Source organism: Phaethon aethereus (genome assembly GCF_964289735.1).
Source record: "Phaethon aethereus genome assembly, chromosome: 4".
NCBI lineage: Eukaryota > Metazoa > Chordata > Aves > Phaethontiformes > Phaethontidae > Phaethon > Phaethon aethereus.
In genome coordinates this window covers 76,154,993-76,227,081 of record NC_138578.1, presented here as the reverse complement: position 1 = coordinate 76,227,081, position 72,089 = coordinate 76,154,993, and the positions used below count along the sequence as shown (strand labels likewise).

General features: G+C 43.0%; 1 protein-coding gene across 1 annotated transcript; it reads right to left on the bottom strand.

The window, feature by feature from the left end:
• Nucleotides 1-44,051: 44,051 nt before the first annotated feature.
• On the bottom strand, nt 44,052-71,588 carry LETM1 (leucine zipper and EF-hand containing transmembrane protein 1; the record flags this gene model as incomplete). Its single annotated transcript, XM_081999040.1, has 14 exons — nt 44,052-44,201; nt 45,586-45,724; nt 47,744-47,934; nt 48,527-48,661; nt 51,447-51,602; nt 52,236-52,415; nt 53,030-53,161; nt 53,813-53,932; nt 54,433-54,636; nt 57,670-57,807; nt 58,837-58,980; nt 63,950-64,406; nt 66,990-67,047; nt 71,510-71,588. 14 exons carry the CDS (start codon nt 71,586-71,588, stop codon nt 44,052-44,054), a joined length of 2,283 nt encoding a protein of 760 aa, XP_081855166.1.
• Between the last annotated feature and the right edge of the window lie 501 nt (nt 71,589-72,089).

Genomic DNA, 72,089 nt, shown 5'->3' with positions numbered 1-72,089 from the left:
AAAACGCAAGATGGGCGGGTCATAATTAGCAAGGCTTGGCTGTGGGCACAGCACAGGGGTTTCCATCGCTGTAGAGCCCAGCCGGCAGGAGCATCCCTGCGAGAGCTTCCAAGGGTTAGCAGCACTCTGCGTCCTTCCACTTTGGAAATCTCCCTGAAGTTTGCAGCTATTCAAATCAGTTTTACGTTTCTTTGCCTGGACAGACGCCGGTGGTGCGTCCCCGTCCGGGCTGTGGCTCTGCGCAAGCGCTGCAAGGCAGCTGAAGGAAATTCAGCGGCTGCCTGATGACCTCGCCAGCTTCCAGGATAATTTATGTTTTTCCGAGATCTTCTGGACAGAAACACGTGCTGCGCTGCGCCGTGCACACTGAGAAAGCTCCAGACTTTGGAGGAAAACCTCCCAAACCAGACATGCTCTGCACGTGGCCTGCATACATACTGTGCTGGGCTTTCGGCAAACACTTGTAGCAGTAAAAGGGTTTTTAACCGCCACACGTGAGAATTGGAGGCTTTGTCAGCGTACCCTGAGCCTCTCCAGCCAGCTCTCTTGACGTGCACCGGTGGATCCGTGACCTGGAGAGACATGTTTGGGGGTTCAGATGTCTATTATACACCTTCTTGCACCATGTGGATCCGAATTCATCAGCCCAAGTGATCCAAGTTCAGTTCCAGGTCTCTTCATCCTTCCTGATGTGCTGCTGGTAGCTAAAAAGCAAAATTTTGGGTTGCACTAAGAGAAATAAGCATTATCAGCCCCGTGTCATAGGGTTACCAGACCTAAGCTGACTGCCCTCTCTGGGACACCACAGACCAGCTCCTGTCTGAGATGCATCCAAAGGAGAAGGAACAGAGGCACAGGGGAGATTTGGAGCAGATTTTCCCAGGGTTACTCTTTCTAATAAAAATAATATAACAAAAAAATTCCTGAGCAATTGATGCAACTCTGAAACCAGACTTTTGGCTGATTGAACTTGCTAGCTTTGCAGACTTAAAAATAATAAAAGAAAACCTTCAAGATATCCTCAAACCAAAAAGAACAGCAATAGCTCATATAAAATCAGGCCCCGCGCGCGGGACGTGCTTGGCCACGCTATTGCAACATCCGCCCCGCACACAGGTTGCCTCAAGCAGCAGGGAACAACCCGCGCGAGACACTTTGGGGAGGTGAGATATTTCTCCTCCTTATCTTGTGGACTGTGGAAGGTGCCTGATGCAAAGGCTCACAGAAGGATATTGTCACAGCCCCCAGCTACCCCATATAAAGTCTCAGGAACGCAGGCTCAGCTTTCCAGCTCCTTGCAGGAACCTCTTCCCTCCACCGCAGATGTTTCTAAGCCATAGATAGCAACAACATCTATTATTATGCTTTTCATTAGGCATCAATACCAAGCCTTCCTTCGCTGAAGCCTTCACAGACTCGGCACAAAGCAAGTTATTTATTACTTTTGCTCTGTACAGGAACTTTTTGCTGACACCTTCACTTAAAGAGCTGCTCCAGAAGTCATTTCCAGCTCAGCTCCCTGACAGTAACTTTACCTAGCCACAAACTTCCAATGTTATAACAGACTTACGGCACTCTTCTAACAAACACAGACACTGCTTTCCGAGGACCATTCCCAGGCCACATTTCAACGTGTAAAACTAGCTGTGTCTGCGCTATCAACATTCATTGAAGGAATTATAAGAAATAATAATGTGAGAAAAGTTTCCTATGTCTCTTTAGATGCAGAGATGATTTAGTACCATTCGGCTTAAATAAGTATACACACATATGTAAGCTTTTTTCCAGGTGGAAAACAAGTGCAGAAAATTTCAGCCCAAAAGCTGAAATTTGTAACAAATTGCTAACTGAAAACTAATTAGAAGGGAAACTATTATGCAATTTTATCTTCCTCATGCTAATTTACAGCTACTATTCCCTGAGGCCTAGTATAATGCCAAACTCTAGTCTCTTATCAATCTTTCCCTAGGACAAGGGGATCATGTGGTCTCTTATATTAAAATATTATGCAAAAGAGATACTGTGAACTTTGGTTCAATTTTGTAACCCCGTGTCTTCAACTCCTCTTTCTGTACTGTGTTTTAGAAGAGCAAGAGCCATCAGACTGACGATACACACAAATTGTCTTTCCCTGAACTCATAAGCCTTGAATAAATGCACAGTACAGGGGTCTGCATACAGAGAGAACATATCATACAGGTCAGAAGCATACAGCACGCTACAGACTATGTATTTTGTATTAACATTTCCATAGCTCAACCTCGTGACAAAAATTGCAATGAGGGAGAAGCGAGCAGGTTGAATGCACCAAAGTGCCACCTTCACGAAGAAGAGCAAACCTTGCTTCGTCGCAACTCTACCGGTGCCAACCCAAAGGTTCATCCATTCCGCCCTTCCTCGAGGGACTTTCCTCCCACACATCGGCTGGGCTCCTCTTCCCTCACCACTCTCCCAGGTGGGCCCGTGCCCAGAAGGCTCCTGTCCCACCCTCTGTTCCTCACTTCGCTGGCACTAGCAGGAGCACTTTACACATCTAAGTTGAAGAAAATTTGCTCCAGGTGGAGGGTGTAACAGTGATGCACAGCCCCCAGCCCTGTGCCCATCACCTGGTAGATGATGGGGGCAAAAATGCTCCTGGTTCAACTTCTTGAGGGCATTTCTACCACAGCAGCATCTACCAGGTGTTTCTAAATTCTGCCTTTTCTCACCATGCACATTAATGTGCTTGTGGTTGTATTTATGAAAAATGAATCAAAGTGTCCGTATCGAGCACAGGGTGGGTGAGGGGACTGGAAGAGGGAGAGGGAAGGGCAGATTTGGACCAATGCCCCGGCAGCCTCGCCATCCAAGGGGGCAGAGAGCAAGTGGTAACTTGAACATCTGCCATTCAGCAACGTGGCTTCCTCCTGAATCAGCGTTTTGCTCGATGCTCTGTGGGAATGCCCACAGGACACGTTTTGGAAGGGTTAGTGAACAAGTGCGAGCAGCTGTACACGCTCACTTTGAAAGCATATCCTTTCCTTTCCAGGACTTTATTAGACTTATAGATTTAGCTCTGTCTCATAATCAGCTCCCTGCTCTAAGGACATCCCTCGCTGGCCTTTAAAATAACCATTCACCATTACATAAACGCTGGGTTGATTCTTTGTGAGCAATTTAACTCGTTTTCCACCCGTTTTTCCCCGTCTGTTGAACACAAGGGGGTTGTCCCCTATGCACGGCTGCTCAGCTGGTGAGCTACCAGCGGTGCCTGACCCCATCTGTTCGCACACCCACGAGCACAAAGTCCAGCCTGCATTCACCCAGCATCACTCCGCTTGCACCTCTCGCACTCTGTATGCTGAGTATTTCTTCCAGCAGCTCCCCTCTGCCCTTCAACTGGAGCATAACCTTTTTTTCCCCCTTCAGATGAGCTCTGGGTATAAATTGGCTCATCACCCGTCTGATTACTCTTGCTCATGGTTGCCCCTGAATAATCCTGCTGCCAAAGTGGCAGCCAGCTATTGCACATCCACAGCACATCTCTCTAATTAACCCCCCTGAGCACCCAGATACCTGTCAAAGACGTTTAAATGAAGCTTTCTCCACTCAGTATTCAGTGCCTGATGGCAGGGGAAGGGCTGGGTTGCTCTATTTGCCCTCATTTCAATGAACTACCCAGGTCTGCCAAGTGACACCGTCACCTGTGATAATGCCACATTAATGGCAGTGTTTGCGACTCCATGCACCTTAAAAGCAAAGAATGAAGACTTAAAACTGACATAATTTTTTTCACACTACTCCCGTGATAAGCACAAACTCATCTGCGTGTGTCTGGGATTGAACGACAAAATGTCAAATCCTAGATATCTGTTGGGGTGCTTCCTTTTTTTTCTTTAAAGCCATTTGGATGCACTTGAACAGAAACTATAGCACTGTGCTATCTACTATACCGTCATCTTGCAAATACTTCACAGCCATGCCCGAGAACGTTACAATTCCCATCGTAATGAAGCTAACGAAGCATGTGCTGTGCCCGCAGAGGTCTCTTTGCAGGGCTGGATTCCTATATTTAAAACTCTGAAGTCAGAGGACAGGTTGCAGATGGTCTGTTAAGGTGCCCCAGCCTGCCTGGAGGTTATTCAAAACAGCAATGAGATAATCCAATCGATCTGACAACTCAGTTGTTTCTGTAAATCTCCCGTGCAATGGTGGAAACGGGTGGAAATTGCAAATGGGTTACAGGAATGGCTGGGTCAACAAATACCTCACCAGAGACATGACGAGTAGCATCCCCACAACTGTCAAATTGGGTTGTATGTTGTATTTGTGGATGGCAAACAGCATTTTATAGGAACTGTGGAAGCTGGGAGCCCGGCAGAGGACAAACCCAGCCCCACAGCCAGCATCTCCAGCCACGGTGGTCTGTGTTTAACCCGATGCCTCCTGCTGTCAAGGGGCACAAGAAGTGGTTCTCCACACCGAAAACGTCGCGGTCTCCAGGAACCTCAGACCTCTGGGGCTTCAGCAGGGCACAGGGACCATCCTGCCCCGCAGCCTGGGATGTAACGTGAGACAAACATGTTGTAATCACAGTAATCCCGGGAATTTGTCCCGATTTATTGACATGAAATGACCGGGCTGCACTCGCTGCGGTTCCCCGTAACGGCGGGGGATTTGCTGCACACCAGGGTTTGAACTCTCTCGGTGAAAGAGGGACCCCGAGCCCCAGCTGGGAACGGCACTGCCTGTTAATCCTTGATTTGTACATGACCCAGCGCTGCGTGGCACGAGGACGAGGAGCGGATCCGAGGGGCTGCCTGACCCTTGCTGAGGACCTGCCAGAGACGGGGCTGGTGTCCTCTCCCTGTTCATCTTTGGGGGTTTTTTTATGTGATGTGATGAGGGAAGACTCTGTGAATAACCTCAGATTTTAGACCAAACCAGTCCCGTCTCCCTCACACACACCTCTCTACCACTCTGCTTAATTTTTACAACTTTTTTTCCCCCAAAAATGTCAAATGAGGCAAAAAAGTTATAGAAAAAGAGAGTTTTTCTTAAGAAACCAGTTCTGCGTCATTTCCTAGCTTGTATTCTTTCCTTTCTCTCTCCTATTTCAGAGAAAGCCACTCTCTTATCCCTGCTGCTGCCAACCTCCTACTTACAAAGAGAATGAATCCAAAATAAACCCATTAATTTCAGTGAAGATACTTTGGAATTATTTCATTATAACTCCAAGCATAATTTTCCCCCAATCTCTGTAACCACTGTAGAGATTCCTGCTCTGCACTCAGATTTCAGTCTGTGTCCAGCACTCCTAATAACTCAATGTCATAAAAACTCAGTTATATCAGAATTTAAAGCAGAAACAGAGGCATTGCCACTGTCTTGTCTCAGTCAATAGTCGATATTCACCTGGAGGAAGGTGCACAGCTTTTTTTTCTTTCCTTTTTTTATTAAGAGGTATTTATGAATTTATTTAAAACAAAAAAAAAAAAAAAGAAAAAAGGAAGAAACAAGATTCTCTATACCTGCCCTCATTTGAGTTTTTTTCCTGCCTCATGGCAGAGTGACCTGGGGAGATGCAGATAACCAGACCAGGCTGATGTCAGGATAGTGGAAGAAGTATTACCTTTTGGAGGTGTAGCCTATGCATTTCTGTATCCCCATTTTGGAATTGTAGCTAGCAAATGGAAACATTTAAATATCATTCATATCCCCAGCCAAGGGAATATTAGAGGATTTTATTTGTTGGTTTTACCTTTATCATGAAAAGATATTTAAAAAATTCAGTCAAAGATAACAATCCACACGACCATTTAATCCAATATATTCAGTTTATACCATCCTGAAATTTCCTCTAAGAAAAGGCACATTATTCATTCCTGTATTAGCACAGGGCTCTGAAACTCTTTAGCTCTCTCTTGTGTAAAATGATTAGGTACTGAAATTTGCCTCACTTTTTGTTTATGAGCACAACGCACTGCAAAGCGCACAGGATACCCAATAACGACTGCACTCCAGCTGCACGTGATCCCTACGGAAAATGGGATTGCTTAGAAGGACATGTAGCGACATACAGGCAACAGGATTTTTTTCTTCCTAATTATCCACCCGCATGCGGGAAGACAAGGTGTGTGTATATCAGTATATCTCTGAAGTTTGGAGGCGAGGTAATACCCAGGATTAAAACGGTTACAGACACGTTATTTCTTGCCATACAACATGGAAATATTAAAGTTCACACCCTGTTATTCTGGAAGATCAAACCGAGCGCAGATGGCAGAACCAGTCTGGCTAAAAAGACAGCCCATTTGGGACTCGTGCTCACTATGCTGAAGAGCCTGGATGGGGCTTTTTGCCCAATTTTTAATTCTTCCATATTACATCTAGGCCATGCGCTAAACCAAGAGAAACGACACCGCACCAAGATGAGGATGAGGAAGATGGAAACACCCCTCTGGCTGAGCGGTCGAGGTTTCAGGAGGTGCCCCCCCACGTTTCCATCACTCATCCCTGGACACTCCATTTCCAGCCCTGCTCCTCCCAAATCCCACCCGAAGCCCAAGGAGAGCTCAGCATCGCACACAGCATCTCTGTGTTGCACCACGCAACCTTTCCCCGGTCTCAAAGAGTTTTATTGCCTCTTCTTCCCCCAGCGGGAGCTTCCTCGCCCTTCCCTCACGGCTCAGCCGATTGAGACCAGCTGCACTTGTCTCAGCTGCTCAGCGCTTCCCCCTCTCCTAAGCAAAAACATCCTTTTCAGTCCCCCGAGCCCATCCTCCTGTGGGCCCCACAGCTTCCATGCATGGCTCCAAAAAAAGCGGCTCCTCGCTAGATAATCGCTCTCGCTGGCAGAGCACGGGAGGCGATGCTCCCTCCTCCTGCCCGTTCCCTAATGGGTTAGTTAAGTCATCCCAGTCCAGTGATGGCAAACCATCAGTCCCCGATAGTGGTTTCCCTGTTTCCCATCTCCCTTCTTCCCCCTCCTGAAGCCCAGGTCTTTCTCCAGGAGGGTGCAGAAGCGTAGGTGCGTCGGTGCTTGCTCGCCTGCCATGCAGCGGGCACACTGACACGGCTTCTGGAGCCTAACGGGGAGAACCTCTCTTCTACTCAAAGGGCAATCTTTTTCCCATCAATTATGATAAAAACTCAAGCTGGAGATGAACTACAGAGATAGGACTGGATGGTTCAAGGGTTGACAGCCAGATTACGGGAGCTGCTTCTGCTGGGAGAAACCAGTACAGACAGGCTGTATCAGGAACCAGCCATCCTCTGGGGTCTTCTTGGCAGTTTTGTTCTCATTCCTCCCAGTGCAACGTCTGTGTCTCTGCTGAGATCTGCTCCAGCTGCAGGAAAAGATGGGTTTGAAGAAAGAAGCCATAGGAACAACTGTGGGCATCACCTGGTCTCCAACACCGCCTGCTAGAAGTGCAGTTTCTAGCCTTTTTTGGTTTATTGACTACATTTGCACTCTGGTTGTGAAGGTTGCAGAGGAAAATGAAGTCTTGGAAACCTCCAGAAATAGCACATGGACATGCTAAGTACCACACACCAGCAGCTGTGAAGGACAAGCTGTAGCTTGCCAAATGAAGAGGCATTGAAGGGACATAGGACATGACTGAGCTGCTGGTGCCAAGCCTATGCTGTGCTGCAGACATGGAGGCCACCAGAAGCAGGTGGCCAATGCCACCGCTGGCTGTGCAAACCTCCCAAAACCACCTACTTCCCAAGCTGCTGATCCCACCTGTCCCTCAGCTACCAGATGCACACACTTTCTTCTGAGCTGAAGAAACAACCCTCAGCTACACCCTGGGATGCCTCCAAAGGACATTTTGCAATTTAAGAAAGCAAAACAAACAGTAATTTTCAGAAGCGAACAAGCAGCACGCCATGAGGTGCCCATGGAGCCTCAACCTTCCTATTTCATTGCTGTTCTAACTGGTTTGTCTGCTCTGGAGAAATAAAAGCTCCCCTGATAAGCAGAGGTGCCTGGGTGGAGTGAGGGGAGTGGTCCAGGGACCAGCCAGCCCCTTCAAGCCCTGTCTCTCCTTCCCAGGGGCCACGGTCTGCTCTGCCAGGGGCTGCAGGAGAAGACGTTGGCTTGCAGGTGGAGGCATGTCAGGAAAAGTGCCAGGCAAGGCATTAAGCAATGAACTACAAGCAAACTACAGCGCAAAGTGCCCACCACGTGCAGGCAGGAGCGGTGCCGAGAAGCCAGCCAACGTCCCATGGCTGCTGCGTCTTGCAGCAATCCCAACTCCTCCTCTGACAGTGCTCTGCCTTCCCCTGCCCACGTCTTACCCCTCCGCAGAGCTGTGGCTTGGATTTGGAAATCTGAGAGGCAGGATTTTCACCTTGGTTTGCCCTGGTGTGGTATCCCAGGGCCCTGGGAGTATCAGGGTACAAGCAGCGTCCAATTGCCCTTACCTGGACCCAACGTGTGGCCAGCAGGCAGCGTGATGACACACCGTCTGGGAGCGGCACTTGCTATCACAGCCTCTTCTTGTAGCCACAACCTGGGCATGGGCAGAACCGACGGATGGAGTTTGAAGTCGTGCGTTTCAGACACAAGGTCAGACAGCCCCTTTGCACCACGCCATGGAGGAGCCGGCATGGGCTGCAGGCTGAGCCACCACAGCTCTGCTTTACCCCCAAGCCTCCCCATGATGCTGGGACCTCCAAGGAACACCAGCCTGCCATAAGGCAACCCAGGGGCTGCTCCGGTTTGGGCTCAGTGCTAAAAAGCGGGTCAAGCCAGATTCGGTTGCTTCCACCACCTCTTCTCCATGCCTTTATTGCGAGCCCGCTGGCTGCTCCAAGGGCAGAAGAGGAGCCCACAGAGGCAGCGACTTGCTGATGACCCTGCTTTGAGCTGGTAGTCAGATTGGAAACATCCAGAGGTCCCTGCCAGTCTAAATTATCCTACAACCCTATCAACCCCCATTACCCTTCCACCCCATACTGTGACCTGCTGCAGGAAAAGCCCACCCAGGTGAGGACGGGGGCACTTGGCAGCCCTTTTCCCCATAACCCGGGCACAAGAGGTAGACCTTTCATCTCAACCCCCAGTGCTTCGAAAGCCTCATGAATTTTTATCAAACACTAATGGTTTAATTCCTGCTTACATATGTAGAAATCTTGTCATGAGTCTGAGATTGGGGGGGGGGTGTGTTTGTTTCTTTTTAACTTTATAACAACTTTGATTTTACAAGTTCGTAAATCAACTCTTCTTCCTTGCTTTGCCCCACACCTCCTGTCTGGGTGTGGCTATAAGCAAATGAGACCACTGAATGAAAAATAACTTTTTTCTTTTCTTTTTTCTTACCCCTTCAAGAATTGCTCATGTCTCCTCACATCCTCAAATATTTCATGCAGGTTGTGCCATGTATTTCACAAACTAAGCCAAGCCAAACACCGCCTTCCATCTACAGGGTAAAAAAATGTTTTCCAGGGCTCAAAGCATTTCTGTCTTTGGCAGAATCTTTTCTCAAAGCATACTGAAGGAATAGTATGGAAATGAAATACAAAGAGTGGTTAAAATAATATTTTGGGTAGAGATGAGCCCAAACCAAACCCCAGATTAGAAAGCCAGATACCCCCCTAGATACCATTCCCCAAACGGGGAGGTTTGTTGTGATACTTGCAGAACAACTGGGAAACATTGCAGGTCTCCCACCAAGTTTAATTTATTGATTGAACTCATAAACACCTTAACTCCTACCACTCTTCACAGCTAACACAAATCCTATTATATTTATATAATAGATTATATTTACCCATACTGGCCCTGGTGGGTTAGATGGGGGGTGGACAGGCTGTGGGGGAACTGATGGGGGTCTAGCACAGTAGAGAGGACCCACATGGGCACGGGGGCTCTGCTGAACCCAAGCAGGAGACCCAAAGCTTCTGTGGGTTTCAGTGTGGTTGTATCTGCTATTTGGATCCAGCCTGTCACTGACGTGGGCACAAACTGTGGTGTAATTTGGGGTTTCAGACCCAGCATTTAGGACTGGATCCAAAACTCGAATGGAAGAAATTTGGGAAAGAGGCTTTTAAGAGTTTAATTTGAAACAGAAAAACCATGAATCTATTTTTGCCCTGGTCTTTAATTGAACTTTTTTTTTTTCCTTTTTAATCCTCTAGTATGCCCAGGCTGTTCAGTCATCCAACAGCAACTTCTCAATATTAAATAGGAGGCTTTATGCTATATGAATGGTGAACGAATGACAAACTCGGCTCTGTGTGCACCCGCTGCTCTGGAGAGGTGAACAAACAGCACGTTATGGCTCGGTGTGTTTACTCAACAGCAGCCAAAAGGAAAGCCAACTTTAAACAAAGCCTATCTTGACAACAGATTTAAAGATGATAATTGCACCTACTAATTCATAAATACTCTCAGATATTGATAATGTAAGTTTTGAACTCAGAGGCATCTTCACTTTCTGTATCCCAGTAAAGAGTCCACATGTGTGACTATAAAATTAAGACAGTTTAATCATGTAAAGTGTATTTTACTCTCTAGTTTAATGTTTTTATAAACCTTAAAATAACTTTGAAAATATTTGTCCTAGTACTTGACAGTATTTGGATTTTTTTTCCATTGATCTAGTGGTTGTAACACAGATCTCAAAATAGAGTACCCAGGGGAGGGAGGGTGGTTTTTTTTTCTCCAGACGCCAAGTGTATACCCAGCACAACAGCCTGCACCAGCCCCAGGGCAGCGGGGCACACAGCACCCACCACCAGGCACCGAAACCACCCCAGCTCCCCGCCAGTGACGGGCAGACGTGCCCTGGGCTCCGGCGACCGCTCTGCTCCATCCCACACTGCACCAGAACTGCTGGTGGCTGGTACCCACAGCACAAAGCAGGTACTCAGCCAAATCCTCCCTGATTTTCAATAAGTCACTTAACCACACCGCTGCTCCCCTGCCTCGAAAACAAGGCCAAGACTTGGCTAACGTGGTGGACCTTTGGTGAGGCACGCTGGATGAGTGGATGCTACCTGCTACGAGGCAAAGTGAAATGTATCAGAAATGAAGGGTCTACACGGCAGAAGAGACAATTTGTTAAAAATACTTTTTTCCCCTCATATGAAGCATCATGTGTTTTTAACATTTTTTGTTGTTAAATCCTTGCCCATCATGGCTTGACAATTTTTAGTGTGCAGGAGTCATGTCCCACCTTTAATGCCCACAGCTCCCCTCAACACCCCTCTGCTCCCCTCCCCAGACCCTCGCTGACGGATGCACGGGGAGAGACTCCTGCCCCTCTCAGCCTCCCCAAGCCCAGGAACTGCAGGCATCCAGGCTCAACAGCAAACACTGGAAGCCAGTTTTGTAGCAGGCAATGTTCCTGGACTCCATCAGCAACATCTTCAGACCTGGTCACCTTTAAAAAAAAAACCCACACCTAACTCCACGAACATTGCTCACATATACATACGTGCACACACAAAAGCACTTATTAGCTTAATAGGATGAGTATCAAAATGTAACACTAAATTATCTGACATCTTTATTGCTTAGAATGACAGATTCAAACAAAGCTAACCCTTTAATTATGTTTATATAATGTAATTTGGCATAAGTCATAAAGCACCCCTTTGGCAATGCCAGATTAAATATTTTACATTTGCTTGGGCAGCACATTGCAAGATGGAAAGCGGTATTTTCACCTGATGCTCCAGAGCAGCAGCTGCAGGAGCGTGGATGGGAGCAAGGCTCGGCACAGAGGCTTCCCCCAGCAGGGAGCTCTGCTGCGGGGGTCGCTCCGGGCTTGCGGGGACCCCAACCTCACACCCCGCTTCGCAGAGCTCCCCTTCACATCCTCTTACCCAGGAGGTTGGCACCACTGGTGTTTGCCAAGAGCAAAACAAAGGGCCATGCTGATGTCAACGGCACCAGAGGTGCCTCCATTACTGCTGGTGGGGTTTCCTGGGGCAGTCACCTTTCCACTCACTGGGGCTTCTCCAAGTCCTCCTTTTGTGTATGAAAGCAGGGAAGGTTCACACTTTACACCACAACAATTTTGGCTAATGGGCTTTGAGAAAGTTCATACCTGAGACTTCAGAGAGAAGATGAAGCACCTTGAGCTGTTCTGCAACAGGGCGGGTGAAAGAGAGCAGTCTCAATGCCCAGATTCTCAGGGTTCATCTTTCCCATCGCTCCTAAGTATCTTCCCAAGAAAAGGGAGGCCCCCACACCAGGCTTAGTGTCTGGGTTCCCCCTCTAGGAAACTCCCCAAGGGTCCCACCTCCAAGCTCTGTAGCCCCATTCTTCACTGGTGAACTAGAGCTGTTAGTGATGCTCCTCGCCCGTTTCAAAGGAATACCAAAGAATAAACAAGGCCCTTATTCCAAGAATAGGGCCTGTGAAGCCACCCCTCCACTGTCAGCACATCAGGTAAGTACATGTAGCCGAAGTTAGACCAAAGCCCCTCGAGATCCAGGATAGCCATTTCACTGACCATCATAGACTGGTTGCTGCTCCCAAGGGTTTGCATGTTCCACAAGTCACCACCACCACTCTGGGGACCTCAGTCCACTCTCCGGCCTCTGAGATACACCTGCTCACTCTGACCATAACCACCTACTCAAACATATGCAAATCCACCATTCCCAAGGACCAGGCTTGTCCAGCCTAACCACATGGGGCCTCCAGAGCAGTTTCTCTGGCCAGGTTCTGCTGCTACAAATGCATGGTACCACAAAATATTATTCATAAGTAAATGCAACACAGTAGGACCTAGCCGGTCCAGGAAGAAAATGGTTGCCCTTGGTAGATGTTTGGTTGTTCCTGTTACAACCTGTTCCACATTCTCCTGTTAACTTTCTTCCATCCTATATACTTCCATAGGCTCTTTACATAGTACCAGTAGGAGCTTGAGACCATGCATCCACATATTCAAACACTGTAAAACTCCAAAATTTAACAGAATGCATTTAAATTTGTGTGCAAGACAGACCTTCATACACCAAATAGGGGTGCTTCCGGGCTTGCACATCATTGCTATGCAAGGCTTCTTCCATGCTACAAGTCAACCAAGGCAGGGTACCTGCTGCCTAGCCCATGAGCCCACACTTCATAGCCCCACCACTCCAATTAACCACAGCCCATTAGCCACACCCATGAAATGTAGTTTCTTTTTCAGATGGTGTGTGCACCTCTTACTTTTGTCTTACCAATAGGCTGTGGCTGAGATTTTTTTCTGCTTCCCAGGTCTGCCTATCCAACCCTCATGTGTTAGCTTTGACCCACACAGTACCACTTGGTCTCTGCCTTCTACCCTACACCTTGTTCCCATGGCCCTGTAGTCAAGATGAAGACTGTAACTTCACATCATTGCCTCTGTAGGTAAAGGTAGAGAGGAGGCAAGACAACAGTCCTATCCCTTTCTTATAGGGTGTCCACTGACTCCTTCAAAACTTCCGAGATGCAAAAAGTTAGGAGGGAAAGATTTTACCCTGCCTCCATCCCAATCTCATATAGCGTTGAAACTTCATAACATAAAAGCATAAAGGTCACACCTTGTAGGAGATGGCCAAAGTGTTTTTATTTGGGGTTGTTGTGTGTGCGTGTGTTCTCTTTTTTTTTCTTGCCTTGCCATCTGCACAGTGTGAGATTCTACCAACCATGGCAGGACCTGTATTTTTCTGAAGCTGCCACCAGTACATAAGAAAAACCAGACACTGCACTGCTGGGGGAGATGGAAAAAAAAACAAAGCTAAAACAAAAATGTGCAGTTCAGCCCTGCAAAGAGCTGTCTGCAAACAGGGAGATGGAAAGCCACATTCATAGTCTGCTGGAGCACCCAGCATAAACTTAGTGTAGCCCTACTACTTTGCTTAAGTTCAGACCTTATTGTCCAGAGCTGTCAGGCTTTGACACACACACACACACACACACTTTGTCCAGCGTATTCATCAGGCAATGTAAAGTACGTACCAGTCTGAGTTGCTCATTATGGACATCAGTTGGGACACTACAAGCAGTACCCAAGTCCATCTTCACTGTCATAATAAAGCAATGGCTGTAGAGACATCAGGAATGAATGAGGATACAGAACAGACAACAGGGACTTGAACTTCTTCAGTAACCTCTGGAGCCAAATGGTGAAGACTTAACATAAAAATTAAAAAAAAATTCAAGTGTCCCCCCAAACAATGTACAAAGTACAATTCAGAGCAGAACATTGACTAATAGCAAGAGAAGAGACCTTTGGAGCACCAGGCAGAGCAGTGGTTTACAAATTCCAGAGTATGCTGTATTTGCATCAAAGTGTTTTAATCACAGAATGAATAAATCTACCCAGCCAAAATTTCCTTGGCTTCTTCAAAGAGAGTCTTGACTGTTTTGTCAAAGCACTTTCCCTTTTTGCCTTCATATAAATTATTGTGAGGAAAAAAAAAGTCAATTAAGAGAGAATATGAGTTATGAAATACAGGCTTGCAAATCTCATTGAAATTCTGTTGAGTTGCCTTGCCCACACAACTTGCAATCTTAGCAAAAGCCACACAAAAGGCTTTCCTCCCCACTGTTTACATGAGCATTTTGGAAATGGGGCATATACTGCTACGCAAAAAGGGAAATAGAGACAGGAGCAAAATGTAGTTTGTTGAGCTAATAAAACAGCAAGCCTTCCATTTGTTTCTTTAGTCCTATAGAGCCATTTCTGTTTAATACTTACACGCTCCACTGTTAGTGGAGCTGGTGACAAGATTTTTCACTGCAGATTGTTAAAACATGTAGGCTAGTCTAGTTTTAACTATGAGAATGTTTCCCAGCCATTATTAATGGTAATGGCTTAATTAATGATTTAAGGGATTGATCTATAACAGCAAAGGGACAGAAAGCCCTAAAGAAACTGCCTGCACCATCAACGTAACTAGCTAAACTCATCTAAATACTACAGCAAGCCTAGAAAAATATGAAATTAATCTGAATTCAGGGGTTTCTGATGTTTGCAATGAGCTTGGCCGAAAGCAACCTAATTATTTTCATATTTCTTTACATGAAGTTACCAGTACTGTCTGGTAATGTTATTACATGAGTAATAACAGACAATAAAGCCTGCTTCTCACACATTCAGAACTGTGGAAACACTCTTTCATGCAGCAAGGAACAGTATATATAAAATAATTAAGACGGACATCAATGAAAGCAAGAAGGGGCATGAGCTTCAGGAAATCTGCCAAACCATTGGGGCTGCTGGCAGAACATCCTGAATGTCTGCAATCTGCTCGTTCAAATATGGGTGTCAAACATCTTAGTGGAGACACCTCATGCAGGTCAGCAGTCACACAAGACCATGGGGCAGCAGCTGCCTCTACAGGCTAGCTTGACCCCCTTCAGCTCTAAGCCAGCAACGGCAAAGAAACTGAAAACAGAGAAGATAAATTCTGTAGCAAACAGCTCTGGAAAACAGCTGAGATGCCCATCCTCACATCCAGTACTGTTTAATATCTTCATCAATGACATAAACAGTGGGATCAAGGGCATCCTCAGCAAGTTTCCAGATGACACCAAGCCGAGTGGTGCGGTTGACACACCTGAGGGACGGGATGCCATCCAGAGGGACCTGGACAAGCTTGAGGAATGGGCCCATGTGAACCTCATGAGGTTCAACAAGGCCAAGTGCAGGATCCTGCACCTGGGTCGGGGCAACCCCCGGTACCAGTACAGGCTGGGGGATGAAGGGATGGAGAGCAGCCCTGCCGAGAAGGACTTGAGGGTACTGGTGGATGGAAAGCTGGACAGGAGCCGGCCATGTGCGCTCACAGCCCAGAAGGCCAACCATATCCTGGGCTGCACCCAAAGCAGCGTGGCCAGCAGGGCGAGGGAGGGGGTTCTGCCCCTCTGCTCCGCTCTGGGGAGACCCCACCTGCAGTGCTGCGTCCAACTCTGGAGCCCTCAGCACAGGAGAGACATGGACCTGCTGGAGCGGGTCCAGAGGAGGCCACAGCAATGCTCCGAGGGCTGGAACAGCTCTGCTGGGAGGACAGGCTGAGAGAGTTGGGGTTGTTCAGCCTGGAGAAGAGAAGGCTCCGGGGAGACCTTAGTGCAGCCTGCCAGTACTTCAAGGGGACCTCTAAGAAAGATGGGGACAGACTTTTTAGCAGGGCTTGTAGTGATAGGACAAGGGGTAATGGTTTTGAAGTCAAAAAGGGTAGATTCAGAATAGAGAAGGAAGAAATTTTTCACAGTGAGGGTGGTGAAACGCTGGCACAGGTTGCCCAGAGAGGTGGTAGATGCCCCATTCCTGGAAGGATTCAAGGTTAGTTTGTTCAGAGACCCATCCAACAGCTGGGGGTTGGACAGGGCTCTGAGCAAGCTGATCTAGTTGAAGTTGTCCCTGCTCATTGCAGGGCCTTGGACTAGATGATCTCAGAAGGTCTTGTCCAACCCAAACTATCATTCTATGATTGTCCCAGGAATTGTGGTTGCTCCAGCTCCATCCCTCCATCTCTAGAAGGGCTCACAGACCATTTCTGAAGACACAGGCAGACACAGATGGGAAGAAAAACCCAGGTGTCCAAGAGTTTCTTGTTTCCCTCTACCCCAAATATTCAGATTAAATGAGTGAGGAAAAATCCAACTTTACGTGTACCTTTAGACCATCATGGCTGCAACAGCTTAATGCTGCTCCATACAATTGCAATGCCAATACCAAACCTTTTCGCTATTCTAAAACCTGTTGAAGGTAAAGGATCACCTTCCACTCAGAGAGTGCTGTGGGTCGGCACCAAACTTCTTCTCTTGCCTTTTGGAAATACCAGTTTATCCACTCACTGTTGAGTAAGGAAGGGGAAAGAGATAAACAGTTCAGTCCAGATCTCCAGCTGATTTCAAAATTTACAAGAGAGGATAATGCCACCAGCAGGTGAACCAGTTTTTTTTCCTGATTTACACGAGACAGGGATGAGATTCACCATCAGCAAAGCGAACCATCAGGGTACGAATGAGACCTCAAAAACCAGGTGACTTCAGTGTGTTTTACTTACAAACCTCACATTTACACCACAGTAACAGGAGAAGATATGCTCCTCTGCAAAACCTCTTCTTTACATGCTTGTGTGTGCTGAGGGACTGGGTGAAGCATCTTGGAAGATTCACAGGAAAAGAACTGAGCAAAGACCCTTTCTACAAGAAGAAAGATCCTTTCCCCAGGAGCAGGGCTTTGAGCACAGCCCCAAACAAGTGGGAAGCGAGTTAAAGTCTGCAGCTGAGCTGGTCAAGGTCATTAGAGATAACTGGGCAACTTCTTTTTGGCTGTGCAATCCCTTTCCCCAGCACTCACACACCACCATGTTCTTCCAATCCAGTCTCAGCAGAAACACCTCCCACAGAGCAGTAGTCAGAGCTGGGTGTTTGAACCAAGTCTTCCCCCCCACCCTTAGTTCTTGACTCGGAGTCAAACCTCCCTTCCCATGCTTTCTCCTTGCACATTGGCACAGCGTTCCCACTGGCTTGGTCCACAGCAATCTCAGGTGGGTGGCCACCTCCCATCTGCGGCAGCGGTTTGCTCCCACGCCTCCAGCGCGCGCAGCTCCGGCGGCTCGGTGGCTGTTGGGGAACGCGCAGACTTGCGCGACGAACTGTAGAGACTGCTTGGGGGAAGCGCCTGTGGAACACGCACACTTGCACAGCTGCAGTTACAATCAGGTTTCGCTTCCCTCTCTCGGTCAAAGGGAGTAAATCCTCATCTGCCTCGTAAGCACGGAGCCTGGGACAGCGGCTGCCCCAGCAATAAGCCTTAGCGACAGAATTACATACCCGCCAGTAGTGAAAGATCTTCTTTCACTTGCAGCGTAAGTGTTACCCAGGCCCTTCTTCCCCCACCCCTGCATGTTTTCTGCTTATACCAGTTAATTGCTGCATAGCTGAAGGCAGGGTTTAATCCTGCGAGCATAAATTCACACATACAGCGATGTGATCAGTGAGGTTTGTGGGATTAAGTCCTTGGGTCCACCAAAAGTTTTCACAGGAGCATAATTATAATCAGACGTGCAGCTACATGAGCGCTTGAAGGTAAGCACATGTGCAATTGCTTGCAATTTGTTGCAGTTTTTAAAAATCAGAAAAATTGTTCAACATCCGATCAACATGAGCTGCCTGGGCAGACATGCACAGAATAAAGCTGATTAGAAAAAAATAACTTTTTAGGGATCATCCTGTTAGTTCTTTATCTAGTCTCCCCTCAACCCCCAAATCTTTTCTGAAGGAGTGACTTTCCCCTGCCAGGCTTTACACTGTTTCTCATCCTGATCTGAGCCCCTCCTGGCACCTCTGCATTAATCCCAAACTTGAAGTTTCAGCCAAAGATGCTAGACTTTTACCTACACATCTCACTGCTGTTTCCTCGCGGTCCAAAAGATAAATAAGCATAAACATGAAGTTAACATTTTGCTAATAACATGCTTGTTCCCCTGAGCCCGTCCCATTAACCCAGAAAGTGGGAAGAGGGAACTTCACATTATCTCCAAGATGACCTGCCTGGTACAGTGGTTCTTAGGGCTCAAGAAAAGCTTCTCACCCTCTGCTGAGGGCATACATCTCCCACACGTTGGTCAGCCACGTCCTGCTCCCCCCGCGGCTCAGATGAAAGCCCCACCTGAGGCTGCTCGCCAACGACAGCAAGTCACAGACCGAAGAACACGCAGGCACGGCGGCGGGGAGCGCATGGGAGGGATTCCCACCAGCAACCTGCAGTTTTTCGTGCCAAGGTCATTAAGGAAACAATTTATAGGAGATGTGTTCCTCGAGCGGCTCCTTTTGCAAAACCTCTTCAGTCAGACACTTTCCCTTCCCGCCTGCTGCATCCCCAGCAGCTACTTCTGATCCACTCCCCAGGTCTGCCACCAAATCCATCTTTTACATCTTAAATTTCCCACATCACTGTGACGACTCCTGTACTTACTTAAATCTGGCAGTGCCAACCCACACGCCAGCTGCCGGATGCTGGTGCAATCTCCCACATGCTTTTGATCCATATTTTCAGCTGCTTTAGAGCCTTTGCAATTTAAGGGCTGCACCACAGAAGCAATCTGTCCTGACTACACCCCTCGGGGCTTTGGAGCAGAGCTTTCTCCAGGTGAGCCCAGCTGCCATTACTGGATGAATGAGGCATTTCAGCTGGGCACTCCCCCAGGCTCCCTGCTGCTGAGAGCTGTAAAACACTGTTAAACACTACCGAGACCTGTGGCTATTGCTCCGGGCTTTCCTCCAGTTCCACAGCAGGAATCAGATCACCGGGGTTGCACTTGCACCCTAACCTTTGCTTTGGACCATCAGATGTAAGCCATGGACTATGCAGCTCATGTCCTCGTTCTCTTCATGACGTGTTAAAAAATAACCAGCTGCACCAAATTATGCCAAATTCTCACTAATTGATGAGCTACTGCAGGAGGTGACTGCCAGGTAAGACAGACTGAATACAAAGGCACCACAGCTGCACCAGAAACAGCAATCCTTCAGTGTTAGTGAGGTCTAAAAATGCTGGGAATGTACCTCTACCTTCCCCTTGCAGGGTCTGAGCTGGACCCTGTCCTCTTTGACTTCTGGGCTTCAAGCCAGAGGGACAGAAATGCAGCTCTCGCACCTCACCCTGTGCAGGATGCTCCATGTCACATATACCCCTGTACAAACTAACCTGAGCCTGTGTGCACAGCATCGTGCTGATGGACTGAAACTGTCATGAGTATAAGGAAAAACCTCGGTTCACACAAATTTTGCCCCCTCTGATAGCACCAGCCATCAGCCTTTTTCATGGGCTACAGCTAAAATCGTTAAATCACAGAAGGAGACGACTAAGTTTAACAGCAAACAGTTTGCTTAGAGAAACAGAGTGCCAAACAGGGAAACATTATTCACTCCCCTTACTAGAAGCATAATCCTCATTAAAGCAAGAGTAATGAAGGAGGAAAACACATATTTACCACTTCTCCATCAGTCTGAAAATCAGACTTACTATTCTAGGCCCTTTCAGAAATACTTGCTCCCTTCAGATCATGCATGCTGAGTTTTGAATGAAAATGAGTGGAGATAATCAGTATTTGAACCTCTACATAGAAAGTTTAATTCCAAACACACAAAACCAGCCTTAAATATTACCTCTCCAGTTATGCACTGCACAAAAATTTTGCTTTCTTAAAATTGGAAATATTAACTTCTGTACTGAGTGGCAGCTGCTCGCACAGTTGTTTCTAGTGAGTATTTATGCTCGGTCCAGGGAGAGGAAAGGAGCCTGGAACGCGCCTCTTGCTCTCTGCTGCCTTTGCGCAGCGTAGAGCACGCCAGGCGCAGAGCGTCCAGGCAGGTCCCTGCCATCAGCGGCAGTGGCATAAATCTAGATGTGACAGCATGAAGGGGCAAATACGTCACCGGGGGAGAGGTGACATGGGGAAGGATAAGAGCTATATATAAGCAATGCAAGCAGATGAATACATGGCAAACACCAACTGCGCTGGACCTGTTTTCGTTGGTGTCAGCTGAACATTTGGAGTTAGGCTGGGTTTGTGGTACGATGCTTTGGAGACAGGACAAATGAGACACGGAGATGTTAATCTTGAGTTTTCCAAGAGCTTCAGGGGAGTGAGTTGCCCTCTCCTGCTACAGGGTTCCATCTAAGCAAGGTTGCCATGGAGAGTTAATACCAGAGCTGGAGGCATAAGGACATCCCACACCCTCCTCTTCTGACTTTGGCATAGGCTATTTATTTCATCCTTTGCTATTCAAATATATCAGAAGTACTTCTACAGGAGCAATTTCTTTCTGAACTTCTGCTGTCCTTTTAGAACAGCGAAAAAAAAGTCTGTGTTAAAATGCACTACAGATATTCATAAAGACATGTCCTAACAGAAACTGTTTTCTTGGAAAGTAATATCCAGAGGAGCCTTTCCTCCGAAAACTGTACATTGGAGCTGGAAAAATAAAGAGAAAATCTGCTTTTTTTTGTGGTGGTTTTTTTTTTAGAGAGAGAATGACCAGCAGAGAGGGATTTGGCTGTTGAGGGTATCTCATAACAGTAGGTGGCAAAGATTTCCCAGTGCTCCTGTGTGACATTTTGGTGACAAGTTGTGGTTGGGAGGAAAGCTAAATGAATGTAACAGCTTCCCAGAAATAATCTCCAATGGTTTTATCTTTAATCTCTTTCCCTCTGTACTCTGATAGGGACTATACCAAGGAAACCCATCAGCCTGCGTTGATGCCAAAGCGTGTAACCACGGCTCAGCCCCGCTCGGCAGAAGCGATAGCAAACGTCTCATTTCCTACAGGAGCTCGAGTAGCTCCGGGCTTTAGTTACATCTTCAGTGCCGCCGAGGCACAGACACTGTGCATGGAAATACCCACTTCGGGCTGTGGGTTCCTCCAGCGGGGAGGGTGCCAGTGCAAAGTTGAGATATTTTAGCAGGAAAGGGTAACTGCCAGCCAGCTTCACAGTTAGAGAAGGGAAATCTCTTCTTTGCTAGAAAAAATGAACATACAGAAATAAGCTGCTCAGCATCTCTTCTCTTATCCCAGTGAAGGAATTAACTGGCTAGTCTTTATAACATCAAGATGTTTGTTTCTGGCTTAGTCATGAATTTGAAGACCAGGACACACATGTGTTGTGCAGCAAATACCGAAGATCATTACAAGGACACAAGCCACATAATGGGGGGGGATGGGAGGTGGGAAGAAACACAGCAACAACTGAGTAAAGAGAGATCATTGAATACTTGGAGGACTACAGAACCAGGACCCATTAGGAGGCCAACAGGCAGCCAACATCATTTAAACTGAAAAAAAAAAAAAGAACAGAATCACAGAATCACAGAATCACTAGGTTGGAAAGGACCTTCAAGATCATCAAGTCCAACCATTAATCCAGCGCCACCATGTCCCCTAAACCATGTCCTGAAGCGCCACATCCACACGTTTTTTGAACACTTCTAGAGATGGCGACTCCACCACCTCCCTGGGCAGCCTGTTCCAACGCCTGACCACCCTCTCAGTGAAGAAATTTTTCCTAATATCCAATCTAAACCTCCCCTGGCGCAACTTGAGGCCATTTCCTCTTGTCCTATCACTAGTTACTTGGGAGAAGAGACCGACACCCTCGTCGCCACAACCCCCTTTCAGGTAGTTGTAGAGAGCGATAAGGTCTCCCCTCAGCCTCCTCTTCTTCAGACTAAACAACCCCAGTTCCCTCAGCCGCTCCTCATAAGACTTGTGCTCCAGACCCCTCACCAGCTTCGTTGCCCTTCTCTGGACACGCTCCCACACCTCAACATCCTTCTTGTAGTGAGGGGCCCAAAACTGAACACAGGATTCGAGGTGCGGCCTCACCAGTGCCGAGTACAGGGGCACAATCACTTCCCTACTCCTGCTGGCCACACTAGTGCTGATACAGGCCAGGATGCTGTTGACCTTCTTGGCCACCTGGGCACACTGCCGGCTCATGTTCAGCCGGCTGTCAACCAGCACCCCCAGGTCCCTTTCCGCCGGGCTGCTCTCCAGCCACTCCTCCCCAAGCCTGTAGCGTTGCGTGGGGTTGTTGTGGCCCAAGTGCAGGACCCTGCACTTGGCCTTATTAAACCTCATACAGTTGGCCTCAGCCCATCAATCCAGCCTGTCCAGATCCCTCTGCAGAGCCCTCCTACCCTCCAGCAGATCAACACTCCCACTCAGCTTGGTGTCATCTGTGAACTTACTGAGGGAGCACTCGATCCCCTCATCCAGGTCATCGATGAAGATACTGAACCAACCGGCCCCAGAACCGAGCCCTGGGGAACACCGCTTGTGACCGGCCGCCAGCCAGATTTAACGCCGTTCACCACAACTCTCTGGGCTCGGCCATCCAGCCAGTTCCTCACCCAGCGAAGAGTAAACCTGTCTAAGCCACGAGCCGCCAGTTTCTCCAGGAGAATGCTGTGGGAGACGCTGTCAAAGGCTTTACTAAAGTCCAGGTAGACAACGTCCACAGTCTTTTCCTCATCCACTAGGCGGGTCACCTGGTCATAGAAGGAGATCAGGTTGGTCAAGCAGGACCTGCCTTTCAGGAACCCATGCTGGCTGGGCCTGATCCCTTGGTTGTCCTGCAGATGCCCTGTGAGCACTCTCAAGACCAACCGCTCCATAATCTTCCTCGGTACAGAGGTCAGGCTGACAGGCCTGTAGTTTCCAGGATCCTCCTTCCGGCCTTTCTTGTAGACGGGCGTCACATTGGCAAGCCTCCAGTCTTCTGGGACCTCCCCTGTTAACCAGCACTGCTGATAAACGATGGAGAGTGGCTTGGCAAGCTCCTCTGCCAGCTCTCTCAGTACTCTTGGGTGGATCCCATCAGGCCCCATAGACTTGTGGGTGTCCAGGTGGTTTAGCATGTCCTTGACTGCTTCCTCCTGGATTATGAGGAGTACATTGTGCTCTCCATCCCCATCTTCCAGCTCAGGGGGCTGAATACCCTGTGGATACCTGGACTGGCTATTAAAGACTGAGGCAAAGAAGGCATTAAGTACCTCAGCCTTGTCCTCATCCTTGGAGACAATGTTCCCCGCCATATCCAGTAGGGGATGGAGATTCTCCTTGCCTCTCTTTTTGTTGTTAATATATCTGTAAAAACATTTTTTATTATCCTTTACGACTGTGGCCAGACTGAGCTCTAGCTGGGCTTTTGCCTTTCTAATTTTGTCCCTGCTTGACCTAACGAGATCCTTGTACTCTTTGTGAGTTGCCTGCCCCTTCTTCCAGAGATGATAAACTCTCCTCTTTTCCCTGAGTCCCAGCAAAATCTCCCTGTTCAGCCAGGCCGGTCGCCTTCCCCGCCAGCTCTTCTTACGGCACATGGGGACCGCCTGCTCCTACGCCTTTAAGATTTCCTTCTTGAAGACTGTCCAGCCTTCCTGGACCCCTTTGTCCTTCAGGACTGTCACATACAACGTCTTTTGAAAGATTCTCACTTTGGTCTGTGTCCTACAACAGTATTGACATCAATGGCTTGCAAAGTCCTACATCCAGTGTCTTTGTTGGTATTAGGTGTCTGGGAGTTTTTGTTAATAAAGAATGGGAGGAGAAGGTAGGTAAGAAATTATCTCAAATGTGCGTAAGGAAACACTTCCAACTGATCTGAAAGTGATAAACCCCAACACCACCCACAGCCAACCCCCACAGGCATATCTCTCGGATTCCTCAACACCAGCAATGAGTTGACTGACCTCTAGACTAGAGGGATGGTAGATCACCAGTAAAAGTCATGTGGTACTGAAAGGCGCAGGGCTGGTGTATCTCTAAAGCCACCTTTTGATCTGTGAAACCACATTAGAATCATAGAATCACAGAATCACAGAACCATTTAGCTTGGAAAAGACCTTAAAGATCATCGAGTCTAACCATAAACCTAGCACTGCCAAGTCCACCACTAAACCATGTCCCTAAGCACCACATCTACACGTCTTTTAAATACGACCAGAGATGGTGACTCAACCACTGACCTGGGCAGCCTGTTCCAGTGCTTGACAACCCTTTTGGTGAAGAATTTTTTAATATCCAATCTAAACCTCCCCTGTCACAACTTGAGGCCATTTCCTCTCATCCTAAAACTTGTTACTTGGGAGAAGAGACTACAACTTCCTTTCAGGTAGTTGTAGAGCAGCAATAAGTTCTCCCCTCAGCCTCCTCTTCTCCAGAATAAACAACCCCAGTTCCCTCAGCCGCTTTTCATCAGACTAGTGCTCTAGACCCCTCACCAGCTTCATTGTCCTCCTTTGGATGTTCTCCAGCACCTCAGCATCCTTCCTGTAGTGAGGGGCCCAAAACTGAACACAGGATTTGAGGTGCGGCCTCACCAGTGCTGAGTACAGGGGCACGATCACTTCCCTACTCCTGCTGGCCACACTATTCCTGATACAGGCCAGGACGCTGTTGGCCTTCTTGGCCACCTGGGCACAATGCCGGCTCATGTTCAGCCGGCTGTCAAACAGCAGCCCCAGGTCCCTTTCCGCCGGGCAGCTCTCCAGCCACTCCTCCCCAAGCCTGTAGCGTTGCATGGGGTTGTTGTGGCCCAAGTGCAGGACCTTGCACTTGGCCTTATTAAACCTCATACAGTTGACCTCCGCCCATCGATCCAGCCTGTCCAGATCCCTCTGCAGAGCCCTCCTACCCTCCAGCAGATCGACACTCCCACCCAACTTGGTGTCGTCTGCAAACTTACTGAGGGAGCACTCGATCCCCTCATCCAGATCATCAATAAAGATATTGAACAAGATCGGCCCCAGACTGAGCCCTGGGGTTTATGACCTTTGGAAGAAGGGGCAGGCAACTCAGGAGGACTACAAGGATGTTGTGAGGTCATGCAGGCAGAAAATTAGCAGGGCCAAAGCCTAACTAGAATTAAATCTGGCTACTGTCGTAAAAGACAATAAAAAATGTTTCTATAAATACATTGGCAACAAAAGGAGGGCTAAGGAGAATCTCCATCCCTTATTGGATGCTGGGGGAAACATAGTGAAAAAGACTGAGGAAAAGACTGAGGTACTTAATGCCATCTTTGCCTCAGTCTTTAATAGTAAGACCCGTTGTTTTCCAGGTATCCAACCCCCCGAGCTGGAAGACAGGGACGGGGAGCTGAATGAAGCCCCCATAATCCAAGGGGGAATCTCTACAACTACCTGAAAGAGGGTTGTGGCAACGAGGGTGTTGGCCTCTTCTTCCAAGTAACTAGTGATAGGACAAGAGGAAATGGCCTCAAGTTGTGCCAGGGGAGGTTTAGATTGGATATTAGGAAAAATTTCTTCACTGAGAGGGTGGTCAGGCATTGGAACAGGCTGCCCTGGGAGGTGGTGGAGTCGCCATCTCTGGAAGTGTTCAAAAAACGTGTGGATGTGGCGCTTCAGGACATGGTTTAGGGAACATGGTGGCGCTGGATTAATGGTTGGACTTGATGATCTTGAAGGTCCTTTCCAACCTAGTGATTCTGTGATTCTGTGATTCTTTTTCCTCAGTTCCAGAGCTCTCTGTTCAACCAGGCCAGTCGTCCTCCCCGCTGTCTCGTCTTTTGGCACACGGGGACCGCCTGCTCCTGCGCCTTTAAGATTTCTTTGAAGCATGTCCAGCCTTCCTGGACTCCTTTGCCCTTCAGGACTGTCTCCCCAGGGACTCTCTCAACCAGTCTCCTAAACAGGCTGAAGTCTGCCCTCCAGAAGTCCAAGGTAGCAGTTCTGATAACCCCTGTACTTATTTTTCCAAGAATCGAAAACTCTTAAAATTTCATAATTGCTGTGCTCAAGTCGACCTCCAACCATCACATCACCCACAAGTCCTTCTCTGTCCATGAACAACAGGTCTAGTGGGGCGCCTTCCCTTGTTGGCTCACTCACCAGCTGTGTCAGGAAGCTATCTTCCACACACTCCAGGAACCTTCTAGACTGTTTCCTCTCTGCTGTATTGTATTTCCAGCAGAGATCTGGTAAGTTGAAGTCCCCTACGAGAACAAGGGCTAGCGATTGTGAGACTTGTCCCAGCTGCTTATAGAATATTTTGTCTGCCTCTTCATCCTGGTTGGGTGGTCCACAACAGACTCCCACAACGTTATCTGCCTTGTTGGCCTTCCCCCTGATTCTCACCCATAAACACTCAACCCTGTCATCACCATCATCAAGCTCTAGACAGTGAAAACACTCCCTAACATACAGGGCTACACCACTACCTCTCCTTCCTTGCCTGTCCCTTCTGAAGAGTTTATAGCCATCCATTGCAGCACTCCAGTTGTGCGAGTCATCCCACCATGTTTCCGTGATTGCAACTTATATCATAGTTTTCCAGCTGCACTATGGCTTCCAGCTCCTCCTGTTTGTTGCCCATGCAACTTTTCCCTTTTCCCCCTTGAAATTGCTTCATCTGAGACCCTCAAAGGTTCAGGTATTGTTATTCCTCTTTTGTTTTGGTGTTGCTGGGGTTTTTTTAATTATTATTACTTTTTACATTTAACTACTTTGAAGAACCCCTCCCTGAGAACCAGAAGTCTCCCTGGAAGCTGACAGCAGCTAAGAACATGAGAGCCAAAATCATGAGGTGCTTCAGAAAATTTTATGCTCTTCATGATAGACACAAATACTTGCACTTTGGGGAATACACTAATCATTAATTATGGACAAGAGAGGCATGCAGAGGTAAAGAAAGAAGTCCATGTTAGAGAGAAGGAAATCCGCCACACCAACCGGCTGCCCTGCTCCAGGAAAACATTTCTTACACTCCCTCCAATTCGCATTTGATTTTGCGGAATCCAAGTCCCGCCAGACCCAGCTTTCTTTGCCCTTCCCCCCAGTTGTTTTTTGACAGAATTACAAAATGATGGGGTTAATAGAGCGCAGAGCAGCTGCAATCTATTTGGATTTCGCTGAAGGACTTGATACCGTCTCCTGAAATCTTATGCTCCAAATTAATTCAAGTTGGCTCGGGCAGGAAAACACTGTCATGCCGATTGAAAGCTGCCTGAGAAGACTGTAAACACGGGGTAATGACACGTGGCGATGTTCTTGCTGCGGGCACCGCGGGGCCGGAGGGCTGCCTGCTGCGGCTTAGCCTCGTCGGCCATCCGGGGAAAAAAGGAACCCAAGGAGCACTGACAAAAAGTCACAGATGCAGTTAAAGTAAAAGGGGGTGGCATCCATTTGGGCAGAAGGATAAAACCCATGAGGCTGAGAGAGTTAAGAAACGTTGACCAAACAAGTCAGCTTTGCAGTGGGAGGGGAGGGGGAGAAGGGGCGAGCAACCCTGTGTGCCTGTGTGGAGGCAGAATAATTAATGCTCCCTTCCAGAGCAAAATCATTGCACTGGCATAAACCCCTTGACAGGGTTCAGAGGAGCAGCAGCTCCAGAGCAGCTCTTGCAAAAGAGATTATTCTGGACAATTTTGCCTGGTAGACAAGCCCCAAAATCCGAATGCTGCTGATTGATAGGCAGAAAATCTATGCGGTGACTGGGGAAAGGAGTTTCGTAGCTGATGCAATCCGGAGCCTGTTGCCTCTGTCAGCGTCAAAATCTGCTGAGTGCCCGTCCCACTGCTCCTGAAATCGAGGGCAATTTTGCTGCTTTAATATGAGAGGGTTTGATTACGGCCAGTTAAATGGTTTTCAAAGGAAATATGGCTTTTTATATTAAAGTTCTTTAATGGCTTTCAGGTTTAGTTGGGGATTTCTTTTTCCATTTAATTTCAATACAATGAAAGTGTTTCAGCTTTGGAAGGAAAGGAAATTTGGACAGAAAGATAACTGAGAAGAGTTTGGGAAAATTTAGGAGAGGGGGACACATTTAAAGAAATATGGCCAGGGAAAGATAGCTTGCATTTTCCCAAACACTGTTGATAATTGTTTTCTTTGTCAGCCCTGCTTCCTCACACACGCGGTTTCCAAATCCTTCAGCAGAAAATAGAACTACAAGAAATTCCCTGGCATCTCCTACCCAGCGCTCTCCAGGCCGTGTACAAGGAGCTCGTCTGCAGACTCTGTGGTATTTCAGTTTTACAGCGTCCCGTGTGAAACCCTTCATCATCCTCCTCCCTCTCTTCTACAAGAAAACCGCTGCGGCTCTGGAGGAGCCAGTACCTTCTCCTGCTCCTGCTTTGAAATATTCACCCAATGCGCTGATGGGCATGTCCCAAAGCACCCGGCTGGCTGGGAAATCCGATCGTTCCAAGCGCGTTAAAAACTGCTTTGGTCATTTAGCTGTTGGTGTTCCTCCAGTGATTTGGATTTTGCACCCAGAGCTCACAAGAGCAAACTACCTCCCAGCTCTATCACCTCCCCGGAGCGGGCTGCACGTCCCGGGAGGGGGTCTGGGCAGCTGGTGCAGGAGACCGCTCTCACTGGTATCTCAAAGCCCAGGCTCAAGCCTGATTTTACTCATGGCAGGGGCAATTCCAGTTTCTCCTTCCAAATCTAGAAGCCTCCTTCCCGTTTCTGCCCGTAGCGAGGTTAGGAATTTGGACAAGGCAGAGCCGGCACCGAAGTGGGATGGGGGGCAGGGTGGATCCCCCTGCACCCAGCAGAATGGGGGTCCTTCACAGCAGAGTCCTCTGTGCTGCGCGACGCCCTGTCTCATCACTGGTGTTCACCATCACTCAGGCCTCAATACCTGGATATCTCCAGGGTGGAAGAAAGCAGCCTTAAAAAAAGCCCAATTTCTGGTTTAACGCAGACTCCGTAAACAGCCAGTCACTGGGGACATGAGGTTCAGCCTTCTTCGTCTCTCCCTGCCTAATGTGAAGCAGATGTCTTCTATTAATTGCTAATTAGTAACTACTTCATTTATTTTCCATCAGTTTTCTTCTCTAGTTCAGGCACAGGGAGGGCAGGTTGTGAAAATAAGCCAGTCCCCATAGAAACGTATTGCACGTAGAGCAATTTGAAGGCAGCAAGGTAGGAGATGAGCAAGGCAGTGCCTCTTAGCAGGCACGACGCTTGATGGGGACGTGGGACACCTCATTTGGCACTTCGCATGTCTGTTGACTTGCCAAATTGCTCAACCCTCCTGTATTTTGGTATCAAACCCTTGCTCATGCCTTGTCTGTTCACAGCATAAATACTAAACAAGGGGCACGTCCCCTATTTTAGTCCTGTGATATTTCCCAGCATCTTGGGGGACCGTAAGAGGGCAAAACATTACAGCAGTTCCTCCTTGCTTGCTTGAAATGGAGCAGAGCTGAGCGATGCCAAGTCGCAGCCAAATTCCCGTGCCCAGCACAAACTCATACGGAGACAACATGAATGGGCTTTGAAAGGGAACGAGGGCAAAGACAGACCTTGTGCTCTAAGCCATGAGGACATGCAGGTTAAGCTGACATGGCATAAACCACCAGGACTTCTGTTAGCATAATTTTGTCACTAAAACCAGAATTGCACACCTCCTTGGGGCCAGGTTCACAAAACTTTAAAAATATAGAATGCAGAGGCCTTACTCCATCATCCCAACACCTATGGGACAGTACGTAGGGTATCATGACAGTAATATATGAGTGACTTGGACAGCACAGTGACTGAGCACCACAAAAGTGTCCCAGACAGAGCGGCATCACTCCTGAAAGCTGGATGGGACATGCCCTCTGTTCACCCTGAATTCCCACAGGAAACTCCAACATTTGCCCCAAAATCTTTCTATTTAAGTTGCATCACTCTGAGCTGATCAAGATAGAATCCTGTGACTGTGGATCTAGGCAGTAAGTACTCCACTCGTGGTCCAGAGATGAAAAATTATTCACTGTAAACATCCCATTTTCCTGGTGGGGGTTGCAGTACATCTGGGACAACCCTCAAAGCAAGAGGCTGCAGCCCACTAATCTGCTTCTGGTGCAGCATCCTCATCCCTTTGCTCCTGAGATGTTCGAGAGGGAGGAGAGAGCACCCAGCAGCTGGGAAACAGCACCCAGGACCCCTGAACTTGAGGCCTCTGAATTCCAGTCCACAATGTTATGTCCCAGTTCAATCAAGAGAGATTATTTCCCTCTGGGCTCTGCATTCAAAAATATGATGATGTTTATGAATTATTTATAGAAAAGGGATGACATTCAAATTCTGCCTGGGTCCCAGCCACCACATTGCATCTTTCTAATGGTTTCCCAATAAAGACAGACTCCTGCGCTGGCTGCCTGACTCTGCTTTCCCCTTTCCCCCGATAGGAAGGGATCTTAAAAGCTTAGAAAGCTATAGCCATGCTAATTTTGTAATACACTGGAACTCTCCTTTTGCATCGTCCTAAGGGGGACTTACTTGGTTCTTGGAAATAATATCTGCCGTCATATAAAACACCCCAAATTGTAAACTTTCCAATGAACTCCTTACATTAAGTAATTTTAAAGTTTTATCATTTTAAAGTTTTATTTTAGTAATCACTATAATAAACAACTCCAGTCTTTACAGAGCTTTTCATCCCCAAGGATCCCAGCGTGCTTTCAACCACCGCGCACCAACTACGGGCAGGGATGAATCCAGGTTAAATGGGGCTTTGAGCAACCTGGTCTAGGGGAAGATGTCCCTGCCCATGGCAAGGGGGTCGGCACTAGATGATCTCTAAGGTCCCTCCCAACCCAAACCTTTCTATGATTCTATGATCACCCTGCGAAAAGGCAGCTGTTCCCAGGGCCGCAGCTGGCCGCACCGAGAGGCACTAACGCGAGGGGAGAACAGCGTCTCTGCACCTTGGGGGGTACAGTTGCCCTGTTACGATGCCCAAATCTGGCCGAAGCAGGAACGGGTCATCTCCTCCACTTCTACAGCATCATGAAATTAAAGCCCAGTAGGCAGTTACCAAGAAACATACCACTAATCAAAGGATTTATTAATTAATAATTAATGTTTTTGATTGCACTGTAATAGGCAAGAGGTAATGGACACAAGCAGTAACACAGGAAATTATAATTAAATATAAGGGAAAAAAATTCACTATGAAGATGGTCAAATATCTCAAACAGGTTGTCCAGAAGGGTTGTGGCATCTCCATCTTGGGACTGAATTCTTGAACTCAGCTGGACAAAGCCCTGAGCAACCTGGTCTGGTCAGGTCCTGCTTTGTGCAGGGCGTTGGGTGAGAGACAATCCGCGGACGCATCCCAAATTCTTCTATGCCGTAGCCTGGCACAGTAACTTAAAGCATGAGTGGTGTTGGTTTAAATTAACACATCAACTGCTGAGTTGCAGCAGCTGCCACAAATTGGCATTCACTGTTAGCTACGGGCCCAGCAACCTCGGCCGACACCAGAAAGTGCAATGCCTCAAGTTGGGCTAGTGAGAGTCTGCAGAAACCCCACTCTTCCAGTAATCCCACTGAAAATTAAGTTGATTGCTCTCGTCTCAACCTGGCAGCTGCGGAGGAGAACAGAGCACCGGGCCCCGTGCAGCAAACGCTTCCGAGCTTGGGTGTTCCCTCCCTTCAGTCCCCTGTTTTCTGGATTAAAGAAATGCAATGCTGGTAACCGTTCCTCACAGCAACCAACCGCTCATTATTCTCGCTAATCTGGACCCGCTCCAGTTCATCAGTATTAGTGGGGAAGAGCACTACCCAAACCTGGATTCAATATACTGTACTTCAGACCTCATCAACACCCGGTGTAGCCACCTCCCTTATCTCATACACAGCTTTCCTGTGAAGCTGGCCCAGAAAGCCCAGACAAACGGCGTCACGCTGTCCCACTTGGATTAGAGTCTCCCATAGATTCCAGATGTTTCTCTGTCGCGCTGCAGCCTCACCAGCTGTTGCCTCCTCTTTAGGAATTTGTGCACTGGATCACACCTTCTTGCTTATGTCTTTGCTGAAATTTGTCTTGCTGATGGCAGGTTTGTGGTTAACTCCCTCTGAAAAGCAATTTTTTCTCGCCAAGGAGCTGTGCGTCCTATGCAAGGAATGACAACTAGACCTTGGTTTGAAGACAGCAAGGCTCCACCACTGCCTGGGGGTTTATTTCAATAGTTAACTTCCAGCTAACCACTTTTCAGCTCACGCTAGATACTCAGGAGGTTTCCATGTGGGCAAAGCTACAGCATGATGTAAAGACTTGGTAGCTAGACAGCAGCTATAGGCAAAGTCATTGCGTAAAGCAAAGTTTTTGAGGCTGGGAGCCAGAGACTGTGGAACTCAGTATGCAAGATATCACTATATTTTCTGTTGATATCATTATATTTTATATTCTGTTTCATTACAATCTGAAAATACTCTTTAACCCACTGCTCTCACTGCAATCTGCGGTTACCCGATTGCCTTGTGACGCTGATCCTGAAGGATTGCTCACCTGGGTTCAGGCTCTCCCTGGACTTAGAAATGGACAGTTCAGGGTTTTAGTCTGCTTTTGCAGAACCCATAGATACCACAGGGAAACAAACAACCCAACAGTCCCTGTAGCTGCGGAATACTTTTTAGCAAACAGTAGCTCCGAACTATCGAGGCAGCATTTTAATCACTGCTGTGGGGCGGGGAGACCAGGGGCAAACAGCGTAGATATCTACAGATCGAACAAAAACCCCGTAACCTATTGACTTTGGACGAAGGTCTAGTGAGTTCCAGCTCTGCTGCACAGCAGCTTCTAAACTGCAGCTACCAGCATTGTTAAATAAATTGGAAAAAATCTATACTGCTACAGTTCACCTCTAGAAAACATGTAGGACAGAAAACATGCGATTCAAAGGTGGATTGAAGAACAACTTTTTGTTTAAAGTTTCACCCCACGTAGCGTAAATAATGAACTAGTCATTTATAACTTGTAAGACCAGTACATACAAAAAAAAAAATCACATAAACTTTTCAACTTACAACGTTTCATGGTGATAGGAATGCCGTTATTCTCATCATCGTAGCAACTGAACACACATCACTGCTTAGCAGAAATGGGGAAAAGAAAAAAGAAAACTTCTCAACAGAAAATAATGAAAAGAAAGTTAATTACAGGGCTTTAAAAAAAAATAGTAGTTGGACATCAGCCAGAAAGCTTTCTTTTTAGACCTGGTTAAGTCTTCCTAAGGGAAGCTTTTTTTTTTTTTTTTGATGCAGAGGGTCAAGCCTCTATTTTTAGAGTACATCATAGTCGATGAGTTTAGCACTTTCACATTTGAACCAACAGTCTATTAATATTTTTTTCAGACCTTCTATAACACCACATGGTAGTTTGCTCTCTTAATAATAATTGCGTAAATTGTCATCAATTCCATTCCTGTCATTAAACTGGTTTTACCCTGAATAACCGCTTGGATTTGGCAAGTGAGACTCAACTATTCCACATGGTGCATTAACCGTGTGACCTCCTTGTTTCCATTTCAACCCTTCTTGTTCAGTGGTGTGTTCAGTGTTGTGTTCACAGTGGTTCTTATCCCAGAGGGGAGGGCTGCATGCGGAGGAGCTTGACAGGCTGGAGAAACTGGCTGATGGGAACGTCATGAAGTGGTACAAAGACTGCAAAGCCCTGCACCTGGGAGGAATAACCCCATGCACCAGTACATGGTGGCCATTGACCAGTTGGAAAGCATCTTTGCAGAAATGGTCCTGGTGGGGAAGTTGACCATGAGCAATGAGCCCTTGCAGCAAGGAAGGTCAACAGCCAACAGCTGCATTATAGGAAGGACATTGCCCACAAGTTGAGGGAGACGGTCCCAGTACTGGTGGGACACACCTTGAGTACTGTCTCCAGTTCTGGGCTCCTCAGCACCAAGCAGACATACTGGAGTGGATCCAACAGAGGCCACTAGGATGGCCGGGGGCTGGAGCGCGTGGCGTATGAGAGGCTGAGCCAGCCTCTGGGCCTGCTGAGCCTGGAGAATAGAAGGCTTCAGGGGGACCTTAAGGCGATTTGCCACTACCTAATGAGAAGGTATGGAGAAGGTGGAGCCAAACTCTTTCTGGGGGTGCACAGCAATAGGGCAAGAGGCAGCAGACACTAGTTGTGACACAGGACATACCCAGATTTTAGGAAAAAATTATCACCATGAAGGTGGTCAGACACAGTAACCTGATCTAAATCTGGCCCTGCTCTGAGCAGGAGGTTGGATGACCCTGGAGGTCCCTTCCAGCCTGAATAATTCTGATTCTCTGATTCATACCTTTTCACCAAGCTACATTTTTTAAAACACGCCTGAGTCATCTGAAGCATCGCGTCCAAACCGCTGAATCACGTGTGCGTAACCCACTCTAAACTGACCTAGCGTTTGATTCTAAAAATGCCTCATACCAGAGAAATGAGAGTGGACTTTCAGTTTTTGTTAACTAAGTGTTTGTAGCTCTGAGTAATACATTTGTTACGCCCTTGAGACAAGAGCCGAATCTGCCTTTGTTTGCACAGGAGAGCAGACCCGCACCTCTGCTGCTTTTGCAGCACCGGGGAAGCGCTTGGCTCTGTGGGAAGCGGCGAGCCCGGATTAGCAATTTAAACCATCACAAAAGGACCGTATCTTCAGGGGTGTCTGGACGTCACCTCCAGGTGCAGAGTCCGATGGAATGCTCTGCAGCCAAGGTGGGCAAAAAACCCACGAGGCCCCTTTGAAACGCCTGGATCACCGTGTCATTACTGAGGAGTTAACAAGCAAACGCTCCGTGTCACCCGCCCAGAGGGGAGGGCAGGACACAGGTCGCTATCGAGAGAGTCAGGAAACTTCTGGAGGAGCTGTGCCGCTCCGGAGTTACCCACGTTACCGCGGCCCGCCAGCAGCCCCACCAAGAAAACATTGTTGGGGGCTTTTCCACCGAGCCAACTGAAGTCAAATGAATAGAAACCGGCGTTAGACGAATCCACTAGAGACAGTTTGGCTTTTTGTTGCTTGATTTTCCAAGGGTGAGGAGTTAATTTATTTTTCTATTTTTAAAGACTCTCTCCCCTCTCCCTTCCTCCAGAAGAACCCCCCCACAAACCACAGGGTGACAGCCATAAACCAGTACAAGAGCTCAACGAATCTTTGTGGGGGATTCTCTTTCACTGTCGAATTTTAAACCGAGATTGGAGAGCTTCCTAGAAACGATGCTCTATGTTAAAGAGGGATTAATTCTGGGAAGCCCAGTGACTGATTATACTAGGTCATTTGACCAGATAGCAAAGGTTTATTCTGGTTTGCAAGCAAGGGTTATCTGTCAGAGAGGAGACGACACGTGGGAAGAGGGGGCACAGGGGGACCAGGCACTGAGCGCAGGAACAGCCACCACCTCGCGCTGACAGCATCCCCCGTGGAAGAAGGGTTTGAGAAACAAGAAGCTGGGAAAAAGAGCTTGTGAGCTGCAGAGCAAGAACCAGACGTATGCTGGGGGAAATAGGGATTAAATGAGGGAAGAAATGTGCTTTGAACTCGGCCCGTTGCGGCTCGGCCACGCGAGTTTCCGTGCCGGGAGGCCGGGCCGGGAGCGGCGGCGGTCGGGGCACGCCATCTAGTGAGATGGTCTCACTTGATCCGGCAGAAATCCTCTGAAATCGGGATCAGCTGGGTACAGATGGGGGGGGGGGGGTTGGGTGGTTTGTTTTTTTTTTGCGGGGGGGAGTGTTTTGTTTTGCAGCGTGGATGTAGCTCCTGGGGTGGGAACGCCGGGGCGATGCTGGTCCCTGTGCTTGGACAGGCAAATCCACTCTTTGGTCTTCTGCAAAAGGCAGGTGACAATGTATCTGCTTTATCAGCCACTGGGTTATTGCATAATAAAAAACAAAAAAAAAAAAAAAAAGAAAAAAGAGAAAAAGGTTTTAAAGACTTTACCCTGCTTCTTTGAACTGCCCAGGTTTCACCAAGGACTTCAGTAAGAGTATCGAGCTTGGTGGTACAATATCTTTCTCTTCACTGAGGATTATCTTCACATGTACAAAATTAAAATAAGTACTATCGTACCCTACTCTCTCAAGGGCAAATTGCAGAGAAGAAAGCACAACCAAAATGCTAACACTATCAAATCTCCCCCACCTCTATTTCCATTCACCGCTACAGGTCTGTATGAGCCTGGGTAGTTGAGCTATTTTCCATGCCAGATTTCTCTTTATCACAAAGGTATTAGGACATACAAATAAGGTTTTTCCTCTTAATGCTTCCCTGTCATTTACTTTAAGAGTTTTTTTGGATTAACATCAGTCAGTTCTTGATAGATACCCAAAAGGATCTCACTTTCAGAGTGGGTACAAGGGATTTTCTGGGGAAAAAGATGACCCAGGTGGTTTAGGTACACCTCAAATTAAATCATACTGAATCACCAAGGGACCACAGTGTTAGTTTAATCACAGAATTTGGATGAGTAACTCTGATTGCAGAATGTAGGTCTAAAAATAGGGATGTGTGTGCCTTCTCTCAGTGCCACTCTTGACTTTGACAACTCATCCAGGGCATATTTTCCCCTGAAACGCTGTGGCTTATGGAAGCGCATAGGCAGTTCCCTGTGCTAAGAGCACACAGGTTTCAAAGGGAAGGATAAAAGCCTTCTGCTCTTATGAGCATTGCATGGAGAGGCTGCACAGGGACCATGGTGCAGCCGGTGTAATTATGACAGAGGAAGGTGAGAGCAAAGCTTGATGAAGGCTACTAATGACTGAGTTTACGCAGACCAAGCACTTGAAGCCGTCTCGTGAGGAGATGTTCATTGGTAAGATTAATACCCACTGTATTTCAACACTACTTCCACCAGTGCAAAGCAAGGTGCTGAGAAACTGAAGTACAACAAGGACTCCATAAATCTGTCCTACTTAGTCCTGCATATAAAGTAAGGAGGAGAGAAAACAGAAAGGTTGGGGGAAGAGGGAGGAGGGAGAAGAAAAACCTGCTAATTTGCTTACTCCTTTAGGATATATTATCTGACTAAATCGGGGGGGGCGCAGAATCTTACATTTTCAAGTCTGAAGTAGGCTGCAGAGATCCCTGGGTTTTCTACTTAACAGGTTGTTAATCCCCATCGTATTTCATTAAGACTCTTAAGACATTATTATTGCTCATCTCCCTCTTCTGCTCCTTGCAGAAGCTTCCTTCAGATGGGGTCTGAAGATCTCGCTCAATAAGGAATCTGAAAATGTGGTTAGAAAACACTGGGAAGGAACTTGGATGGCTCTTGGGCTGGAGCGAAGACAAAAAGAGAGGGAGGGAGAATCCGCAGCCACTCCCAACACGCACAGGATACCTGACATCTTGAACTGCTGGCTGCAGCATTCACAGAGACATAAATCAGGCCGTTCATGAAGGGGTCTGCTCTGCCAATATACATAAAGAGAAATACTAGACGGAAAGAGGCAAATCTGAATTAGCTCCATCTCTTGCATAGCAGAAATCCTTTACGCCAGTTAGATGAGAGAAACTGATGTTTGAAAACCACAGAAGGTTTGGCAAGGGTAAAATTTTACATGCTAATTAGCCCCCAAAGAATTTTGACCTGTGAAGGATATTTAACTACTGAGAAAGATTTGTATGCAATAATAGACAAAAATGGAAGTGAGCAGAGAGCATGGGGAATTAGAAACACACTACAAACATCCTCCTGTTCGCTTCAGAGTTGAAGAGTAATTCAAGAAAATACCAGAAACACTTTTAAGTGCACAAGCAGTGAGGAAAGTAAGATTCCGTAGCCACAGAAACTGTTTGGTATGGTCTGTCACTCTTTGCATTCAGTATTTAAAAGCCCTATAACTGCAAAATACTGTAATAGGTCCTCACACAGAGAGACTGTTATGGAGAACTCATCGTCTGCCCAGTCACTGTCAAGGAGGTTTTATGTTAGTGGCACAAAAGCCAAGCAATGCATTATTCAAAGAATAAACATTAACTGAACAGAGATTTCTACAGCCTCAGGTCAATAAAACAACCACAAGACTATCCATCTCTCCCCTCACCGCTACACAGACCTGTTCACCCTTCAAATGACATGTCACCAAAATAGTTTGCAGCAAAACTTCTTCTGTAATAATACTTTAAGACCGTGATTTCATGAAGTGAGAGGTTTTTCCAAGCAGCTTTCTGCACACCTGCATTACCAGCCTGATGTAAAAGAAGCTTCCACCCCGTGAAGTTACAGCAATATCTCCATTATCTGTTATTTCTAATTAGTGAAGTCCGTTACCATTCCCTCTGTGTATATTTGTGGACAATGCACAAATTCACGTTTATAGTAATAGATAATCTTCACCTGCCACAAGGGAAACACAAGAAAAAAACTTTTCTTCTTGAGAGTGATCAAACGTCAGCGCAGGTCATGGTGAGGTGCAGCCAGAGAGGATGTGGATTCTCCATCCTTGGAGATACTCAACCCCCCATGGGACATGGCCCTGGGAAACCGGCCCTGAGCAGGGCACTGGGCTACACAACCTCCTGAGGTCCTTTGCAGCCTCAGCTTTTCCGAGACTTGGATTTGGCTTGTGCCTACCACCTACACATGAACCAGACTGGCCAGGCACTCTGCTTGCTCATGGGTATCACTGCTTTGTTTCCCCCTACATCAAGGAAAGAGACTCCAAAAAAACCCCCAAATTTTTCCTTTAGATTGTACCCGTAAGTAGACATAATTGTTATAAATGTGTAATAAAGATTTAGAAAAGAATATAATTTCTTTGATATAACCAATATATCTCAGCAAAGACAACACTGGATACAGAAGTCGGTCTCTTTCTTGGGCATTCAGGGGACAGGTAACTATGATCAAGTGCACTTGCCTATGTCCCCATTTAATTTACAAGCTCAAAGCTCCAATTTCTCTGCTAGCCCATTTTACCACACTGCTGCACAAGAGTCCTATTCTCCCCAAGTCAGTCTGTCACTACAGAAAATTTTTAAAGTGAAAGCTGAAAAGGAACAAGTTCTGCCACTTTTTTAGCCATTTATTTGCTATTTGGCTTTAAGCAAAAAAAGGAAAAAGCTTCAACCAAACCTAGCTTATCTATAAAGTTATTTTAAAAGCAACTCACAGCAGGAGGTTGTTTTCAGACACTAGAAAGTAGATTGAATGTTTGCACATTCCCAAATCCTATATGAAAGCCGGCAGGAGACTGACTACTTTTGCCAGCGCAGGCCTACGCAACCGGACCTCCACACCTTCTGGGTCTGGATCATCTTTGCCACGCGTTTCTGTAAGCGCCGACCACAGCTGCGCCAAGACGAGCGCTGAAGCTTCCGAAAGAGCAACACAAGTTACACTTGAGGTAGCTTGGTCATTTCCAAGGGACCAAAGGTACATGGGACACCTTGCTGGCTCGGACTCCCTCCGCCTTCCCACCGAGGCTGCCAAGGCTGCAGGAGGAGATTAAATCATTAACAGCTTTTCGTTGAAAAAGCATATTGTTGGATATGCCCAAGACTTAAAAGTCTGCTGTATGCCGAGATGAACTTTGTGAAGAACATTAGGATTACAGAGGAATACACACAATTTTGCAAAATCAGGGGTGAGGCGCACGGCATAGCATGAAATAATCAATCTCAATTATTTCTGGTTTCCTCCCCTAACTTGAACAAAGACCAAACATGGAACCTTCCTAAGGAGACTTATTTGGAATAGATCTTAACCTTTCCATTAGTTCCTTAAAGAGTACACCGCTCCCCACTTTCATACCTACAATGTAATAGTTAGTTAGAAAGAATGGCTTAGCACAATTCACTAGTCCCAACATTTGTCAAGAGAAGTTCTGCAAGAATTAACACAAATCCCCCACAACCCACCCCCCATTTAAAGATTTGTCCTTCACTTGCCCTCTTCTACCTTGAACATTTCAGTTACAATACTCTGCCGATCACTGTCGAGGTCTGTGACCGTCATCTCATCTGAACAGCAATAAATTATCACTAAATAATCAAAAGCAACAGAAAATGGAGATTAGGTTGCAAAATGAAACATTTATTATAACTAAACAAAGGACACAAGCTCCAATTAACTTAAAAATTTTGTATCACATTATGGCAAACACAGGACCAGTATGCTCAGAGCATACACAAATGATTTTCAACTCAAATTTAATACAGGCTGAAATTCTTCAACTGAAAAAGCAAAATTTGGGAATACATACAAAGAACAGAATATGGGATTATTCTTTTAATTAAATATACCAAATAATTTTATATAAACAATTTAAAAGTATTTAAATACATGCTGAAGTAGCTAAAGTTTAAATGATTAGCAAGGTATGTAGATACAAAGTTACAAGAAGTATTTTGGAGTTGTATAAAAGATGTAACTTTTTCCTCCCAGACAAAGCCTATGTTAAGTGTAAGGTACTATTGCGTGAAGACAATATTGTCTACCCGCATGCAGTCCTGCTGACAAACTACCTATTAAATTAGCTTTCCAGTACTTAACTTGCAGGCAGATGTACTCTCACAGCATGTAGTCAGTGACGAAAATCTCAGTAAAAACCATCTTTTGAGCTAACACAAAATGGAAACAAGTTTTTCAATAAAATAGGTCCTATACCCTGCTTGTTCTCAAGGGGAAAAAGAAACTACATCCTACTTTACTTCTCTTCCCAGTTGCTAAATGAATTTTTAAAAGCTTTTTATATGTTTTACATTCCTCCCCCCAATAGTTTATAATCAAAATCAGATCTTATTTCAATCTGAAATACCCCCAACAATGGTCTTGCCAATTACCTAACTCTGAGCTTAGAGACTTTGCCTGTGTAAGTCACAAGGTCACCGAAATCTCACACATCCTCTAGTTATTTAAACAAATATTTACATCTCCTGATTAAATATTCATTCAGGAATAAGTTCTGACCATTACTGTACACTCGGAAGTCATCCTTTCTCTGAAAGTATTGCAGCTTCTGGGTTTTTGGTCAACACGAAAGACAACAAAGCATGTTAGCTGAAGCTAGTGCTCAAGCCACCGATTTGCTGGAGTTGTCTGTACTGGCTGGAGAGCTGCTCGGGAAGGTTCAAAACTGGCTGAATGGGAATCACCGAGGGCTATCTGATCTTTTTAAGCTTGCAGAAATGTGTTGTTCAAGGCCAGCTGTCATGGGTTTGCCTACTTTCAACATCAGAAGGAAGAGATTTCCCGTGAAAATGCTTCACTATGGTTGATGCAGACATCCTTTAAATGCTTTAGGTAACAGAGGAAAATTGACATTTGTGATTGACATTTAAATGTATTTCATGTAACCTGTTAAAATTGCACAATATGCCAAATTTCAAACGAGTCCAAAACCTAAAAATGTTCAATAAATGCATCATGATGATTTTAATCAGGGCATTTTTCATTAAAAAAAAAAAAATCAGCTATTTTTGTCTCCCTTCTTATTTAATCCACAAAAAATTTAAGTGAACAGTAAACACAGAAAAAGAACAGCAGCAATTGTCTTAAACTGCCAAATACTACAATCAGGTAATTTACTGTGAGGACAGTTAAAGCTCTGTAAAACTCTAATCAATAAATCTTTGAAAACAGCTTTTTCTGCTACGTGCCCGTTTTAAACTTGCATGCATTCAAGTGCATACAACTCTTAGGTTTCTGATATTCCACAAAAGGTAGCAGACAATTTTAGAGTGTCTTTATCATGTTTCAGGAATGTCAAGTAAGATTGTCACACATTCTTTTCAAATTGAAGATATGCCACTGCAAAATTTAGCATACTTCAAAACCCATTAATGCTAATTGTAAATTATACAAGGTAAAATTAGTTTTTAAGTTGTATTTTTGTGAAATTAGTTTCACACATTTTCATCTAAGTTTTGCCCTAAAAAAGCACCTAGTGAAATCCTATCTTCAAAATCTACAAACTGACTTTCATGCTGAAATCTCCAAGTTAATCTTGAAATTGAAGAGAAGAGCCCCCTTCTTTAAGGGTACATTAACTACAAAAATTGTACTCATTTGGAATTTCAGTTTTGCCACAGCCATTTTACACTTCAGATACAATTACAGTAATTCTCAGGAGGACCTTACTGTAAGTAGCTTTCTTTGCAAACTGTACAGAATATGAACTCAATACTTGAACTAAACACTGACCTTTTTTCTAGAATTGTACTGTACATCTTACTGTATACCCTGCTTTGGAAACAACTAAATACAATGGTCCATCATGCAAGCCATGAGTCTGCCAAAACTTTTTTTGTTCCACTAACTTCAAATAAGTTGTTACAAATAATTTAGCCAATCTAAATACTGAACATGGAATTATGCTGAAATATGCTTGGGAGTCAGTATCTTCTACGAAAATATGCAACTATGACTAAAAGCATGAAGTACTAACTGCCCACCTCAATATCACTGTGTACAGCACCATTTTAAGATGTGCTCTCTATAGTGTACACAAAGTCAAGAATGTTCATGTATTTTATAATACTGGGTGCAAAATAAAAGTAAAAAAAAAACAAGCCACAACCCTGCTGGTTCAAGTCACACTATGTGTACCTCATAACAGATTTTAAGAAAGCATGGAAAATTTAGGCTACCAGGAATTATGGAACATCCCAGAGTTAGTATTTTCACTTTTAAACTTAAAAATTTACTAGTAAGGACTAGTGATTCATGAGTAAACCTTGACCTACTGTCAGTATTTAATCACACAGTTATAGATAGTAACTATAAGCAATTGATGAGAAAGCCAAGGATGTAATCAAAGTACTGGCAATACCAGACATGACTTGTTGACTGCACAGCAAGCAAGGCCATGAGATGAACGTATTTATGTACTTTGACTATACCTGGTTAGTGATTTTATACCTGAGATGAAAACTGAGAGGTAAGAGAAGTTATGGTGTAAATAATTACCAGATGAAAAACAACAAACATGAAGATAACTGCATTTTTTAAAAATATATGTGAAAAGATCACAACTGACATTTTCCCCTTAAGATTATTTTCATTTTGCTGTTTAGACAAACACTTTAACTCACTTTACTCTGTGACAGATTGTGTTCTGAAACTATTTTAAAAGGCTCCTGTGATTCCAATGCTTTAGTAATTCATAGAATTTTGAGTAGAAGTGACATACTCTACTCCCTAGTCTTAAGAAATTTAAGGCACCCATAAGAAGCAAACTTCATGGGAAGTTTCCATTCTACAGAAAAATAAATCTGATTTTCCCTTCAACAGAGAAAAAAAAAATCATGAATTCATAGAAGTGATTAGAATGCCACATTCTCTGTCAGTGAGGCAACAGCTTAGTGATATTTAGCTTAAATAAAACTCAGTCTAAAGAGCTTCTACTGAAGCCACAGAATCTTCACTAACAGGTTACAAAATATGTAATATTGTGACAGAAGGTAAAGTTTGTATTAAATTCTGAAAAAGCTAAAAGGTGAAAGCAGAGCAAGGTTGGGCCCCATGTAATGAAGAAAGAAAATAAATGAGAAACATTCTTCCATGATAGATACACTTAATTTATACAAACTTGCAAGTTTAATGGATCACTGTACCACAACAATGAGTGCAAATACATGATTTTGTGGGCAGGAGCACTGCTAAAGAAGCGTATTTTGTTTTCATCTGTATGGAATGACAATAAATCACTTCTTTGAGGAACGGAAATTTCATTCCATATGTCAGAAAACATACCTATGATTTATTACTAGAATCAGCTCAAAACACTTCCCATAATCACAAAGCTCAAGTAATATGTAGCCATTAGACACAGAAAAATATACAAGGTTTTGGTTACAACTGGGATTAGCTTCAGATTCTGAAGCTTAATTCTTTGCTTCCACAGCTTCTTTATCATGCTTTTCCTTTGCTTTCTCTTTTTCTTCCAGTTTTTCTTCTTTTTGAAGCAGTGCCATAATCTCAGCAACCTGACTGGTGCCAATATCAATATCTTCTTTGTCAATCAATTCTACTACCTACATGAACATAAAGTGAAATTGAGAGAGCATTTAGTTTTCACATGACTGAGGCATTTTCAAATCATAAATTTTGTTAGGACAAAAAAAATAATTAGTTCTCTCATGTTTTTCTTACACAAAATACAAATTCAAACCACAACCTGTGCCTCAAACATATCCATCTAAAACTTAATGAAAATGATCATTAAGTTTTTGACCTCAGCACACACAGACACACATTTTAAAGCATGAGTAAAACAGACCCATTGATTACGTCTGTTCCAATGGAAAGTTCATATGCAGTACCTGCTGAAATAGTATTTAAGACAATACTTACTTTATAGGCTTAATTTAATCAACAAGAGCTACTGTACTAAATAGCCACAAATTTACAAAAACTTAAAAGTAGAGGGGGGTAGGCCTTTCAGAAAGCAGAATGAAAATACAGTTTAGCAGGTGATTCTAAATACCTTTATATAGTTTTTTGTACATACTTATTCTTGGCATCACTCCTCAAGCTCCTAGAATTATTCAGCATTATATGCAGAATTCAGAAGTACATTTTACCTGTGTTCCTAAATGTACAATGGCTGTTTAGAGCAACACAGAAGATAATCTTCACTGGGACAACTTCAGTAGAGAGGAAAAACGTTTCAAAAGGCTGATACTGTATTTTCTAGCTGGCCATAGTTTAAGTGCTATTTCTATATTGACTAGGAAAATTACTTGCAAGGAAGTAAGTTTCAAGCGATCTCTAAATTTACCAAGTACAAACGAAACAATAAAATGAAGGAGAAATGAAGGGAAAACCTGAGAATGCTCTGCAAAATGAGCAAACAGGACAAATCAGGTAAAGAACACAGGTCATTTCCAATGGACCTAAAGCACAGCTGATGGTCTGATGTCTTTCAAGCATAGGAGATACAGGTCTCAATGAAGTACCTAAGGTATACAAGTAGGCAAGAGAAGCTATTATCTTGTGTTGACATAAAGCATACCTATATGCATTATGTCAAGACTTTGCCTAACAGTGGTATTCCTAAAGTAGTTTTTCTAAAGCTCCTTCCCATCCTCCGTCCCTTATGTGCTTCATGAGTAGCACAACAAAATTACCATATTTGACAGAACTTGACAAAGGCATACAGGAAAACCTACAGCCTTGAAGATAACGCAGGTAACAGGCACAGGATAAAGATTTTATCTTTTTATCCTCCAAAATAGCCATACAAATTCTGAAGATGCTAATGTGTATTATCAGATCTATTTACAATATATGACCAAAAACCTCACTGGCATCAAGTAAAGACTCTTGCAAAAGACAGCAATATGAATTTAAGTCAAAACAGGTGCAGTGTTTGAAGGATGGATAGCCTTATTTTCTTTAAGTAGTCCACAGACTTACCTTAACAACATTATCTATATCAATTTTGCCGTCCTTGTTTCCGTCTAGTGCCTCTGCAATCCTAGTTAGCTTCTCCTCCGGAATCTTCTGAATTTGTTTCATTGCATTAATTAGCTCAGCAATACTGATGAGATTCTCCCTGAAGAGGAAGCACAATCTGTACATGGCAAGCAGTTACTCCAAAGGAGTAAAGTGGACAAAAGGCACTACCGAAAGGCACTACACTGCAGGTCATTTGTAAAAACATTATTTATTTATAATCCTGAACAGAATGCAAAAAACCAAGAATTAGTTACTGCTCAAGCAAGCAGATTTCAAATTAATCTTTATCTTGCCATCGAAGCTCACACTTTTGGTTTCCACGTGCTTTATTGCACAAATACAGGTATCCAGAAGCATTTGAAATAAAGTTTAGCACAGCTTCTGTGTTTCCCAGACTGTGTATCTAACGCCCTTTGCCCCCCCAGCCCATTCACCAAAGATGCAGTGCCATGCACCTGTCATCCTTTTAGATTTAGAGAGGCTGGCCCACACAAAATTAATGAAAGTCACAGGAAAACCAAGGCTGAGAATTAACTGCTTTAGCAATTTAGCTGTTTTGTTAAAATAGGCTTCATTTGCTCATATCCAGGAATAGACTTTGTAGAAGAACAGACTAAACTTGACATCGTGACTAACATACTTCAGATGTTTCCACTGTCTGCTTACTGATCTCGTGAAACTAAAATTGTCTGTCTTGTGCAACCTAAAGCCTCTGTTTGCCTATGTTGTTTTATTAGTCTGAAAAACTGTCTTCCAGCATAGGTCGAGGTGAAATGCAGGAGAGAGTGAATCCAATAAATATTAAACAGAAGGGCTTTATCAGTATAGTCCCAGCTCCATACCTGTCCCTAACCTCTGGGCACAGACTGACTTTTATTCAAGGAGCATTTCTCAAGCTGCCAACTAAATGTCCCAGACTTGTGTCATTTCTATGACTCTTGACGACTTGGTAATGACTGCACCAAGTTGAAGGTTAAAAAACAAGCCTTTAACAATTAAGCATTATTTAAAACTAATCATTTTCAGTCATCCACAATCACCTGAAAAACTATCCACAAAACTATCCATTACATAAAGTATAATTACATTCAGTATTAGCAGATTCCATATTGTATTTTTAATTTACAAATTCAGATGGTTTTGATCAACAACTTCTCTACAGCACCATTCATATGGTCGCCTTGATCTTATTACACAGAATCTGAAACAAATCCCCAGTTTGCCCTGGGGACTGGAAAAAAAAAAAGAAAATAGTTCAGAAGCAACAAAAGCAGAATCCTTATTTCTGTTTAGGTTATGGTCTATGTGAGCTGGGAAGCTCTCAATAAATCACACAAAATGGCACAAGTATAAATTAGAATAATACAGTATTCATCTCACAAACTGTGAGAATTACAGTCACAGTTTTTAGGCATTTCAGTGCCTGTAATGTAACATATGATCGTTCAACATTATGATTGCCTGGAAGACTCTCCAGTAACATTAAGACCTGGAGAAGTGTCAATAAATGAATTTTGCAATGAAACTATCAAGAAAGACCTTTCTTTAAAAATTTGCAAGTGTGTCAAAGTTGAAATGAAGCAAATTTTTGGAAAGGGACCATGTAAAATGATCTCCTTACTTCCATTAGACCTGTTCCCCCATTTCTCTCCAGGAGACAGAACAGTCTTTATAGCAATCTTTTTTCCTCACTGACATCTTCACTACTAAAGAACAATAAACATGAAAATGCTTACCACACTGTTGTGCAGCTTTTCAATCAATGACACAGGGCAAACGTACTGCCTGAGGGGCATGACTTCACCTGCATCACTGTTACTGCTACAGGCATGAACAAGATGGTAAGATACTAACTGACACTTTGACTTTCAGAACCCCCTCAGGACTAGCATCTGGGGAATTATACCTGCTTTTTTCCTTCCTCATTTCAATCATATTTAACATACGTTAGAAGACAGAAAATCTAGAGCACAATTTTGTTAATTCCATTCTCAACTTAAATTATCTTAACATTTTAAACAACTTCTTTGCTAATTCTTTTCTAATCACACATCAGACAAAAGCAAGACTGAAGATGAACAGTCAGAGACACATTCAGTGCTCTCAAGTCACTTACCCAGCAGGAGGACTATCACCACCGTCCAGCTTTACATCGACTGTCTTTTGACTTGTCTCCAATTCATTAATAATTTTGTCTATCTGACCAATCATTCGGTTCACCCTCTTGGTCAATCGCTTGCTTGCCTTTGACTCTTCTACTACCTCTTCCTGGCCAGTTTTAGAGAGCTCTTTTATCTCTTGCAAATCCTAAAAGAAATGGTCAAGAGAGAGAAAAGCTTTTGTTCGTGTTAATTCTCAACAATAGACACTACTGACTTCGACTAGCATTTCAAGACCAAACACCATTTGTAAATGAAATGCAAGCGTATAGATATATAAAGCCAAACTGGAATTAGAATAATAAATTCTAACACTGCAGCCATTTTCACGCACTCCTCAAATGTTATTTTCTGCATCTTTCAAAAAATTGGGTAAGATTCATTTTACTTGAAATATCTGTAATACTGACATCTATGTTTAATAAGACAGAACTGCAGCATGCAGCAGTTAGTGAGCACCTGTTAGTCTAGTCATCCTGGGAATAAGTGCAGGAATAGGATTCTCATGTGGTGGGAGCTACTCCAATGATTTTAACTAGGCTTTAAACACGTTATACAAATGAGGCTCTGCATTGTCCCATAAAACAGTACAAAGCTCATTCACTCAGCTACCCACTACTGGCTAACAGTCATCCAAGTAAGATAATCTTTAACTTGTGGATCGTTTATGCCAAAAGTAAACACAAACAGAAAAAAAACCAAAAAACAAAAAAATCCCAAACTTCCATGCCCCATTGTACCTCATTGTACTCTTGGATATCATCCTTTAATTCCTCAAGCTCCTCCTTTTCCTTTGTTAGTGACTTTTTCTGTTCCTGCAGCTTGGTGCAAGCATCACTGAGCATGTCAATCTCCTCCTTAGTGATTTCCTCACCCTGTAACAGAACATATATACAAACCAGTGAAAGACACATTTGTGATTTTCTTCGAAGATTTTGGGTCTTTTACCAGAAGCGACAGACTCAAGATTCTTTTTCCGTGTTTACAGTCAATATTGTACAGACTGGCATTCTGAAACTAATGCAGAAATGTGCATTTTGAGGCTAATGCCAAGATCTTAAATGCTAAGGCAATTGGTTTGCTATGGTACATATTTTTTAAGTGTACCAGTAGTAAATTCAGCTAATGTGATTCAGTACATGGGTTTTGGCTATTTGAAATTCTGTAACTAATTGTCTCATTGAAGAATGTTTTACTTCCTTTACTGGGTGAAAAATCCCAATAACTGAAAAATGATTCACTATGTATAGGAAAGATACATTACACAAAAAATTTTGCAGAGCAAAGTTCAGGAAGATGAGCTGGAGCAAAGTTATCTTCAACAACTTTTCTAAGAATGAGAATGAACATCCATAGTTTGTGAGGTATACTTATGTCTTGAAAAGCTGAGAATAGAAATCTAACCCCCAAATGAATACTTGAAAAATAAGACTTCAAGATGATTCATTAAAAATAATACTAGCTACAGTTAGCATATTAATCTTACCCAGGCACCAGCTTTTGTTTTGAATGGCTAAACTCTGAACAGCCACATGAGTATAGAAAGACACGTGCAAACAAGAATGCCAGAAACACAGAGCAGAATGATGATATGCTTCCAAGAAACAACTACAGAACAGTTCACCAACTAGGCATTCAGACCCTTTGGCAACTCAGAAAGAATTTCAGTGTACTATCAATCTCTAGGCATCAACCTCACTCCTGATTTTAATATAGTATCTGTAGTTCACCTTAGTGGAGTGGGGGGAAAAAAAGCAATTCAGTTTGAAAACGAATTCCTCTGCCTCAAATAAAATCACTCATCTTCAAGCAGCTGGCAGTCTTACATTTTTCCTTTAAGAGGCCAGAATGTATTCCACAGTGCTTGAGATCTTTGGAAGCATCTTTAGGGGACAGGGCACACTGTAATTTCAGTTAAAAAATGTCATGCTTTTTACTTCTTGTTCTCTCTTATCACTTACGGCCCAGTGTCATACATTCTCACGGCGTTGGTGGCGTGGCAGACAACAATGCAAACGCTATGCCAGATGTGACGTATGCTATGCTAGCGGCGACATCACACACCCTTGCTGTTTCCAAACAAGATAATCCCAGCCTCAGCCTGCTTCCCTCCCATGGCATTCCTTATGACTGCACTATCATGCACCCAGCTACACAGTCAGGAGTCAGCTAACTCATCACACAAAAATACATGATTTCAACGTGGATTAGTTAAATTTTGTTATTACCATTACCATATTACCTTCTTGGCAGCACGCTAAAGTAAACAAACAATGTTATAATAATAGCAGGCAGATAATGATGCTGTCCAGGAAACTTGAAAATAATTTTCTACATAAAACATTTATTTTAAATTAGTGGTGTTGTTCTGCAGAGTAACACCGGGACTTAGAAAAATCCTGACACCAAACCTTATGGACATGAATGAAGTATTCAGCTACAAAAAAACCCTCAACGTTCAACTGAAGCATGAAATGAAGTCATAAAAGTGGTTGAAGCAGGGAGAGGTGACCCAGGAGGAATACAGAGACACTGTCCAAGCCTGCAGGCCTGGGTTCAGGAAAGCAAAAGCCCACTTGGAGTTTAATTTGGTGAAGGACCTGAAGCACAACATGAAGGGCTTCTACAAGTACATCAGGAGCAGAAGGAAGCCAAGAGAAAAAGTGGGCCTGCTGATGAATGGGGTAAGGAACTTGGTGCAAAAGGACATAAAAAAGGCAGAGGTTTTACTAGTAAGACTGTCCTTCAGGAACCCAGGTCTGCAAGATCAGTGAGAAAGTCTAGAGTAAGGAAGATCTACTGTCAGTGGAGGAAGATCAGGTTGGAGAACATTTAAACAAACTGAACATACACAAGTCCACGAGACTTAGTGGGATACAAGTGGTGAGAGAAGTGTTTGACGTCATTGAGAGGCCACTCTTGATTACATTTGAAAGGACATAGTCATAAGGGAAGATTCCTGAGGACTGGAAGAAAGCACATGTCATTCCTATTTTCAATAAGGGCAAGGAAGAGGATATGGGGAGCTACAGGCCAGCCAGGTAGCAAATGGTTAAAAACAGCATCCTCTGACTGTAACAAAGCATGCTCTGATCATACCAAAGCATGCTAATGCTAGAAATTAATGGTGCTATAAATTACGTTCAACATCACACTAAAGAAACAGAGTACACTAAAAAGCTTTTATAGTGTATATACACTGCCTGCATCAGTTTAGAAGAGGAAGTCGATACAAATCTAATACAGTCTAGTCCAAACCTAGTTCTTCACTTAATCCTTTGATCTTAGCTACACCCTTCAAAAGAACGGACCACTCATCTTTACCTACTCTTGCCCTCTCCCTTCACATGTGTTAATTACACACAGATTAAACATGCACAGATCCATTACATCTACAGCCAGTGCAAACGTCCAAAATAGGTATATTAGTATCAGTAACACACGCAGATAAAGGAGATACTCAGAGATTTTTTTGTGCTAACATCAATTTCTGCATTGCTGGTTAAGGATTTGCAATCTACTAATTTGCTGGTTTTAACTGACAATATGTGGTGAGAGGGTTAAAACCGAAGGACAGCCAGGGAACTTATCATGGCTCTTACATGGATGTTTTGAATCTTTACATTGAAAAGTATAAAAACATACAGTTATCCAGATTACCTTAATGCCTTCCAGTACCGGTGCTGTATCTTTCAGTGTCTCCGAGTGCATCACCATATCTGCCCTTGCCAGTTCTTGTTCAGTATCCATAGCCATCTGACTTTTTTTAACTTGCAGAGCAGCTGCTTCAAGATCTACTGCTGATTCCACCTCTTTCTAAATTTGAAAGACCCATGAAGTTTTAATTAAAACAAAGATAACATTATGTGTATTAGCATCAGTAAAGAATGACTTCTCAAAATAGAAATAATTGCCAAAGTAGACGCAGACATTTTTACGAGAAGACAACGTTAAAAAACTGCAACATGTTTGGTGGTTCCACATAAAAATACCCAATTGCAATTCATGATCTATGCCTGTGAGCACCTGAGGCTTAATTCACCAGTAAAGCAGGCCACCAGTTTTTACAGTCAAGTATTATACAGTAACATTATCAGGTCAATGACAAATAGAAGGAGTAAAAGATAAGAACAATTACATTTAAAGTATGGGGCAGGGATCAAAAAACAAACAAAACCACCACCTTTGCTAGAGGAATAAAAGGCTTCTCTTACTACTCTAATTAAGAGGAAAGAGAAATCAAAGATATGCAAGACTGAGACAATCTCTTATGTTTCACAGTGAACCCTTCTGTGTTGCAGTCTGTTTTAATATTTTCCCACATCTTCCAGATGTGGATTTAAAGTCCAGTTTCTTGAAGGCAACACCCAGAGCAGAGGCAATAGCTTGTAACATGCTAGTTTTTACATCACTGACATTTATTTCTCAATTGCTGAGAACAGAACTTACCATGGCTGCAACTTGAAGGGTTTCTTTGGCTTTCTCTGCAGCTTCAGACATTCTTTCCATCTCTTTCTCTTCATTTTCTTTCCTGATGGCTTCCTCTTCCTGAAGCGTTGCTTCCAGCCGTGCTTTGTTATCTACTTTTTCACCTTCAACTTCTGCCACTTTGACTTGAGCCTCTTTGGCCTAAAATTAACAAAAGAAGCCTATTAAAGTCTATATATATATGTGTGTGTGTGTGTATGTATGTCTACATAATGTTAAGAAGTTTATATATCCTGACCGAGACAGGTAGAACAGGTATGCCAATGAATACAGTTAAAACCCCCCAAAGTTATCCTATTTTTTAATTTCTCAGAAAAAGACAATTCTCTTTCTTTGAAAACAAGAACTTTCCGTCCTGAAATCAGACACGTTCTTCATTGTCTTTCTCTCAAGACTACCAATAATCTATGCAAATATATTCTCTCCCTACACAACATTATCAACATTTTCATACAGTAATGTCTTTATATTGCCCAAAGCATAGATTGTTTTTTCTATTAGCAAAAAAGTGGATTCTAAATCTTCTTATACTATTACTGTCTACCACCATGTAATGAAATATTGCCTTTTACTTGCTTTATTCTCAGATCCCTCTACATATAAGCCCATTTCTTCCGTGTTTGAAGGTCACTCACATAAACCTATACATGGTTTAGCTTTTCAAGGCAAAGAAAGGAACTAAGAAGAACATCTACTTCTCTAAACAGATCTTCAGTAATGACAGTTGATTACAGACTATATACATCAATACTTACAACACTCTCTGGTAGTGTCTGAAGTGTTGTTTTGAGCTGATCAGCTGGAGAAAGGGTATCTGGAAGATACATGGCTCTCGATAAAATAAGCAACGAAGTAGGAATTTCTTGGTTCAGGTGCAGATCTAACCACTATAAATGCAATACATAAAACAAACCTTCAAGTCTTGAATTTTTTTCTTTTTTACAGATCAAGTCAAGTACACACATACACAAAAGTACATTTTTTTTACCACTACTTATCAGTCAATATTCTAGCACAGGAACTACAAGCTATAAGCAGCTAAGAATTCCAGAAATTGCATTGAAATATATGAAGAACTATTTCATTTGAAGAATTATTTCAAGAAAAATTTAATGAATATTTCAAAAAGTGTTTTGTTTCACATACATCTTCCTCTACACCAGGCAGCATCACCAGACAAGGAACTGATCTACTTGGAGAAATGTTCTCTACAGAGTAATACAAATAATTAACAAGACAAACAGACAAAATTGCAAAAATATTTTGGATATGTTTAAGTCTATTTAAGTTTTTTAAGTCTATTTAGTTTAAGTTTTATCTATTTGCATCATCAAAACATCATGGCCCAGTCAAAAGCCAGAAAACTACTACTACTACGTACTTACACAGTACACACGACAAAAGCTTAGTAAGAAGAAAGACTGTTTTAGCCAAGCTTTTAATGAGAACAGAAGCAAAATGACTTATCAGAACCATAAAGAAAAATCAGAGCTAGCAACTGAAGTTAGGTCTGTGTATTCAGTCTTGCAAAAACATACCTGTTTAAGCTGTTCCTTAAGACGCTCCTCTGTCACACCAAGAGCTCTCATACCTCGGGCACGACAAGCTGCCTGCAGTTCTTTAACAGTCAGGCTATCAACTCCTTCTTCAGCAATTAGCTGCACAAAGCGTAAAATAAACTTTAACATGTATCAGCTCAAAACTGAAGAACCACTACCAATGGACACCCAGAAGTCCGTATTTTTACAACGGCCACTAGAGGCTGCTGTGATAACACAAATAGCCTCCACTTAAAAACAGTGAATATTACAATGTAGTCTTAACAGCTCCATAATGGTAATGTCAATCTCTCTCCAAGTTCAGTATTTCTATCGGATCCCTTACAAATTATAGTTTCATAGAAATGCTTTTCTTTGTAACATAATTACTTTCATTGCAATTAATGGTAGATTTAAAAAAGGTCAGCTTTTTCTTTACAAATAAGGACTCTTCAGCTTTTAAGTTCTTCAAGCATTTTCATTCTAAGTTAGCTCAAAAATAAGACAATTAAGACAAAAAAGGAGAACGTCTAGAAAGACATACATATATATACACACACACACACTCATTACTCTTACATGTCAAAATTATTAACCACTGCCTATTCAGAATGACTTACTTTGTCATCTGCTTTTATGCTTCTCAACCTCATAGTCAGCTGGAAGCGGAGAAAGTTATTTGTCCCAATTGACTGAAGTTCCAACAGTTTACAAAGGGCCACCAGCTGAGGCCTGGTTAAATTATCCAGAGTCAACTCATCTTCAAACAGTTTAGAGAACCTTAAGATCTCCTCATTACTGGGTCTTTCACCAGTTTCCCTGATCTGTAAGAAAAAACAAACACACACAAAGCTTTTCAAAGCAAATGTTATGGTTGGGCATTATTTTGAACAATAAAAATATTTTCCTCATTTGTCAAGTACTTTGCATCAATTTTGATAATAGGAAATGGGACACAAGGAAGACATGAAAAATTTTAAAAAAACAACCCACATTATTTAATATAAAAGGTAAAAGAATTGATGGTGTTGATAGTTTCCAACAGCAATGCGTAAAATACTTAAGATAAAACTAACAAAAACAAAACTCAGATGCATCTATATACTAATGAGTAGGTCCATCTGAGTTGACACTGCCACAAGATACCTCAAAAAATAAATATATTTGAGCAAATAAATAGTTGCTACAGAAGTCACGCTGGCCATTATTCTTTCTGGTACCATACCTACTAAACATAAAAGCACATTGAAAGCATCAGCCCGTGAAGATAAAGTGAGAAGTACGTCCAATAGCAAAAATTTTGCAACATTGGTGTTCCTATGAAACAGGGATTTGGACACTTCTCTCCACAACCACATTTGTTACAATACTGTTTTGCTTCCAGTTCCTAGCCATTCTGCGGCACCTCAATGCAAATGCACTTGAAGTTATTCCAAAGTATAAACCACTATTGGGGAAAGGACTCTGCATCCTTCTTGATAGAAGGCTCTGTGTAACTGTTTGTACAAATGCAAAGTTAAGCTTTTAAGTTATGTGTTCACAAATGGCACTTCATAGTAATTAAATCCAAGTACTGGAAGCAAAAATAACAGTTCAAAGAAGTAGGAAAAAAAATATTCCCTAGTCTCATCAGGTCACAGTAAAACATTATCACCTGCACAAATGCTGATTTTTCTACTTTAAGTAAACCATGAAGTACGTATCAGTGATATCACTGAATCCAAAATCTACAGAACTTAACGATGAGGTACTCCCAGTCACTTAAAACCTTCAGTCTAAACAGTAAGTACATAGATATCCAAAAAACACTTTTCCCAATACCTCTACTTTTTCTAAGCCCTGTAAAGAAAGCATAAGCTAAGTGACATCAGTACAGTCTGAAAATCTAACATTACCTATTCAGCCTGATTTATTATGCCTACCTGTTTTACTTGCCAACTCAGATCTTTCAGCAAACAGCTACTGAGTGCAGGAAAAGATAAAAAATTGGAAGACAAGATGGTCTTGAGTCCATTAAGCTTATGTTTCTCTGCTACTTGTCTAGCAGAGAAACCAACTGAGAGAAAGACAGATCAAAGGCCTTATTGTTCCACTTCACTAGCTCCTTCACTACAGGACCCAAAACCAGAACTCCAAAATACAGAAAGTGTTTTCTTCCTTGTTTAAAGCTGAATTTTGGCAGAGACAAGCATATGTTTCTTGAAAATACAAAAATGAAACTTTCTAGTACATCACTAGCTACAAAGCAACACCGATAAATTATGGAATTCTGGAGCAAACACAATGAACGGTTCTTGCAGCATCAAATACTTCACTGCAGAAGCAGCTATAAAAAATAGCAAAAAAGGTGGGAAACACTTAAGTTGCTTCTTGTTCTGACATTTATTACCTAGTATAGTGAAATGAGATCAATAACATTTGTCTCCATGGCACAAATGAGAAAATTGTAGCTGTAAAAAGAACACTCACACAAAAGAAATGTGGGGCTTGAAACTTCTTTTTAGTCATCAGAGAAACTTGGGACTTCCTCCAGCAAGTGTGGAGTGATACGTCATTTATTTCCACAGAAATTAACCGCCAAATGTAAATTCTCAGTAGGCAGTTCTTTCAGAAGAGAATGAAATGTTCCAAACATAAAGCATAGCAGTGGCATGCTCCCAGAGTCTGCAGCGTCAGTGCCTCAGCTACTAACTGCTATAACTAACCATTTAAAATCTTCTGCAGATGAAAAAGAACAGAACCAGACAACTGCATTGAAGCTTCAAAGCACATGGGCTTTGCAAGCAGATACCAACTGGCAAAATTTGCCAATATCATTATCTGAGGTAACCTACTCAGCACTATCAACATGATCTTATTAACCTACCCTTTAAAACTTTATTCTCAGCACTGAGAACCAGGAAAAGCTCAAGCTAGCTGACAGAAATTGTAAAGTTCAGGTCTGGAATTCCCAGGCTTATGTCCCTTTTTCTGTGCAAATACATACTCTTCCCAAAGGAGGAGACTACATTCTTACTTAAAAAAAAAAAAAAAAAACACCTGGTGGCAGCAGCAGATGATGGTTGTTGGCTTGATCTCTTATTCAACAGCCCTATAATTAGAGAAACTAAAATAACTACTACCCTGAAAAGATTTAAGAAGTTATTTTTTGTCTCTCCAAAGAATACCCTACCCTTACCTACAACTTGGTGAAAAGAAACAACTGTCAAACCTAAAGGCCATCAATGTAGGAGGCTGATATCTGACATTTAGTCTCTGTCAGCAACTGCCTGTGAATAGGAAAATTTTGTACCAAACACAGCACACATTCTAGCAAAACTCCAGATTATACCACATTCTAGTCAGTATCTGAAAGGATTTTAGCAGTATAGCAACTGCACATTTAAAAAACTGTTTTCATAAGCAGAATTAAATTTGACCAAAAAAATTTTACTTCTCCCCCACTAAGTTTTAATCAGTTAATTAGGAAAGAACTCCTTTCTCCCACTTCTTACACCCAATGTTCAAAAAAAAGAGGTCAGAAACTATATGAGTAATCACGGAGTGCACAATTTTTTGGATGTTAGAATTAACTTATTAACAAAATAAGAGAACACAACACGAGTGAGCAGAAATATACTGCTTTTAGAATCAAACAGAGAGTGAAAGTACCAGCTAGAATACCAAAGCTAAGAACAGTAAAAGTTCAGTACACTGAAGTATTACTTGCAAAAAAGGAAATCTAACCTAAAAAAACTATTACATCCTGCTCCTTCAAATCCAACAGAAGAAAGGTATCCCATGATTACCATAGGTCAAACAAAACACCAAGCTATTTTTTTGGTAGGAAGAGAAAATATTTTTTTAAAAATTTTTACCTTTTGAAAGAATGTTGAAAAATCTTTTGTAACATTTCCTTTGGCTGCTTTATTTTTTAAGGCCATCTCCTCAATTGTGTCTTGAAGGAATTTAGCCAATTCAAGCTTTACTCTCAACTCTTTCTTCAATCGTTCCTCCTGTTAAAAGAACATTTGGTTTTAAAAGTTCTTTCCAGAAATATGCACCCTAAATACTACTACTTCTGCCCTCCAACAAGTTATGTGGAGTAATTCTGAACTTCTGCTGTAACACACACATCACAAGAGGACATTCACTCTTACCAAAGATCCCCAAACCACACTGAAAAATAGGTTGATCAGCTCAAAGCTCCATGAAGCATGCAATGTGATGCCAACAGAGTGAAGTGCAGCATGAGTGGCATCACCTGCTAAAACTAACATGCACCCTCTGAATTAGTAACAAAAAAATAGAAACTAACCAACTTTGGTTTGGGTAATTCCCAACTCTTGTATCCAGCACAGAAATCCTACACTACATCTCATCCAAAGAGAAATTTGTCACAGAATTAAAAATTAATGGTTACTTAGATCCAAGTATACAATCATGATTGATTGTAACTGACTGACTGCGAGCTCACTATACACAAACGTCATGTCTTTTGCACTCAAAGCGACTACTTGTGGGGCTTTTTGGTGTGTTTTTACAGAGCTCTAAACAATTCCGAGAAAACATAATTAAAAGAAACAAAATGTAAACAAAACAATGCATAAGAAGCTATTTTAAATATTAAGGACACATACAAAAAACCTTGCATCTATAGGACTATAAATGTTAAAACAAAGTCTGCCTATTTTAATACAAACTAGAAAAATAAAGTTTCACAGCTTCCATTTCTGCTTTGTAAGAGTCATAAAAACCGGAGATGAGCATACCAAAAAAAGACAAGAGAAGCTTACAGCCCTGTTAGCTAAGCAATTGCACCTATAAAAAGGTAAACCAGGATGGCACTGGTTCATTATCGTATGTTAAGAGCAAGATCATCAAAACAACATAAAGATGACAAAAGCACTCCCCCAATTAAAAAAAAAAGTCTAGTTTTTAGATTTTTTTCTAATTTTTAGAATTTATCTAATTTCTTTCTTTACCAAGGAAAGTTCTAATTTTATCAAAACATATCACTGGATTATAAATTCACACCTGCTTACCTTTTTAGACTTTGTCTCAAATGTAGAGGGAAGCATGTTAGGGAACAACTTAAGAGCCACTGGAAGCAAAAATTCCATAAATGGAACAACAAGAAAAACTAGGAAAGGGACCAAGCGGAAAAGATCAGCACATATTCGAAGAAACTGGAAGGGGAAAAAACCAAAAACATATCAATTAACAAAATTTTAAATATTTAAAAAATACTTGATGTGATCATCCACATTATCACTTAAGCTCACACACATATATTTGCTACAAAGGAAATTTAAAATAACACACAAAAAGGATGTGACAAAGTCAGTTTTTAGTATCTTTTTCTTCAAGTTGCTATATACTGCAGAGTGCCAGACAGTTTCACCAGTTTTCAACACTATAGAAAGTATTTCAAAAGCCTCACTGTGTCTCAATAGGATTATTGAACAAGTATCTCATTTAAACCTCTTAAAAGCACCTGAAAACAGGAGGTGGTCATTTGTTGTTAAAGCTGCTTAACTTCTTTTATTCATCTTTATTTGTGCTCCACCACTTCTTACATGCATGAGCTACTATGGACTAAGCAAGAATGAAATGAAAGATCCCTCCCCCTCTGCCTTATAACAATTGTAATGTACATTTAAATCCTGGGTAATGAGTCCAGCTTGGTGGATTTCTTTTTTTTTTTTTTTTTAAACCACTGCTTTTCTAGAGCAGTAATCCTCTGAAGCAGGCCGATGCATTAGTTACCCAATCTTGAACAGCATAAAATAAATATTGTCCTTCTGATTTCTGCACACTTACAGATGTATATATTAGGTGGTACAGTCTATAACCAAATCCTTCAGTACTTTGTTTATATTGGGGAATGCAGATCTTGCTTGACTCTACCTCATTTTACAAAGCAAGTAACCAGTTCTCGGGAGTAACATAAGTTCCTCAATCAGAGACTAAAGGTCAGACATACACTACAGTACCCTACTGCCACAGCACTGTCATTCCACATCATGATTTGATAAACACAGCTATGGTTGGCAAAAACGGGCAACATAAATGCTATTACACAAGTAAATGCATGCTTCTCCCTTCATCCTCTCCCGACAGCTCCTGCCAATCCAGGGGAACAGCAGCAGCAACCAGTATATATAGCATGTCACTAGGACTGCTTTGATAGAATACAGAACCAGTAAAACTTTAACCGTAATTTTTTTAGCATAAAAACAGCCCAAATCTTAAATACAGTTTGAGGAATGCACAAACTCCACAGATGCAAAGTTCGACATTTTTCTTTGCATGTAAAAAATTCAGTTTCCCAGAAGGCATGCTTTGGTCCATTGTTTACAGGCTCAAAGATGTTTCCATTCATTACAACAATAGAAGATAAATGACTACCAGAGAGTTCAAAAAGATGTAAGAAAGTTTGGAAGAAAATTTTAAGTCAGAAAAACAAGAAAATTTTCCCTAAAAAAAAAAAAAAAAAATCAAAAATGTCTATAGAATGCAATACAGAGTTCTTATTTTTACCCACTATCTATTTTTAGACAGCGTGTGCAAGTGTTTGTACAAGGCAAAATCCATATCTCAGGAAGCAGTTTTACAACCGGATTAAGCTAACCTCATGCTAACCTGAGATAATGTATAAAGAGTCATGAATGTTCACTAGCAGTCACAACATGAAGGTACACCACTGATCCAGCTAGAAGTAACCCACAGGTACATACACGGAGAAGCAAAAAAGGACCAGAACAAACCAAAAGAGGGAGGGGGAAGTGTTGGAAAACTTGATTTGAGCACCAAGCAGGACTGGCCTTTTTCACAGCAGCACTGTCCTGGATCAGCTTACATAAATCATGAAACTGCACTCTCCACTAACTCAAGGAAAACAACTTTGCACAGGAACCTAATACAATGGTGCATGATTACACACACATTATTTGGCAGCACAGCATGAAAAACGTGTGACTACTCTCTATCTGCAGTTCATGTATTCCACTTTTCCCTCCACCGCAGGGCTGAACAGCTTGTAAAGTTGATATACTTGCCACAAACTCCATAGTGTTTGCCATCTCACTTCCACGTACTGAACCATCCTGCTGTAGGAAGCACTACTAGAGCAATTAGTTTTTAACAGCCAGGATCATATTTTGCATGTTCTACTTCTTCCTGCCTTCCCTCCTAAGTGTAGATATCTGATCCCGTTGAATCCAAACCCTACCAGCAACTGTACAAGCAGCATTCTGGAACTGACTTCTGGTTTACATAAGCAATAACTCCCTTGCATTAGCCATGCTGCAATTGCTTGTTAATGTGGTTAGATTACTTGGATATCTTTCCATTATTGCCTCCAAAGAGGAAGGAAAGGGCAGGCAGAAATAACTCATTTGTCAGTCTGCGTGAAGATAAGATTTCTCTAGGACTGTCAGTTCATATGCAGTTTAGTATATTTAAAGCAGTATGTACTTCAATGTTTTAATTTTTTTTTAAAGTTCAGGAGCAGCTTTTGCAAAGTTGTAGCTAAACTATAAACATTTTAAGACTTCTTTAAATCACTCACTATACTAAAATTAAAGGCTGAACTCATAAAAAAATGAACAGTGTTGAAACAAACTTAAAATAAGGTTTTAAAAGACCACATGTAACAGGTTTTGTTCAGCTGGAGGCTGGTTTGGTTTTCCCTGACCCTGGGTTCTAAGACTCCCATGACTCCGCTCAAGAGACAGGACATCCTCTAACTCCATATAAAGAAAACACAAAACCTAGATTGAGAAAATAACAAAGTAGTTCTTAAAACTATTTTCTCTACATCTTTTACACTGGATTGCATGCATACAGACATGCATCATTAGATAAGAGACCGGTTACATCAATGTAAGCACCAATTTATACCTGCACAATAAATTTCTATTTTATTTAAAATACAGGAATTGATACTGAAATCGTACACCTGCACAAAAAAAAAAAAAGAATTCAGGAAGGCCAAATACCAGACCACTATGTAAATATGAGAAAGCCAACTATATCACTAGATGACGAAACTAAAAGGCAATCAAATTAATAAATCCACCTACTGATGGAATAATGTGTGTGTGTCCAGAGGTAATGTATTATACAGGTCCGTGCCTTCTAGAATGCAGTTCTGATCTTGCAGCAGAAATATTTCCATGATATCCATATTTTACTGTTGTGTAATTTCTGAGAAGTATGGCTCAGTGAACAGGAAACAGGCAGGAAAACCAATGGTTCCAGTCCTGCTCTGTGGACGATTCTGTTTCTGCTTTAAACCATGAATTAATTTGTCTCACTTGGTTTTCCAAGTTTCCCAAAGCTCTCAATCAGCCAGCACAAGCCAGAACTGCTACTTCAAGAAGTCCTGCAGTCCTCATTCCCCCTTATCCTCAGTTACTCTTTCCTGGCACTCCATAATCCCCTCTCCTACGTCAGCACAGACTGTTATATTTATTGCTGATAAACATTTCAGCTGGATCAGCTGCCAAAATACTCTTGTATCAGCAGAAGGAAGAGGGCAAAAATAAGTAGCATGAAGATGCTGAGACCAAATACCATCAACCAGTGCTGTTGCAGAAAGACACCAAATGTAATTACAGATGAAAACTGCTACATGTGCATTTAACAATTATTATTTGTCTAATCTTGCACATACAGGAAAAAAACTTCTGCATACTTCATTCAGATGTGGTGGTTTTTAATCACACATGAAAATGTTCAACTATGTATCTAATTTCTTATAGATTAATAATTTCCCAATAAAAATATTTGTATTTCTGATCATTTAACAGAATTTTGGAAGGCACAGATGTGAACCAAACACATGGTGTGTACAGTGTACGAACTGCAGAGAACTGGACTGTGACTGCAAGCAGCACTATTCAATCCTGTGGCCAGAGTATATACATCTTTCGTTCTTCAACATTTCTTCATTTCTTCTAGCATATCTTTTTAGCAACAGCTGAAATGCCTTTTTTTTTTTTTTTCCAGGAAGACAGACTCAAATATTTTATCTGTATAAACTGCCTAAACATCTTGTCTTTAAAAACAGTAAAATGAGAACTATTAAATCAGCATGTTTGATATATTGCTAATGAACTGGTGAAGTTAAATACCAATGCATTCTTTAAAAAAAACCAAACAAACACACCAAACAATTTAAACTATACCCGTTTTAAAACAACTTACTATTTTGTAGTCTTTCAGTCTTTCAATATGTAAGAGCTCATGTCAAATGTTTTTAAACATACATGTATCTTTTAATTCTAGTTGAATAAGCATATTTACTTCATCCACAAACTGAAATTACTATTGAAATGCATGTATGTTATCCTAATTTGAAAGCACTCCCATTTTGCACTCCAGATTTCATCTCCATCCCCTCTTCCCTTTTCTTTAAAATTATCAGTTGCATTTTTACAGTTTCATACATGTAAGCTATATGCCCTAAAGGAAAACAAAAGCATAAAATAAAAACTTTCCTCAAATTACCTTCTTTGGACTATAATTGTCTCACAAATGTATTTATAACTGTGATAGTACTAATATCTGATTATCAATCACGCATTTCAGCCTGCAGCTTTTCTTCTGTTTAAAAAGAGAAACCACAACAGAATTGGCACAAATCCAACCTTTACTAGAAGTGTTTTCTCTCTGTTTTTCTAGCTGGAGTGAAAAAGCAGAGAAAGTGACCACGTACACACATGCAGCACGTGGATGGGAACTTAAAATCAAACCACAACTGCTATCCACATGACAAAACAGAAGAATCCCCTGCTGTTCCAACTAGAAAATACCAAATTTATCTTAAATTTAAAAACAATAAACACCAAAAAGTTGACTAGAAAGCAAGGAAATATTTATGATCATGTATCATTTACAAACAGAACAGTCATATTTCTAAAAAGAATATTTTATTATTTTAATGACAGGTTCATGAAATAATAATGAGGAACAAGACTAAAATGGTTTGGAGTCAAATCCAAAATTTAGTGTCCACACAGGGAGGAGGACGGAAATACATCTAGCAATTTTAATTCTAGGAACAGAAGACAACAGAAAGAACCAACTCAGTTCAAATAAAATGGAGCAATCGCTAAAGATACTCAAACAAAATTGGTATTTACTCAGTACCTGTCTCCGTTCTCGACGAGACAAAGTGTTTCCATGAAGTATTCGCCAGAGCATCCTTGCAGCTATTTTTGTGTCAATCCACAGTAATCGAAAACCATGGTAATAGTGCTTCAGTTCATCCACAATCCTCTGTCCAAGAGATTTTTTCACAACTTCCACTTCTGTTGGACTATATACAGGACCTCCTTCTTCCAACTTCTTGTTTTTGTCCTTTAAGGACTTCAGTGACTTTTCAACTATGGAGTCATCTTGAAGGGGACATGAAGAATGCCACCATCTAACTGGAAGATACTGGGGACCTAAAACACCCATGGTTGCTAGTGGTGTCCATGAGCCAGAAGAGCTCGTAAGAGTAAAGTATATTTGTTCAGACCCTTTAGTCCAACAACAGTAGTGATCTTTTTTGGAGTATGCGCAGACAGGAGGGACACTAGTGCAATATTTAAAGTGTACAGTCCTTCAAAAGAAAAAAAGCATTCAAGAATTAGCAATAGATCATAAGCTACTTACATATTTTATATACAGTTGTACAGTTATGGAAATTTATGTATTTATAAAAATGCATTATCTGAGAAATATCTACCACATATTTAAGAAAAAAAAAACCAACAAGCTTGTGACTTTCAAGATCAATGTCTATACCTGAAAAGAACACTTGGCTTTACTTCATGACAAAAAAAAATAACCTGCAGGGAATTTTCTACTAAACAACTTTGAAAAAGTAGCTTATTTACTCCAAGGAAATACAGAGCAGCAACCAGAAGTGCTTTCCATTTAAAAAGCTACAATTGAAAATAAACCTGTAAATCCATAAGTAACATAAAGCCACTTCTATTACTTCTGTTTGAACAAAACATTAAAGAAAAAAAAAAGTTGTAGACTTGGGATAGGTGCTGAATTAGAGGAAAAGAATTAGTATCAGAGAAACCAGATGTCATTAGAGTTCCTCTTTCACCATCTCCATACATCTAGTTTTCCTTTTTCAGCAGAAACTTTTGCACAAAATTCCATCATGGTACTCAGCTGGGGCACACAGAACCAAAACTCTTCTACCTTATTCAGAATTTTGTTCTTTTCTTTAATTAAACGTAAATTGAAGTTAGAAAGAAAGCATTGCTCAAACACCCCAAATACTCGTTATACACACAGAAGAACTGCTTATATATATGTAGGATTGTACACACTTTTATAAAAGGATATGACAAACTTAAAAGAGTAGATAAAATATTTTATATAAATGAGTTCCATTAGGTGTCCCTCAAACTGAAATGCCAGCATTAAGTCATCTACAGGACAGAAATGACTGGGGTGTTTCTTTACAGAGCCCTTGTACTACCAAAACAAAATCAGAATGTGTATTTGTCTTCAGTCAATGAACAGAAAATAGGTGCAAGTGACTCTACAGCTCTGAGTAACACTTTAAGGGAAAAAAAAGTTTATCGAGCATTTGTAAGTATTAGCCTCACTCATTCAATTTTCAGCCAGAAGTACTTCTTAATTATCACACGCATCCAATGAATTTTAAATTACTTCAGTGATTTTATCTATTTACTGTTATTCAAACAGAGCTTTGTTCAAAAAAAAAGACTAAATTATTACTTTAAAGACACCTGATTATTTTCTAGCTTAAACTAAAATTTTAAGCATCTGACCATTTAATGGTCAAATGACTGCTGAAACATACACAGCTACACAAAACATTTTCTTGATTAGCTAGAAAACTACACACTTGCACAGATATTAACTAGTGAGAATTACAGTTCCTTTAATAAAATAAAGTACATATTCAAAACCAGATTAAAAGTCATTCCCCCACAGCAGAGCTCCAGGCCTACAGACCAAGTTCCACCTTCATACATCTACATTCTTCTGCATGCAGAGAGGAATGGACCTCTGCCAGCAGAACTGGTTCCGAGTCTGCAGGGAAAAAAGTTTTCACAAGAAACATGCTTCTCTGAACACACTTTCAGTAGCAGGATGTCAGACACAGAACTTCTATCCCAAGCTGTCCTCGGTACTTGTATCATTAGAGTCCCTTGCTTTTGGATCCGACTCCTGTGGGGTGCAGGCACTAGTCTGTTTTATTTTAAGCAGCAACATTACATTAACAGCAGCTTTAGGTAAAAAAACCACCTCAAAATAGTAACAAGAATTTCTGTCCCTCATATAACAGACTTAAACAGTGAGTTTCCAATTTCCCAAGAGAGAGGTCCCATATAATTATCTACTAAAAAGTAAACTGAGATTTGAAAATGCTTTATGTACTAAAAAACCTCATAACTAATTATACAGGAAGTGATACAGAACTAACGTGACTAAAAAAGAAAGGAATTACTTTGTTTCATATTAGAGGGTTATGTCTAGAGACACATCCTTATGTTAAAACGGAAACTTAGGAAACTGAAGACCAGTCACTGCTTCCTGAGCAGTTAGACTGTAAATAAACTAGAGGATACATGTTTTAACATTGAAGGGAAGGCACTAGTAAATTTATATCCACAAGTATGCCTTGTGAGCCAAGTCAGGAACACAGAATGGATTCTGCCAACACCCAACTCCTTAAGTTCCATAAGAGTACATGGCAGCTAGGAGAGTCTCACCCAAGGCCGTAACATACAGTAAACTAATTTGGTTTAATGAAGATACAACTCAAATGATCTACGTTCCTAACTGTCAAACTAGCTGTGACTGAACGTTTACGGAACGCCACAGAGAAAATATGCAAGAAGCCAATGATGTCCCATGATGTCACCTGGAATCACTCAAGAACAAGAATAATATTCTACTGCTTTCACATCGCAAGTAAAACAAAAAGGAAGGAAGTGGGCGAAAAAAAGGAAGATCTCACTTTCATTCTCCTACACACAACAAAGCAGGTGAAGAGAGTAATACTCAGACTTCCTTTAATCTGTCAGTAACACAAGATGAAGCTAGTATTTTCACACTTTGTCTAGAAGATTTAAATCTACTTTCTATGACAGTATACTAACTGATGGTTTCGTACAGTTTTGAGTTTAGAAAAAAGTTCATATTTACTCACATTTTGTTTGCCAGCCTCAGGGATGTACAGCTAAGACATGCCCGATCTCCCAAGTTACCTAGAAAAATACCAATAATTAGCACTAATTCAGAAATTCAGGAAGACATTTATCCACAGAGTGAATTGTACACAAATACACTGATTTAAAAGACCAACCTTTACTTAGCAATGGCTACTACTGAAAGCACAAAAAAGATGCTGCTTAACAGCAGCTTCCTTGTCCTGCAGCATCTGTAAGCACATTCACACTTTGGATGATTGTGCATCACAAACAGCCAAGACTGAAAATTTTTTTGCTTTGACAATAACCATGTGAAGTACTGAAGCCCAAATACATCACCCTATTCCAACACAAGCCAAACCATGCACCTTGTTCTTTTTATTTCTCTCAATCTGTAATCACAATTTATAGGATAAAACAAGTGGGAAGCAATTCTGTAACGCAGCTGACATCTCCATAAGCATTGAATCAAACTGCCCACGCATACAGTCGAACTCTGTGGACGTGTGAGGTACTGCCTGCACTTGTTCAATTGTCTGAAGATAGGCTTCCAAGTCCCTTAGACAAGCAACTATACTGCAGATAAACTTCACTGAAAGCAAATGTACTTTTTTAATGGCTCCATAACAACACAGTATTAGATGAGCTAAATGGAGCGCTTGGAAAGTGTCTAGGACGAAAATGTGGTTTTGTCTTTTTTTTTTTTAAGCAGGACAACAAACAAAGTGTGAGTATGAACCTAAACACACGTCACTAGTGAGGTGAAACCACAATGCTGTTTCAATACACTGTTGTCCATTCTGATTAGCACCATATAAAAAATAGCTCTGTCCCTAGACCTCAATGCAAAGGATACAAATTGTCCTGAAGGGCAAGACACTGATTCGAGAAATAGGAAAGGTTAGCTTTCCAGCAAATAGTGCATTCCCCAAAATGAATTTTTTTTAAAGCGTTAACTCAGAATCAGTGTAAATAATAAAGTCCACAAGGACTGACACCTATACAGGCATCCTCTATCCAAGTACAGAGACAGGCAGCAGCCATTCTGGCAATTAATTGAGGAGACCATCAAATGATAAATTATCTACCTCAGTTCACATGCTTCAGTAAAGGGCCAAAATTGAAAACCTTCCAACCATCCAATACCATGGAAGCACCATCAGCTACATAAAATGCTATCTCATGGCTGTACGCAATCTACAATCACTGAAAATCATCTCCGAGTCCACTAGAAAAGAATCAATCTCCCTAAATTTTTTTTTTTTTTTTTTAAATCTTGTATCAATAACTAGCTGCAACAGCTAAGTAGCTAGCTAATACCCCTGGACAGACCAAAGGAAGAGCACATGAGCAAGAGTGCAAATGCCTCTACTCTTTTTGGGCAGTCTTTTCAGAATTCACTGTAACCAAAAGAAACATTAAAGACTGGAGTAGGCATGCTGTAGCTGGTTTCACCCATCTGGAATCTACTACTTCTGGTCAATCCTAAGAGACAGCAGCATATAAAGGTTATTTTAGAGGGTAGTGATCAACCTTTCCATCATCAAAGCTAAGATACAGCCTATGACAGAAGCTGAAGTAGACAGTTGTATCTTAGAAAATGCAGCACTCAAGAGCTGATCACCAAAAGCCTTCTGCAAAATACCCTAATTATAAGAGGAAAAGAAATACCTCCAAAATCCAGTGTGGCAATCAGAAGGTACGGAACGGGGAGGAGGGGGGAAAAAAAGGTAAGTTAACTTATCAAAGAAAAATCTCAATAATCAAGGGATGTCCCATGGTAAATGGGCTTTGACATCATTACAGCAAAAGCTATGGCATTATGAAATCAAAGGAAAAGGATTTACCCATCTCAAGCTATATCAAACTCTTCACAGGTATTCACTGCCACTGCAAGCAGAGCCAGGGAAGAGACTCTCTCTCTCTGGCTCAAAAATCAAAGCCTTAAGAAACTGTGAAGGTATTCTGATACTCTCCAATATACAGAAAGATCAGTAGCTGAATGTCTTGACCCAAGAGTCGAGCCATCTCAGAAGGATGTCCCTGACTGAACAGCTGAACAAAGCAGAGAAGTACTCGAAGTCTTGAGGGATAAGTCGCAGCATGGTAATCTGTTTCTCTCACCTGAGTGGCAGGAAGCACACAAAACCTATGTGCCAAAAATGAGAGTCCTCCTAGTAGAGGACATTGTCCTAGGGGCACCTGTTGGTAGCAGGTAAAGAGGGATTATTACCTGGAGATCAAAATTGGCTTGGAGTTTCTTAGATAAAACTACATAACAGCAGAACACTTTCACTTTGCTTATCTTTATTTTTTTCCCAGCGAGACTCATTAATGCTAAGGAAAGGGCCAAAGAACAAAATTCCAAGGTTACCATAAGAAAACATGCCGACTCAAACATTTCTTGTCATACAGCCATTCAGACTGTGAATGGACACACAGAAACATCATTTCACCGAAATATTCTGCAAATAACTGTTAATCTAAACTTTGCCAGTTCTGACAAGAGCTCTTTATGTTTTGCAGTGTCTGTTCTAACCACGTACCCAAGAGCAAGCCAGCCCTGAAATAAAATACAGACTTTCTTCAGAAAGGAGCAAAGGCTGTACTTCTTGCTTCTAGGATAATACAGACATCCAAAAGTGTCTGAACAAGGTGAACATAGCTTACCATACTCAACACTGTGCACTTAAGAAACCTACACTGGGATTACTTGGTTTGGAAGTGAGAAAGGCATAGTGCCAGAAAAGCTGTATGTTGACTTTGTTTCCATGAGGAATGCGTTATGAGAAACTTTATTTTTAAATTCAATGAAACTTCAAAACCAAAGTTTTTAATGTAGAATAGCTGTGTACTGTTACTATGTTTAGAGTTTTTAAAAAGAAAAGGCTAACATGAACTAAGTCGCTACAGAAGTATAAGCTTGCAGTACTTAACAGCTTGATCTTTACGGAAGAACATTTAGGATTCTTAGAAGCACTTAGCTTTAAATTAATCTTAGACTACTTACACGTAAAGCAAAGAAGATGAGCTAAGTAAAGCAAAACACCATACAAAAAATTACACCATAGAATAATGTGTTCATAATAGATTAGTACTCCAAGTAAAAGCATGGATTAAACCATAAGCATAGTGCATCACAGCACACAAATTATTTGATTAGTTGCACTATTTCAGCAAATAAGAATTTTCATGTGGGGTGAGATTTATAACATGCAAAAATGTAGCCATCATTAGCATTTCTTCTTATGCTATGCCACAAGAAGAATCAAAGTCTCCATCTAATTTGAAGGTACATAGATGTGTTTCTTCCCTGCTTTACATAAACTAGATGGCCAAGCTACCCCATCTTTTTGTTCAGGTCAGTGTACAAGCTCAACCTAAATAAATGTCTTTAAAATGCTAGCTAAAAAACCATCAGCTAGATCAAGCTACCAGAACGATTACCAGTAACCAAGAAGTTTCCCAAAACAAACAAGCATCCATAGGGTTGATCAGGTTTGCCAGAATCTGAATGTGCAGATACCCTGTTCTTACTGACAGCACTTCAGTGACAAGTCAGGGCTCAATGTTAGTGACAAACCGCTGCATGTTAAGCTTTCACTCATTCCTCACTAAAGCCCTGCCACTCCAACTCACGGACGTAAAAAGCAACCACAGGCCTCATGTACGTCACAAGTTATCAGCTGTTTCATGTCACTGAAGTCCACAGACCAAAGATATTTAAACTGCAAAATTATCTCGATTATTAATGGCAACAGTATCACATACTGCATTTCCTTTATATTTTCCCAAGCTTTCAAAGACACGTGGAAAAAGGCAAATTCCCACTGCCTTCCTAACACCGACTAAGAAAACAACCTCATGTACTTTCTTAAAGGGCACTGAGAAGCGTCTAACTAGTGACAACACGACTTCACAGACAAGCTATACCAAGAACAAGGCAGGCAGGACTGAAACGTCTGTACCTTAATAAAAAACACTTTTTTTTTTTATTCCTCTGCCAGCTGGCATTTAAGAGATGCCTGTGTCCTAACTGCCATTAGAGGAAGGCATCCCCTCAGAGCACCCTGGCAGGGAAGCAAATCCGAGGAGACGAGCCGCCCCTCCCCGGCTACGGTGGACAGAGAACGAGGGCTCCGCTCAGCGTCCCGCTGCCGTGCCGGGAGGGGCAGCGGGAGGCGGCCGAGGACGGCAGGGGAGAAGGGCCGTGCCCGGCCCCGGCTCGCTGACGAGGACGGGACGGCGGGGACTCAGATGGGGCCCCGCTGCGGCCCTTCCCTCCTGTAACGACCTCTCCGCCCACACCGGGAGCCCCCAGACGTCGTCGTCGCCGCCTCGGCCCGCCCTCCCTCTCTTCCCCTTCCCCCTCCCGCCCAGGCCTCCGGCGCCGCCGGAACCACAGGCCTCGCCGGCCGGGCGGCAGCGCGGCCGCACCGCACCCCAGGGCCGGGCCGCGGGGCGGCCGCCCTTCCCTCCCCGCCGCCGAAGCCGCCTGACGGCCCGCGAGGAGCCTCACCCAGCTGGGGCTGGCGGCGCAACGCTCGGGGCAGGCGGCAGGCCCGCCGGCCGCAGGTCTGTAGCAGCATGGACGCCATCTTGGCGCTCGCGCGCGGCTGGGCGGCGGGCTAGCGGCGGCGGCGGGCGCCCGGCCTGCTCATGTCCCGCCGCCCGGGCCCCGCGCTGCGATCCCCACACGCCCAGGAGCGCCGAGCCGCGACCGCCGGCTGCATTTGCATAGCACCGCCCCGCGGAGGTGGGCACGCCGGGAAGTGTAGTCCTCGCTAGTGCACGGTAAGCCGTCCGCGGGCGCGGAGCGCGCAGCATGCCGGGATCTGTAGTCCTAGTTGGTGTAGGATGACGTTAGCGGAGGCGCTCGGAGGAGGGACTCAGGGGGCGGGGCGGTAGGGCTCGGGGCATCTGGGAGGTGTAGTTCTCCCTCGGGCCGTAGAACCCGTTTCTTTTCTCCAGCAGTCGATGGGAGGGAAGAGAGGTAGGGGGTGGATTTCCAGGGATTTAGTGTCGGTATCGGCCGGTCGGGGCCACATGGGCCGTTCTTCTGTGGGGCAGCGCGGGGATTGTTTACACGAGGGGACCGC